We start from the raw sequence: 72,089 nt of genomic DNA on the forward strand, positions 1-72,089 counted from the left end.
CATGCTGTGCGTGGGCGGTGACGTCAGAGCAGCCCTCTCCAGTGACGTCACAGAGTGGGCGGGACCTGATTGCGTCATCACTGAGAGAATGATTGATGTTTCCAGCAGGGAAACAGACCCTTCAGCCCCACATGTCCCTGCTGTCCCTTTCTATAAACCCCTAGGATCATCCCAATTGGCAGTGTTTGGCCCATATCCCTCTCTACCCATCGTACCCGTCTAACTGTCTAAATGCTTTTTAACAGATTAAATTCATAGAAACCCTACAGAGCAGAAAGAGGCCATTCGGCCCATCGAGTCTGTACTGAACACAATCCCACCCAGGCCCTACCCCCATATCCCTACATATTATACCCACTAATCCCTCTAACCTACACATCCCTGGACAGTAAGGGGCAATTTCTTAGCACGGCCAATCAACCTAACCCGCACATCTTTAGAAAGAGTGCAGAAAAGACTGCTTTTCTCGGCTTCTACTGGGACTTGATGGATTGAGTTATAAGGAGAGGCTGGACAGACTGGGACATTTTATCTCTGGAGCGTAGGAGGCTGAGGGGTGATCTTATAGAGGTCTATAAAATAATGAGGGGCACAGATCAGTGAGATAGTCAATATCTTTTCCCAAAGGTAGGGGAGTCTAAAACTAGAGGGCGTAGGTTTAAGGTGAGAGGGGAGAGATGCAAAAGTGCCCAGAGGGGCAATTTTTTCACAGAGAGGGTGGTGAGTGTCTGGAACAAGCTGCCAGAGGTAGTGATGGAGGAGGGTACAATTTTTAGGTGGCACAGTGGTTAGCACTGCTGCTTCACAGCTCCAGGGACCCGGGTTTGATTCCTGGCTGGGGTCACTGTCTGTGTGGAGTTTGCACATTCTCCTCGTGTCTGCATGGGTTTTCTGGTTTCCTCCCACAGTCCAAAGATGTGTGGGTTAGGTTGATTGGCCATGCTTAAATTGCCCCTTAGTGTCCTAAGATGCATAGGTTAGAGGGATTAGTGGGTAAAATATGTAGGGATGTGGGGATTGGGCCTGGGTGGGATGTGGTCAGTGCGGACTCTTTCTTCATGGTAGGGTTCTATCATTTTTCTATGATTTGAGTGCCCCCTGTCCATTAGGAGTGTCCCCCCCCTGTCCATTAGGAGTGTCTCCCCCCTGTCCATTAGGAGTGTCCCCCCCCTGTCCATTAGGAGTGTCCCCCCCTGTCCATTAGGAGTGTCCCCCCTGTCCATTAGGAGTGTCCCCCCCCCTGTCCATTAGGAGTGTCCCCCCCTGTCCATTAGGAGTGTCCCCCCCCTGTCCATTAGGAGTGTCCCCCCCCCTGTCCATTAGGAGTGTCCCCCCCCTGTCCATTAGGAGTGTCTCCCCCCTGTCCATTAGGAGTGTCTCCCCCCGTCCATTAGGAGTGTCACCCCCTGTCCATTAGGAGTGTCCCCCCCTGTCCATTAGGAGTGTCTCCCCTGTCCATTAGGAGTGTCACCCCCTGTCCATTAGGAGTGTCCCCCCCTGTCCATTAGGAGTGTCTCCCCTGTCCATTAGGAGTGTCCCCCCCTGTCCATTAGGAGTGTCCCCCCCCTGTCCATTAGGAGTGTCCCCCCCCCTGTCCATTAGGAGTGTCCCCCCCCTGTCCATTAGGAGAGCCCCCTGTCCATTAGGAGTGTCCCCCCCCTGTCCATTAGGAGTGTCCCCCCCCTGTCCATTAGGAGTGTCCCCCCCTGTCCGTTAGGAGTGTCCCCCCCCTGTCCATTAGGAGTGTCCCCCCTGTCCATTAGGAGAGCCCCCTGTCCATTAGGAGTGTCCCCCCCTGTCCATTAGGAGTGTCCCCCCCTGTCCATTAGGAGTGTCCCCCCCCTGTCCATTAGGAGTGTCCCCCCTGTCCATTAGGAGAGCCCCCTGTCCATTAGGAGTGTCCCCCCCTGTCCATTAGGAGAGCCCCCCCCTGTCCATTAGGAGTGTCCCCCCTGTCCATTAGGAGTGTCCCCCCCCTGTCCATTAGGAGTGTCCCCTGTCCATTAGGAGTGTCCCCCCCCTGTCCATTAGGAGTGTCCCCCCCCTGTCCATTAGGAGTGTCCCCCCCTGTCCATTAGGAGTGTCCCCCCCTGTCCGTTAGGAGTGTCCCCCCCTGTCCATTAGGAGTGTCCCCCCCCTGTCCATTAGGAGTGTCCCCCCTGTCCATTAGGAGTGTCCCCCCTGTCCATTAGGAGTGTCCCCCCCCTGTCCATTAGGAGTGTCCCCTCACTAGGCCATTCACACAGTGGGCCACAGCACCTTACTTCCACCCCCCCCCCAGCCCCCTCTCCCCCACCCCTCGAGTGGTTGGTGCCTGGCGGGCAGTAACATTGTGCCTGGGGGAAGTGCCAGTGTGCCAGGTTGGCAATGCCAGGTTGTCAGGTTGGCAGGGCAGGCCAGGCTCTGTCTGAGCGGCACACCCTGACCTCAATGGCCTCTGTGTCCACTCTCGTGGTGATCACACACGGTCCCTGTTGATGGGACTCTCTCCCAGCCGGGGGACTGGGAGGGGTGGAGGGGGTGTCTGGGATGAGGGGCTACACTAGCAAGCCCGGAGAAGACCGTCCTAGACTCGCTAATGATGTTGGAACAGTGATTCCAACATTATAATCATTCCCACATCAATTCCTGGCACAGGGATGATTGTATGAGGAAGCATTGCCCCCGGAGACTGGCGATCACCCTGGTGCTGGTCCTGAATCCCACTAGCGCCCCCCTCCTCCTCCCGCTGATATCTCCCACTGGTCTCCTCCAGCAGCACCGTGAACCTGGATATTCAACCCCAATATCTTCAGTAAACAAGAACTCTCACCGGGATTCTCCAATCGTTTGTGACAGTGGGATCCTCCAGTCCTACCGTCAACACACTCCCGGCAGCGATCTTTCCCCACAGAGTGAGGAGTTCCCCATAGGAATTCCCAGTGACCGTGGGAGATCGGAGGATGCTGCTGCTGGAAAACCTCCCGCCGGTGACAAACACGAGGCTGGCAGGCTGGAGAACATCATATCTGACTAATTGGACAGCGACCTACAGTGTTCCTCCCATTTCCATTGCTCCTCTTGTAGTAATGGACACACATGGGCTGAGCTGCACACCATTCCAGTATTTTTGTGTTCAGACTGGGTGATTAATGCCTCTCTTGTAACTGGGAACAATATGGTCCTTGAGACGGATCTATGTGTGCTTCAGTCATGGTTTCTCCCACAGCAGCTTGTGTGATTTTTAATCTTATGTGATTACAGACCCTTTCACGGTCACGCCTATACACTGCTGCCTTACCCCCTTTCCCTGGAAGTTGTCCGCGTGGATTACCATTCATTATTGTGGCCACACACTGGAATCACATCGGGCACATTTACCTGACTCCAGGTTCTGACTGATCACAACAAAGGAGAATACTGGGGTTCACAACTGACTTCAACTGTTTAGTAACCCTTCCTCCCACTTTACTTATTCACTGCCCTGGTGGGGATCAAACACAGGATTTCGTATCAATTGACTAAATGAGAAAGGCTTCCAACTAAGTCACAAAGATTGTGTGTCATAGTGAACACCAAATCAATGGCCTCATGCTGCATTTCTTCCGTGTCTCTCACACGTTGGACAAACTCATCTGTCAATGATCTGTGAAAGTGGCCACTGATCTGCTTCGAGTATAGAATTGACTAACACAACAGCAGATCACGTCGCCATGCTCCATTGTGTGCTGAGCTGGCAGTGCACACTGAATGGACTTATCTGAATGACTGAAGGTTAACATATTGATGGGAAGAAGCCTGTGCTTGGGGAAAGCGGATGGTGGTGAATGTACAAAGATACACATCCACTAATTCAACTACCTATCATTGGGAACACTTCCTTAATCCGCTGAGTCTCTGTGGAATTGCTTTGAGAGGATATGTCAACATCGAATACATATGTTCTCTAAACTGGGAAAGAGTGACCACATGAATAAATGTGTTTGTGCAGCAATTTAGGCTGAGCATCGTACCTCCTACAGCTTGTAATGTATATGCAGAATCACTGATGGAAAATAATCCTATTATCTTAACATATACAAATTGTACAACATTGACAGTCCACAGAAGAATGAATGTGCCGGATATTGTGAAGAGTAAAATCATAGATTTCCTTCTGCTCTCCATCTCTGGATCACTGTTATTTCCATCCGGACGCTGAGCCTTCAGTACCTTACGGACTCTGCTTGTTATTATAATATGTCGGACAGTCAGAGCATTAATCGATAGAATTAAACCAAACGGGAGCAATGGAGTTACAACCTTATCAAACCATTGAAATCCAACCCAAACGGGATCAGTAAAAGAGTTTACCTTTGTTTGACAGCCCCATGGTACATTTTTATATATGAATATAGGTTCCTCTTTAAAGTAGAAGGGGATATTTTTTAAAAGGAACAGAATGCATGTTGTTACAAGAACCACATTTGCAGTTTTCCTGGTGCAGTATTTTGTTTTCAACTTCTGGAAACGAATGGCCACAAATCGATGGAAAGAAAACATGATGGTGAACCAAACAGAACATTCTGTGGTTGCAGCCATGAGGACAGTCTTAACACTACACACAGGTGTGATGTACAGGAAGCTTACAGGAAAATAATATTCATTGATGACGGTCAGTATGACCACAATGATAATGACGAGTAGATCTGCTGTTGCCATTGCGAGGAGGTAACGAGTTGTACAAATGGAGAGACCACAATTTCTTCGGGACAAAACCAGAATGCCCATTAAATGAGCTGTAAGACAGAGACAGGGAAATAATACACAGTATTATTGATAATACAATCAGGCAGTAAGGAAAGCTGTATTGGGCCAAACAGTTGATGAATTAGGCCTCAGTCAGCATTTATTTTGTGAAAATCTCAACCACGACCCAATGACCATCCATTCTAAACCAACTAAAGGGTTAATATAGTTGTGGAGATCAAGCTGACAGGAGGAGGCTGACTGTTAATTCAATGCTTTTGGTGAGGTGTGGGGTGTCCTTGTGTGTAAGTCACTAAAAGCCAGCATGTACATTCAGCTGATAATTGTGGAGGGCAACTGAACTTTATTTCCAAAATAATTGTGTATAAAAACTGAATTATTGCTAGATTCCAGTTCGATCACAATGACAAGAATGTGAACAGTTTGGGTCCCAGTTTCTGAGGAAGTGTATCATGGTGTCGGGGATAATCATTTGAATAGATTGATTCCATATATGGGGAGAAATTCACACGAGGAAAAGATGAGATGGTTGAAACTGCATCCGTTGGATTTTAGAAGAATGAGAGGGAACCCTGTGGAGATGAATGCGATTCACAGAGAGCTGGACAAGATAGATGCCGACAAGTGCTCCCACTTATGAGATAGTCTAGGAATTGAGGGATGTAATCTTGGAATAAGATGTGGCCAGGTTAAAACACAGAAATGCAGAATTTATTTTCTCAGAGACTAGTCAAACTCAGGAATTATTTTCCACATTGTTGTAGAGATAGGATTAAGTATGTTCAATGCAGAGACAGAGTTTTTTCATGAAAACATTGGTTATACGGGCAATGTGGAAAAGTGGAGTGATGTTTTTTACACGATGAGTCATGATAGAACATAAGAACATAAGAAATAGGAGCAGGAGTCGGCCATCTAGCCCTTTGAGCCTGCCCCGCCATTCAATAAGATCATGGCTGATCTGAAGTGGCTCAGTTCCACATTCCTGCCCTCTCCCCATAACCCTTAATCCCCTCTCTTATCAAGAACCCATCAACCCGCGTCTTAAAAATATTTAGCGAGGCAGCCTCCACCACTTCAACAGGCAGAGAATTCCAGAGATTCACCACCCTTTGAGTGAAGAAGTTCCTCCTCAACTCCGTTCTAAACCGCCCCCCCTTTATCTTGAGGTTGTGCCCCCTAGTCCTACTGTCTTTTTTGAGCGGGAAGAGTCTCTCCACCTCTATCCTATCCATCCCATTCATCATCTTATACGTCTCAATGAGATCTCCCCTCATTCTTCTAAACTCTAACGAGTACAAGCCTAATTTATTCAGCCTCTCCTCATAGCTCAACCCCTTCAACTCTGGCATCAGCCTAGTAAACCTCCTCTGCACTCCCTCCAGGGCCAAAATATCCTTGCGTAAGTGCGGTGACCAAAACTGCACACAGTACTCCAGCTGCGGCCTCACCAATGCCCTATACAGCCGCAGCAAGACCTCCCTACTTTTATATTCATTGATCGATATCTGGTACTACATGTTACAGCCTGACACTCTTATGAATGCACCCAGGAGACCAGGAAGTTGAGGATAAAAGAATGGGGTACACCTCCTGCCTAAAGGCAGCACAGCTAGCAGCATACTGTATTATCAACCAATGAAGAATTGGAACATGCATCATGTTAATCACAAGGTTCATAAATACATGTCTTCTGCACAACAACAGCACAGTTTGTGCTGGTTCCGGATTTTTCAGTAGGGGAATCTGAATGTGAAAGTTTACACCCGTCCACACTTTACAGCAGAATATCAGAACAGAATGTGATTAAATTGCTAATATTTATATTCCCATATCGGCACCGGTGAGCATGAAACCAATTCCAAAGAGAATCAATAATCAACAAAACAAAAGGAAACATTGTCTTCTTTCAATGTCTGAGTGGGAGATTGTGGGGGTACGCTGCCTTCGAGGCAGTCCCCCTGTTGTCGGTCAGACAAGTCCCACACAACTGGATATGGGGGCACTCTATTCAGGAACTGTTAGATAGACTGACACGGAGAAAATTATTTTTCTTTCTCCTGGGGCATAGCTCTGTTCACAGGACAAACCCATTTGACAGGACACTCCAGACAGGCTGAAGCAGTGGGTGAGGATTCAGAACATATAGAAAGGAAAATCATCCGGATCGATGGCATTATATTGTCAAATAGCAATAGGAGAATTCAGATAGGAGCATGTTTTCACCAAACATTTATTAAATTAAGGAGAAGGTAAACCTTTGGTTTGGATGGAATGTATCCAAATAACTTAATATAAACAATGGGGAGTGACAACACAGACAGTATTATCAATCCAAAATGTTTTATCTTCATCGATTGCTTGGAATGGACGTTACTGTTACTGGAAGAGAGAAAGTAATGAAGGTAACTATAGAACCCATCAACACAAGGTCAGTATTAAGAAGAACAATGCATCCAAACGCAGAGTAAACACAGAGTACTAACAGTGCCCATAAAAACAAGGCTATGCTTTATGAAATTACGTTAGAAGTTATCAGGAATTGGTGTTTCAAAATTGATGGCCACAATGCTGATTTTCTTAATGATTCGGTAAGTTACAACAAAGCATGTCTAAAATCAGATCCTGTGCAGTGAGGCTACTGTCAGCAGAATGGAACACAACCCAGTTCCAAAACAGAAACCAAAGTGCAGGGATTTAAAAGATTTGGAGACTGTAGTCAGTGAATGATGTAAGGATCAGCACTGGGATCACTGATCTTCATCAGTTCGGTAAAAAATGTAATCAGCAAGTAGAAAGACAATTTGAAAGAAAAAAGAAGTTGATAGAATTGAAAGGGATAAGTGTGGCAAGTGTGAGGTGGTCCACTTTGGTAGGAATAATGGTAGGAAGGACTATTACTTACGTGGCGAAAAACTGCAGCAGGCGACGGTGCAGAGGGACCTCGGGGTCCTTGTGCATGAGTCGCAAAAACCCAGCCTGCAGGTGCAGCAGGTGGTCAGGAAGGCAAATGGGATGCTGGCCTTCATAGCGAGGGGGATTGAATATAAAAGTAGGGAGGTCTTGCTGCAGCTGTATAGGGCATTGGTGAGGCCGCAGCTGGAGTACTGTGTGCAGTTTTGGGCGCCGCACCTGCGCAAGGATATTTTGGCCTTGGAGGGAGTGCAGAGGAGGTTTACTAGGCTGATACCGGAGTTGAGGGGGTTGAGCTATGAGGAGAGGCTGAATAAACTAGGCTTGTACTCGTTAGAGTTTAGAAGAATGAGGGGAGATCTCATTGAGACGTATAAGATGATGAATGGGATGGATAGGATAGAGGTGGAAAGACTCTTCCCGCTCAAAAAAGACAGTAGGACTAGGGGGCACAGCCTCAAGATAAAGGGGGGGCAGTTCAGAACGGAGTTGAGGAGGAACTTCTTCACTCAAAGGGTGGTGAATCTCTGGAATTCTCTGCCCGTTGAAGTGGTGGAGGCTGCCTCGCTAAATATTTTTAAGAAGCGGGTTGATGGGTTTTTGATAAGAGAGGGGATTAAGGGTTATGGGGAGAGGGCGGGAAAGTGGAACTGAGCCACGACAGATCAGCCATGATCTTATTGAATGGCGGGGCAGGCTCGAAGGGCCAGATGGCCTACTCCTGCTCCTATTTCTTATGTTCTTATGTTCTTATAATGCAACACAATATCTGCACACAATCATGGGAATAATCATTAATAGACTTGCAGAGTAGACTAATAAATGGTGACCTCATTTCACCAGAACAAGCTTTGGGAGCTTCATTTGGATCGAAACACAGGGTCCCAAACTACTCGGAAACAAACCAGTCAGAATGGGCCCTCCATAGAACGGTGCCATTAATCATTTAAACCAGCATCGATTTTCTCCAGAAATAATAAACATCCAAACCAAGCACCTGAGCTGTCTTTATTTTCAGAAGAATTGATATAAAGAATCAGCACTGCCCGGATTGTATAATGTCAGACTGTTGTCAAAGTATCAGGAGCTGGTGTTTCAATAAGGCTACTTGCCTGATACTTTAGGCAAGAGATGTTCGCCATTCCTTTATCCTCACCTTCCTGTTCTCCTGGATCTATCAGGAACAAGTCCAAGTCTGATTTTGTTGGCTCAGTTTGCTATAAACCATAGAAATGTCCAGATTTTTTTTCTGTACACAAAGAACAAAGAACAAAATCAGCCCAGGAAACAGGCCCTTCGGCCCAACAAGCCCACGCTGCCATCTTAACACCACCAGTTCCCCGCTCCACCCATGACCCCTATCCAATGTTTTATGGCCATCCAGATTGAGAGAAACTGATTTAGGGACAATTTATTCCTGCCAGTCAGTCTAATAGCACATCTTTGGGGTGTGGGAGGAAACCGGAGCACCCGGAGAAAACCCACGCAAGCACGGGGAGAATGCGCAAACTCCCACAGACACCGGCCCAAATCCATGTGTCTGCACAGCAATCAGTGATAGTCACTGAGCTGTCGTCTTGCCCAGTATCTGGTCCAGTTTAGGCACACACTAACGACATGAAGCACGAGGCCAATCTCGAACAACCAAGAGCAGCCCCAGTACGACCCATCGCGTGTATGCCCCTCGTTGGACACGAGGCGGACCGACTTAAAACCTGTAAATGAAAAGAAAAAAACATTATCATACCAGATTCATTTACCTTACCAAGGACGCCCCAATGCTAATGAACCTTATTTGAAACAATCTCCTATATCCTCCCATCTCCAACCCACCCATGTGCCTGTCTAAGTTACTCTTAAACAACTCCAGCGTGCCTGCCTCCACCACCTTACTTGGCAGAGCATTCCATACCCCCACTACCCTCTGTGTGAAAAACCTCCCTCTAATATCTGTGTTGTACCGCTCCCCCCTCACCTTAAGCCCATGGCCCCTTGTCCTACATGTCTCTAACATAGGAAATAGCTTACCTCTGTTTACTCTGTCTATACCCTTCATAATCTTATATACCTCTATTAGATCCCCCCTCAGTCGGCGTCTTTCAAGGGAAAAGAGCCCCAATTTCTTCAATCTTTCCTCATACCTCATTTCCTCATTGTTCCTGTGGAGCAGAGTCGAGAGGCAGCAATTTTTGGGCGTGCGAGGAGGCAAAAATAAGGTATATTTTTCTGTTTATTCCGTTTAACTTTTTATTTTTAGTGTTAAGTCGCGAGTTTCGGCGGTTTTTTTTTAAATTAGTTAGAAACCGGAAGTCGTCACTAGGACGCTTACCGGTAGTTGTAGTTTTTTTCTCTCGTGCCCCTAACACTATAAATTAGTGCAGAGAGGATTCCCGATTCTCTACACTGGTAGAGAATCCCACCCTTCCACCTCCTCTAACCTAATTATAAGTGTGAGGGAAGTTTTTTTTTTATATTTTTACTTTTCTGCTGGTAATTGATTCAGGGATGGCAGTTCAGGCTGTAAGCTGCATCTCCTGTGGGATGTATGTAGTGAGGGACTCCCACAGTGTTTCAGGTGATTTTACTTGTGGGAAGTGTGTTAGATTGCAGTTTCTGGAGGAGCGTGTAAAGGAGCTGGAAGGGGAATTAGAGGAGCTCCGTATAATTCGGGAAGTGGAGGCGGACATAGAAAGGAGTTATAAGGAGATAGTCACTCCTAGAAATAAGTCTTGGGTCACTGCCAGGAAGAGGGGCAAAAAGCAGTTGGGGGGACAATCCCCTGGGGCTGTTCCCCTCCAAAATAGGTTCTCGGTCCTGGAGGCTACAGTTGAGGAGAAATCAACTGGGGATAGCCAAAGGGAGCAGGTCTCTGGGGGTAAGCCTATTGACAAGCCTCAGGTGGTTAGGGGTAAGAGATTGGGCCTCGTGATTGGGGACTCCACAGTTATGGGGACGGATAGGAGAGTTGGAGGTAAGGGTAGGGACTCTGGGCTGGTGTGTTGCCTACCAGGGGCTGGGGTCCAGGATGTATCGGACAGAGTATTCAGGACTCTTAGGGGAGAGGGAGATCAACCCCAAGTTATAGTTCATGTGGGGACACATGACATAGGGAGATTAAGGGAAGGGGATATTAAGCAAAGATTTATGGAGTTGGGGTGGAAACTAAAGGCGAAGTCAGAAAGAGTAGTTATATCTGGACTCTTGCCTGTGCCACGGGATAGTTTAGAGAGGAATAGGGAGAGGGAAAGTTTGAACTCGTGGCTGAGGGGATGGTGCAGGAGGGAGGGGTTCAGGTACTTGAGCAATTGGGGCTCATTCTGGGGAAGGTGGGACCTCTATAAGAGGGATGGTCTACACCTGAACCAGAGGGGAATCAATATCCTGGGGGGTAAATTTGCAAAAGCGATGCAGGAAGGTTTAAACTGATTCGGAGGGGGGGAGGGATAGTGAGGAAAGGGGGTGAAAGTGAGGGGGGCATAGTTGGGGAATGCAAGGCACGGCATAGTGGGGGTGGGGCGGAGCAGGGTTTGAAATGCGTGTACTTTAATGCGAGGAGTATTCGCAATAAAGTGGATGAACTTGCAGCGTGGATCAGTACCTGGGACTTTGATGTTGTGGCCATTTCTGAGACATGGATAGAGCAGGGTCAGGAATGGATGTTGCAGGTTCCGGGGTACAAGTGCTTTAGTCGGAGTAGAGAAGAAGGTAGAAGGGGGGGTGGGGTAGCATTGCTAGTCAAGGACTGTATCACAGTGTCGGAGAGAAAGTTTGATGAGGACTTGTCAGTTGAGGTAGTATGGGCGGAGATTAGAAATAGGAGAGGAGAGGTCACCCTGTTGGGAGTCTTTTATAGACCTCCTAAAAGTTCTAGAGAGGTTGAGGAAAGGATTGCGGAGACAATCCTGGTTAGGAGTGAAAATAATAGGGTAATTGTTATGGGGGACTTTAACTTTACGAATATTGATTGGAGTTGCTATAGTTCTAGCTCGCTAGAGGGGTCAGTGTTTGTACAAAGCGTGCAGGAAGGTTTTTTGTCTCAGTATGTAGACAGGCCAACTAGAGGTGAGGCTATATTGGATTTGGTGCTGGGAAATGAGCCAGACCAGGTGCTAGACTTGGAAGTTGGTGTGCATTTTGGTGATAGTGACCACAATTCGGTTACGTTCACCTTAGTGATGGGAAGAGATAGGCATGAACCTCGGGTCAGCAATTTTAGCTGGGGTAAGGGCGATTATGAGGCTATCAGGAGTGAATTAGGAAGCATGGATTGGATTAGGGGATTACAGGGACTGGGAACGTCTGAAATGTGGAGTTTTTTCAAGGAGCAACTACTGCGAGTCCTTGATAGGTATGTCCCTGTCAGGCATGGTGGATTTGGTAGATCTAGGGAACCGTGGTGCACTAAAAGAGTTGAGTCGATGGTTAAAAAGAAAAAGGAGGTTTATGTTCGGATGAGATTGGAGGGCTCAGATAGTGCACTAGAAAGCTTTAGATTGGCTAGGAGGGAGTTGAAGAGTGAGTTGAGAAGGGCTAAAAGAGAACATGAGAAGACTTTGGCTGATAGGATTAAGGAGAATCCTAAGGCGTTCTATAGGTATGTCAAGAACAGAAGGTTGGTCAGGGCAAGATTAGGGCCAGTTACAGACAGCAGGGGGAAGTTGTGTGTGGAACCGGAGGAGATTGGAGAAGTATTGAACCAATATTTCTCTTCGGTGTTCACGCAGGGGGACATGAATATAGCTGAGGAGGACATTGGGTTGCAGGGGTGTAAAATAGACAGTATTACGGTTGATAAAGAGGATGTGCTGGAAATTCTTGAGGGGCTGAAAATAGATAAGTCCCCTGGTCCGGATGGGATCTACCCTAGGATTCTCTGGGAGGCTAGAGAGGTGATTGCAGAGCCTCTGGCTCAGATCTTCAGGTCGTCATTGGTCTCTGGTGTAGTCCCGGAGGATTGGAGGATAGCGAATGTTGTCCCATTGTTTAAGAAGGGGAACAGAGACTTTGCCGGGAATTATAGACCGGTGAGTCTTACTTCTGTTGTGGGCAAGGTTTTAGAAAAAATTATTAGGGATAGGATTTATAGTTATTTGGAGTGTAATGAATTGATTAGAAATAGTCAGCATGGTTTTGTAGCGGGTAGGTCGTGCCTTACTAACCTTATTGAGTTTTTTGAGAAGGTGACCAAAGAGGTGGATGGGGGTAAGGCAGTTGACGTGGTATACATGGATTTTAGTAAGGCGTTCGATAAGGTTCACCATGGTAGGCTTCTGCAGAAAATGCAGATGTATGGGATTGTGGGTAATCTAGGAAGTTGGATCAGGAATTGGCTATCAGATAGGAGACAGAGGGTGGTGGTGGATGGTAAATATTCATCATGGAGTGCAGTTACGAGTGGTGTGCCTCAGGGATCTGTTTTGGGGCCACTGTTGTTTGTAATTTTTATTAATGATCTGGATGAGGGTATAGTTGGGTGGATTAGTAAATTTGCTGATGACACCAAAGTTGGAGGTGTGGTAGATTGTGAGGAAGGGTGTCATAGGCTGCAGGGAGACTTAGATAGGTTGCAGAGCTGGGCCGAGAGGTGGCGGATGGAATTTAATGCGGAGAAGTGTGAGGTAATTCACTTTGGTAGGAGCAACAGATGTGTCGAGTATAGGGCTAACGGGAGGACTTTGAATAGTGTGGATGAACAGAGGGATCTAGGTGTGTGTGTACATAGATCCCTGAAGGTTGGGAATCAAGTAGATAAGGTTGTCAAGAAGGCGTACGGTGTCTTGGCGTTTATTGGTAGGGGGATTGAATTTAGGAGTCGCAGTGTAATGTTGCAACTGTACACTACTCTAGTGCGGCCGCACTTGGAGTACTGTGTGCAGTTCTGGTCCCCGCATTACAAGAAGGATGTGGAGGCGTTGGAGAGGGTGCAGAGGAGGTTTACTAGGATGTTGCCTGGTATGGTAGGGAGGTCCTATGAGGAGAGACTGAGGGATTTAGGGTTGTTTTCGTTGGAAAGAAGGCGGCTAAGAGGGGATCTTATTGAAACATATAAGATGATTAGAGGTTTAGATAGGGTGGATAGTGATAGCCTTTTTCCTCGGATGGAGAAAGCTAGCACGAGGGGGCATGGCTTTAAATTAAGGGGGGGTAGCTACAGGACGGATGTCAGGGGTAGGTTCTTTACCCAGCGGGTGGTGAGGGATTGGAATGCCCTGCCTGCTGCAGTTGTAAATGCGTCTAGTTTGGGGGCGTTTAAGAGATCTCTGGATAGGTTTATGGACGAAAAGGGATTGGTATAGGCTAGTGGGTCATTGTTTTTGTAACTGGTCGGCGCAACATCGTGGGCCGAAGGGCCTGTTCTGCGCTGTAATGTTCTATGTTCTATGTTCTATGTTCTACCCCAGTCCTTCCACACCAGGCAACATCCTGGTAAACCTCCTCTGCACTCTCTCCAGAGTCTCCACGTCCTTCCGGTAGTAAGGCGACCAGAACTGGATGCAGTACTCCAAATGCAGCCTAACCAACATTCTGTACAACTGCAACATTAGACTCCAGCTCTTATATTCTATACCCCTTCCTATAAAGGCTAACATACCATAGGCTTTCTTCACCACACTCTCCACTTGCACTGCCACCTTCAAAGACTTGTGCACTTGCACCCCCAGGTCTCGCTGCGATTCTATACTCCTTACAGGCTTACCCTTTATCATATAACTCCCCCCGACATCATTCCGGCCAAAATGCATCACCTCACATTTATCCGGATTAAATTAAACTCCATTTGCCATGTATCTACCCAATATACCAGCCTATCAATATCCCGCTGTATTGCCAGACACTGCTCCTCACTGCCCGCCAATCCAGCCATCTTGGTGTCATCAGCAAATTTGCTGATCACACCACCTACTCCGTCTTCCAAATCATTTATATACACTACAAAGAGAAGAGGTCCCAGTACTGAGCCCTGCGGCACACCACTAGTGACAGACCTCCAGCTAGAAAAGGACCCCTCCACAACTACTCTCTGACTCCTCTTTGCAAGCCAGTTCTCTACCCGTCTAGATACCTGACCACATATCCCATGTGCCTTAATCTTTTCTACCAGCCTACCATGAGGGACTTTGTCAAACGCCTTACTGAAATCCATATAGATGACATCAACGGCTCGTCCTTCGTCAACCGTTTTTGCCACCTCCTCAAAAAATTCTACCAGATTCGTAAGGCAAGACTTCCCCTTTACAAAGCCATGCTGCATATCCCTAATCAGATTGCAACGCTGTAAGTGCTCATCCATCCTATCCCTAAGAGTCCTTTCCATCAGATGTGGGAACTTTGATGAATTTAGTTCATATGGATTTCCATGCTGAATTTGTCTGATACACCACTGCCTTCCAAATACCGGTTTATGAAATCCTTGATAATAGATTCTTGAACCTTCTCCAGTATCAATGGTAGGCTACTGGTCTACATTCCCAGCTTTTCCCTACTTAGTGGGCTTACATTCACCACTCTCCAATCTGTAGGAACTATTCCAGACTCCAAAGCATTTAAAAAATAAGGACCAATAGATCCGAGATTTTCCTAATCCCAGGGCCATTTCCTTAAGTACTCTGTGATGCATATTATAAGGACCTAGAGAGTTATCTACCTGTAAACCTATCAACTTCCCCAAAACCATTTATCCACTAATACAGATTTCCTTCAGCTCATCACTACAACATGTTTCTCTCAGAACTTCTGATACGTTATTCATGTCTTCCTTTGTGAAGACTGAAACAAAGTACAAATTTAATTAATAGAACCATAGGAAATTGCATCTCAGAAACAGGTCTTTTAGTCCTTCTTGTCTGAGCCGAGCCATTTTTTGCCTAGTCCCACTGACCTGCCCTTGGACCATATCCCTCCACACCCCCCCTCTCATCCATGAACCTGTCGAAGTTTTTCTTAAATGTTAAAAGTGACCCCACATTTACTGCTTTATCCGGTGACTCATTCCACACTCCCAGCACTCTCTGCGTGAAGAAGACTCCACTAACATTCCCTTTAAACGTTTCTCCTTTCACCCTTAACCCATGCCCTCTGGTTTTTTTCTCCCCTAGCCTCAGTGGAAAAAGCCTGCTTGCATTCACTCTATCTATACCCATCAAAATTTTCTACACCCCAGCCATTTCTTTATTTCCTGTTATGAATTTCCCCTTTCTGACTGTAAACATTTTTTGTCACTTTTCTCACTATTGCATACCTATAGAAATTTTTACAGTGAGCTTTTTATGTTCTCTGCCAATTTCCTTCCATGCACTATTTTCCCTTCTTCATCAATCCATTGGTCCTCTGTTGCTGAATTTGAACTGCTCCCAATCCTCAGGTTTATTGCTTTTCCTTGTCAATTTGTATCCACCTTCTTTAAGTCTGATTTTATCTCTAATTTCCCTTATATTCCATGTTTGGCCCTAATTACCATCTCACTCTTGAATAAACAACTTTTGGAGTTCTCTAATTCATTATTTAAATGTCTGCCATTGCCTGTCTGCCCTCTTTTATTTCAGCGATGTTTCTCAGTCCATTCTGGCCAATTCCTGTCTCCTGCAATCAGAGTTACTGTTATTGACACACAGGACTCTGATCTCAGAACCAATTACATCATTGTTCACCCTGAAAATGAATTCTACCATATTATGATCACTCATCCCCAAGGATTCTCTCACTGGACCAAACTGTCAAGTAATCCTTCCTCACTGCACAACACACAACCCAATCTGGTCTGATCCCTTTTGGGGGCAAATATAAACAACGTCCTTTGGGGTGGGGTTTGCAGATGATGGAAACATTCTGTAAAAGTGGAGAAGAAAGTTTTGCATTGATTAAAGATGTGGGTTGGACATTTGGGCAGATGAGTTGCAGATGGAATGTAAAATTGAAAATTATGGTGTGATCACTTTGGAAGGAACAAAACGACACGTTTTTACCCAATGAATTAGTGTGCGCTTGACATCGAGAACAGAGGGATGTCTGGAGTCCTTGACTACGGATACCTGACTGTGGCAGGACAGATTGGTTTGTTAGCAAGGCATACGGGACGTCTGCATCTGTCAGTTGTATTTAATTTGATTTAGTTTACTATTGTAACATGTATTCTTATACAGTGAAACATATTCTTTCTTGCATACGAAACAGACAAAACACAGCATGTGCAGAGAAGGAAAGGAGATTGTGCAGATCATAACGTTCAAGGCTGCAGAGAAAGATAACCTTAATATAGCGTCAGTCCATTCAAAAGTCTGATGGCAGCAGACAATGAGTTGTTATTGAATTGGTTGGTTTATGGCTTTAGACGTTTGTATCTTTATTTCCGATGGAAGATGTTGGACAAGCGAATGTCCAGGAGCAAGAGACTCTTAATGACTGTGTCTCTTTCCAAGGCAGCAGGGAGTGTAGTCATTTTCAATGGATGGGAGACTGGTTTATGTTATGGACTGGGCTACAGTTTGTAGATTCTTGTAGCCTTGCTCGGAGCAGGAGGCATATCAAGCTGTGATACAACCATAAAACATGCTTTCTGTGATCTATCTGGACATTTTGGTAAGAGTCATAGTGGGCGCAGTACATTTCCTTCATCTTCTGAGAAAGTAGAGGTGTTGGTGTGCTTCCCTAACTGTGGTGGAGGTGTGGAGGGACCAGGACAGGTTGTTGGTGATGTGGACACTGAGAAACCTGGCGTTCTCGATCATTTCTACTTCATCCTGATTGATGTAGACAGGGGCATGTCTTCCACTATACTTCATGAAGTTGGTGACTATCTCTTTCATTGTGTTGATAGTGAGAGAGAGAGAGGCCATTGTCATCGCACCATTTCACCAGATTCTCTATCTCTTTAAGGTATTCAGCCTGATATTGTTTGTGATAAGACTCACAGACATGGTGTTACCAGCAAACTGGAGGGGAAATTGATCAGACCGTTATTAGTTTATAATGAGTTTAGTAAGGAGCTGAGGCACAACCTTGAAGGACACCAATATTGAGGGGAATCATTGCAGATATGTTCTTGCCTGTCCCAACTATTGTGGTCTCTTTGTTAGTACCATTACGATCCAGTCACAGAGGGAGGGGCTGAACCTCAGTCCCCGTAGTTTGGAGATGGATAATGTTGGAATAATGGTGTTGAAGGATGAACTGAAGTTAATCAGTAGGGTCTGCCGTAAGTGTCCTTGATGTCCGGGTGTTCCAGTGTGGAGAGTAGGGCCAGGGTGATGGCATCTACTGTGAACCTTTAGTTGTGAGAGACGACCTGCAGTGGAATGTGTCATAGATTATAGGAGCAGAAAGTTTTATGCTGGAGCTATCCATATATTCGTTAAGCCAGAACTGGAGTACTAGGTGCAGTTCGGATCGTCTCACTACCAGGGAGATTTCACCACACTGGACAGGGTACAGACGATATTAACATTCATGTTTTCGGATGGAAGATTTCGGCTGTGAAGAAAGGTTGATTCCCCTCATTTTGTGTTCTTTAGATTGAGATGATGATGGAAACATTCTGTAAAAGTGGAGGAGAAAGTTTTGCATTGATTAAAGATGTGGGTTGGATATATGGGCAGATGAGTTGCAGATGGAATGTAAAATTGAAAATGATGGTGTGATCACTTTCCTCCTTTACCATTGAGGGGTTCTACCATTGCCCTATCCATTCTCCTGTTTTTAGCGTGTGTTCGGATTCTCCTTAACTCCAATTGCCGAGACAATTTTACTCTCCAATCGATTGATCAGTATTTCGATACGTCTTAGACCTAAATTTAGCGGAGGAATGCGCTCTATGTTCAGGATTAAGAATGAAAGAAAAATAAAATATTGGGTGTAATATTTCCTCACAGATAGATCCAGAAAAAAAGGATGACAAGAAAGAGAGACAGACTGCAACGATGGAAACAAAGTCATATTATTGTTAAATAACAAATCTGTAAGTGTCAGATATCAGGACATGTTCACAATTGTTTTGTCAAATTGATCATCTCAGATTGTTAAAAGGAGGAAAAAGGATTCAGTGAAGTTTGGGTGCAGTGAGTTGAAATTGCGGATGGCCAGCACGGTGAAGCTGATGGCACTTCTGCCAGTGTCAGAGTAAATAATGATGTCGATGCCAGGAATGAGGGGATTGATTTCTGGGTGCCTATGCTGTGATGAGAATCCTATGGTGAGAGGTGGAGGGAATTTGGCCGTCTTTTTGTTTTGGACAGGAGGTAGTTCCTGACTCTTCTCCACCAGCCCCTCTTGTCTGCCCCATGAGCCCTAACGTGATTTTCTCCCACACTGGGCATGAGCAGGCTCATCGTTTGGAAACACTTGGACATGAGTTAAGCAGACATTTTACTGCACTTTTGAACGGAGCTCTGAATTTCTGCTGAGTGATTACATGAAGAAATGTATTTGTACAACCATTTAAATTCAGCAACATCAATCTGACTTTGCCAGAACTATATAATGCATTGCTATAACTTCCAAGATTATTTCCAGTAATTCTATAGGAAAAGTAAAATGGAATTTCTGTCATCCACAGGAGTATGCATGTGCTGGATATGGTGAAGTGTAAAATCATTGATAATCTTCCGATCTCCATTTCTGGGTTTACGTGCTTATCCCCCTTTCTCTCAGTCCTTAGTGCCTTACAAACTCGGCTAAAATGTGTCTGACTGTCAGCGCACTGAGTAACAAAATTGAAGCAAATGGGAGTAATGGAGTTAAAATTCAATCACAACAGTCAAATGCTAACCATGTCAACTCAGAGTCAAAGTTTGGTTTTGGGTAACAGTTCCAGGATAATATATAAAGAAGAAATGAGCATTTTTTTTAAAAGATCAAAACAGAAATTGTAGCTCAGACCATAGCTGTAGTTTTCACAGTGCAATATACACTTTTCAGCTTCTGGCAGCAAATGGCCACAAACCCATCAAAAGAGAGAGTGACAGTGAACCAGATAGAGGAATCTACCACACAAGAGCCAATAAATAGATAGCATTAATATAAGAACATAAGAAATAGGAGCAGGAGTAGGCCATCTGGCCCTTCGAGCCTGCCCCGCCATTCAATAAGATCATGGCTGATCTGTCGTGGCTCAGTTCCACTTTCCCGCTTTCTCCCCATAACCCTTAATCCCTTCTCTTATCAAAAACCCATCAACCCGCTTCTTAAAAATATTTAGCGAGGCAGCCTCCACCACTTCAACGGGCAGAGAATTCCAGAGATTCACCACCCTTTGAGTGAAGAAGTTCCTCCTCAACTCCGTTCTAAACCGCACCCCCTTTATCTTGAGGCTGTGCCCCCTAGTCCTACTGTCCTTTCTGAGCGGGAAGAGTCTCTCCACCTCTATCCTATCCATCCCATTCATCATCTTATACGTCTCAATGAGATCTCCCCTCATTCTAAACTCTAACGAGTACAAGCCTAGTTTATTCAGCCTCTCCTCATAGCTCAACCCCCTCAACTCCGGTATCAGCCTAGTAAACCTCCTCTGCACTCCCTCCAAGGCCAAAATATCCTTGCGTAAGTACGGTGCCCAAAAATGCACACAGTACTCCAGCTGCGGCCTCACCAATGCCCTATACAGCTGCAGCAAGACCTCCCTACTTTTATATTCAATCCCCCTCGCTATGAAGGCCAGCATCCCATTCGCCTTCCTGACCACCTGCTGCACCTGCAAGCTGGGTTTTTGCGACTCATGCACAAGGACCCCGAGGTCCCTCTGCACCGTCGCCTGCTGCAGTTTTTCTCCACGTAAGTAATAGTCCTTCCTACCATTCTTCCTACCAAAGTGGACCACCTCACACTTGCCAACATTAAATTCCATTTGCCAGTTCCTGGCCCATCCGCCCAGCCTATCTAGATCCTTCTGCAGACTCTCCACACCCTCTGCACAATTTGCCTTTCCACCAATCTTGGTGTCATCAGCAAATTTCGACACCATACACTCGGTTCCCTCCTCCAGATCATCTATATAAATGGTAAATAGCTGAGGCCCCAGCACCGACCCCTGGGGCACTCCACTAGTCACCATCCGCCAATCCGAATAGCACCCATTGACCCCCACTCTCTGCCTCCTATTTGACAGCCAATCCTCTATCCACGCTAACACCCTACCCCCAACTCCATGCCCCCTGACCTTCTGTAATAACCTCTTGTGAGGTTAACACGGGGCCATGTGGAGAACAAACAGGGAGAGTGTTTTTTATCTCAGCGTGGCCTCTGTGGTAATAACCAACAGATCCCCCATAGCCGTGGCTACACAGCGGCGAGTGGTGCGGGTCCAGAGGTCACACTTTCCCTGGGACAGGATCAGAATTGCCGTCAAGTTGATTGTAAAAGATGAAACTATAAACTGTCTCTGAATTAGTCATCAAACTGCTAATTGCTTGATAAGGGACAGTGAGTGTTACTCAATTTAACACTAAGAATGGTTGAGTTTGCCTCGTGTTAAGAGGCTGAATCATCTCAAAACACAAATTAACCTGCCCACAAGCCCCTCACTTCCATGTCCAAAAGGGATGGGAAATGTGGTGAGCAGCGGACAATATCTGGGCAATGTCACATTATTCTGTATGTTAACGACACATCCAGCATTCCAACTAATATGAATTTCAGGTTTAAATTGATCTGATCAATGTTTCCTGCTCTTGGAAAACACAGCAGCTGAATGAACAGGGTGGGAAAGGAGAATTCTTGTCCATGTTTGTGAGCTGGGAGAATCATGTATTTTCCCCCTGACACCACACCATTCTGCTCTTCAGTCTCCTACAGACAAACACTTTACTGTGGGGATTCGATTACCGTGAGCTGGGGTATATTCTGTGACGTTAGGAATTGGATCTAACTGCCCATTGACATTGAAAATAAAACAGGCTTCCGAATGGAGAGGAAAACAACAACCAGTAAAACGTGGGGAATTCAAATTCGGAACCTTTTCTCCATCGAATACACAGAAAACTTTGCATCCTCCCCACAACAACTTATTCCCACCCTGAGACTGAACACTAGCTCATTGAAGCTCACGGTCCATGTCCAGGATCATGGGAGTATGGAAAGCTGGGAATGGAATTAAAAAGTAGAACCGACAAGGTGGTTATCTCTGGGCTACTGCCTGAACCGAGTGCAGACGGGCGTAGGGTTGACAGGATTAAGGAAGTGAATGGGTGGCTCAGGGATTGGTGTGGGAGGAATGGGTTCGAATTTATGGGGCATTGGCACCAGTATTGGGGTAGGTGGGACTTGTTCGGGCGGGATGGGGTTGGTCTGAACCGTGCTGGGACCAGAGAGCTGGCGAATCGAGTAAAGAGGACTGTAGACAGGGCTTTAAACTAATTAGTGGGGGGGGGAGGGTGCGAGGGTAGGTGATGCATGGCATCGCAGGGGTGGGGCGGAGCAGGGTTTGAAATGTGTATACTTCAATGCAAGGAGTATTCGCAATAAGGTGGATGAACTTGCAGCGTGGATCAGTACCTGGGACTTCGATGTTGTGGCCATTTCAGAGACATGGATAGAGCAGGGTCAGGAATGGTTGCTGCAGGTCCCGGGGTTTAAATGTTTTAGTCAAAGTAGAGAAGGAGGTAGAAGGGGGGGAGGGGTAGCATTATTGGTCAGGGATTGTATCACAGTGTCAGAGAGGAAGTTTGATGAGGACTTGACTGTTGAGGTAGTATGGGGCGGAGATTAGAAATAGGAGAGGAGAGGTCACCCTGTTGGGAGTCTTTTATAGACCTCCTAAAAGTTCTAGAGAGGTTGAGGAAAGGATTGCAGAGACGATCCTGGTTAGGAGTGAAAGTAATAGGGTAATTGTTATGGGGGATTTTAACTTTACTAATATTGATTGGAATTGTTATAGCTCTAGCTCGTTAGAGGGGTCAGTTTTTGTACAAAGCGTGCAGGAAGGTTTTTTGACTCAGTATGTAGATAGGCCAACTAGAGGTGAGGCTATATTGGATTTGGTGCTGGGAAATGAGCCAGATCAGGTGTTAGATTTGGAAGTTGGTGTGCATTTTGGTGATAGTGACCACAATTCGGTTACGTTCACCTTAGTGATGGAAAGGGATAGGCATGAACCTTGGGCCAGTGGTTTTAGCTGGGGGAAGGGTAATTATGAGGCTATTAGGAGAGAATTAGGAAACAAAGGTTGGACTAGGAGATTACAGGGACTGGGAACGTCCGAAATGTGGAGTTTTTTCAAGGAGCAGCTACTGCGAGTCCGTGATAGGTATGTCCCTGTCAGGCAAGGAGGATTTGGTAGGGCTAGGGAACCGTGGTGCACTAAAAAAGTTTCTTTGTTGGTTAAAAAGAAAAAGGAGGCTTATGTTCGGATGAGACGTGAGCACTCGGATAGTGCACTAGAAAGCTTTAGATTGGCTAGGAGGGAGTTGAAGAGCGAGCTAAGAAGGGCTAAAAGAGGACATGAGAAGACTTTGGCTGATAGGGTTAAGGAGAATCCTAAGGCGTTCTATAGGTATGTCAAGAACAGAAGGTTGGTTAGGGCAAGATTAGGGCCAGTTATAGACTGGCCCTATAGGGAAGTTATGTGTGGAACCGGAGGAGATTGGTGAAGCATTGAACCAATATTTCTCTTCGGTGTTCACGCAGGGGGACATGGATATAGCTGAGGAGGACACTGGGTTGCAGGGGAGTAGAATTGACAGTGTTACAGTTGATAAGGAGGATGTGCTGGATATTCTGGAGGGTCTGAAAATAGATAAGTCCCCTGGTCCGGATGGGATTTACCCCAGGATTCTCTGGGAGGCAAGAGAAGTGATTGCAGAGCCTCTGGCTCTGATCTTCAGGTCGTCGTTGGTCTCTGGTATAGTGCCAGAAGATTGGAGGATAGCGAATATTGTCCCATTGTTTAAGAAGGGGAACAGAGACTTCCCCGGGAATTATAGACCAGTGAGTCTCACTTCTGTTGTGGGCAAGGTTTTTGGAAAAAATTATTAGGGATAGGATTTATAGTTATTTGGAGAGTAATAAATTGATTGGGGATAGTCAGCATGGTTTTGTAGCGGGTAGGTCGTGCCTTACTAACCTTATTGAGTTTTTTGAGAAAGTGACCAAAGAGGTGGATGGGGGTAAGGCAGTGGACGTGGTGTATATGGATTTTAGTAAGGCGTTTGATAAGGTTCACCATGGTAGGCTTCTGCAGAAAATGCAGATGTATGGGATTGAGGGTGATCTAGGGAACTGGATCAGGAATTGGCTAGCAGATAGGAGACAGAGGGTGGTGGTTGATGGTAAATATTCATCATGGAGTTCGGTTACGAGTGGTGTGCCTCAGGGATCTGTTTTGGGGCCACTGCTGTTTGTAATTTTTATTAATGATCTGGATGAGGGTATAGTTGGGTGGGTTAGTAAATTCGCTGATGACACCAAAGTCGGAGGTGTGGTAGATAGTGAGGAAGGGTGTCATAGTTTGCAGGAAGACTTAGACAGGTTGCAGAGCTGGGCCGAGAGGTGGCGGATGGAGTTTAATGTGGAGAAGTGTGAGGTAATTCACTTTGGTAGGAATAACAGATGTGTCGAGTATAGGGCTAACGGGAGGACTTTGAATAGTGTGGAGGAGCAGCGGGATCTAGGTGTATGTGTACATAGATCCCTGAAAGTTGGGAATCAAGTAGATAAGGTTGTTAAGAAGGCATACGGTGTCTTGGCGTTTATTGGTAGGGGGATTGAATTTAGGAGTCGTAGCGTTATGTTGCAACTGTACACAACTCTGGTGCGGCCGCACTTGGAGTACTGTGTGCAGTTCTGGTCCCCACATTACAGGAAGGATGTGGAGGCTTTGGAGAGGGTGCAGAGGAGGTTTACCAGGATGTTGCCTGGTATGGAGGGGAGGTCCTATGAGGAGAGGCTGAGGGATTTGGGGTTGTTTTCGCTGGAAAGAAGGCGGCTAAGAGGGGATCTTATTGAAACATAAGATGATTAGAGGTTTAGATAGGGTGGACAGTGATAGCCTTTTTCCTCTGATGGAGAAATCTAGCACGAGGGGGCATGGCTTTAAATTAAGGGGTGGTAGTTATAGGACGGATGTCAGGGGTAGGTTCTTTACCCAGAGGGTGGTGAGGGATTGGGATGCCCTGCCTGCTGCAGTTGTAAATGCGCCTAGTTTGGGGGCGTTTAAGAGATCTCTGGATAGGTTTATGGACGAAAAGGGATTGGTATAGGCTAGTGGGTCATTGTTTTTGTAACTGGTCGGCGCAACATCGTGGGCCGAAGGGCCTGTTCTGCGCTGTAATGTTCTATGTTCTATGTTCTATGTTCTATGTTCTATGTTCTATTGAGACCCAGAGGCCCTGAGACACTGAGACACAGAGACACAAGGACCCAGAGGCTGGAGTCACTGAGACCCTGAGACACAGAGTCCCAGAGGCCCTGAGACCCCGAGACACTGACACCCAGAGACCCAGAGGCCCTGAGACCCTGAGATACAGAGACCCAGAGATTAGAGACCCTGAGACCTTGAGACCCAGAGGCCCTGAGACGCTGAGACACAGAGACACAGAGACCCTGAGACTCAGAGACCCTGAGACCCAGAGGCCCTGACACCCTGAGACCCTGAGACCCAGAGGCCCTGAGACCCTGAGACACTGAGACCCAGAGGCCCTGAGGCCCTGAGACCCTGAACATAGAACATAGAACATAGAACATTACAGCGCGGAACAGGCCCTTCGGCCCACAATGTTGCGCCGACCAGTCTTATTTTTAAAAAAAAAACATTGACCCACTAATCTAAACCAATCCCTTTTCTTCCATAAACCTATCCACCAATCTCTTAAACGCCCCCAAACTAGGCGCATTTACAACTGCAGCAGGCAGGGCATTCCAATCCCTCACCACCCTCTGGGTAAAGAACCTGCCCCTGACATCCGTCCTATAACTACCACCCCTTAATTTAAAGCCATGCCCCCTCGTGCTAGCTTTCTCCATCCGAGGAAACAGGCTATCACCATCCACCCTATCTAAACCTCTAATCATCTTATATGTTTCAATAAGATCCCCTCTTAGCCGCCTTCTTTCCAGTGAAAACAACCCCAAATCCCTCAGTCTCTCCTCATAGGACCTCCCCTCCATACCAGGCAACATCCTGGTAAACCTCCTCTGCACCCTCTCCAAAGCCTCCACATCCTTCCTGTAATGTGGGGACCAGAACTGCACACAGTACTCCAAGTGCGGCCGCACCAGAGTTGTGTACAGTTGCAACATGACGCTGCGACTCCTAAATTCAATCCCCCTACCAATAAACACCAAGACACCGTACGCCTTCTTAACAACCTTATCTACTTGATTCCCAACTTTCAGGGATCTATGTACACATACACCTAGATCCCTCTGCTCCTCCACTCTATTCAAAGTCCTCCCGTTAGCCCTATACTCAACACATCTGTTATTCCTGCCAAAGTGAATTACCTCACACTTCTCCGCATTAAACTCCATCCGCCACCTCTCGGCCCAGCTCTGCAACCTGTCTAAGTCACCCTGCAAACTTCGACACCCTTCCTCACAATCTACCACACCTCCGAATTTGGTGTCATCAGCAAACTTACTAATCCACCCAACTATACCCTCATCCAGATCATTAATAAAGATTACAAACAGCAGTGGCCCCAAAACAGATCCCTGAGGCACACCACTCGTAACCGAACTCCATGACGAATATTCACCATCAACCACCACCCTCTGTCTCCTATCTGCTAGCCAATTCCTGATCCAAGTACCTAAATTACCACCAATCCCATACATCTGCATTTTCTGCAGAAGCCTACCATGGTGAACCTTATCAAACGCCTTACTAAAATCCATATATACCACGTCAACTGCCTTACCCCCATCCACCTCTTTTGAGACCCTGAGACACTGAGACCCTGAGACCCAGAGGCCCTGAGACCCTGAGACACTGAGACCCAGAGACCCTGAGACCCTGAGACACTGAGACTCAGAGACCCAGAGACCCTGAGGCCCTGAGACCCTGAGACACTGAGACACTGAGACCCAGTCGCCATGAGACCCTGAGAACCTGAGACACTGAGACACTGAGACTCAGAGACCCAGAGACCCTGAGACCCTGAGACACTGACACCCAGAGACCCAGAGGCCCTGAGACCCTGAGAACCTGAGACATTGAGACACAGAGACCCAGAGACCCTGAGACCCTGAGACACTGAGACTCAGAGGCCCAGAGACCCTGAGACCCTGATACACTGAGACCCTGAGACACTGAGACCCAGAGACCCTGAGACACAGAGGCCCTGAGACGCTGAGACACAGAGACCCAGAGACCCTGAGACACAGAGATCCGGAGACCCAGAGGCCCTGACACCCTGAGACCCTGAGACACTGAGACACTGAGACACTGAGACATTGAGTCTCAGAGACCCAGAGACCCTGAGACACTGAGACACTGAGACTCAGAGACCCAGAGGCCCTGAGACCCTGAGACACTGAGACCCAGAGGCCCTGAGGCCCTGAGACACTGAGACACTGAGACACTGAGACATTGAGTCCCTGAGACCCAGTGGCCCTGAGACACTGAGACCCAGAGGCCCTGAGGCCCTGAGACACTGAGAAACAGAGCCCCAGAGGCCCTGAGACCCTGAGACACAGAGACCCAGAGGACCTGAGACACTGAGACACTGAGACACTGAGACATTGAGTCCCTGAGACCCAGAGGCCCTTAGACACTGAGACACAGAGACCCAGAGGCCCTGAGACACTGAGACCCTGAGACACTGAGACATTGAGTCCCTGAGACCCAGAGGCCCTTAGACACTGAGACACTGAGACCAAGAGACCCAGAGACACAGAGGTCCTGAGACCCTGAGACACTGAGACACAGAGACCCAGTGGCCCTGAGACACTGAGACACAGAGACCCTGACACCCTGAGACCGTGAGACACTGAGACATTGAGACTCAGACACCCAGAGACCCAGAGGCCCTGAGACCCTGAGACGCAGAGGCCCTGAGACCCTGAGACACTGAGACATTGAGACCCAGAGACGCAGAGGCCCTGAGACCCTGATACACTGAGACTCTGAGACCCAGAGGCCCTGAGACCCTGGGACCCTGAGACACTGAGACACTGAGACATTGAGACTCAGAGACCCAGAGGCCCAGAGACCCTGAGACACTGAGACATTGAGACTCAGAGACCCAGAGACCCAGAGACCCACAGGCCCTGAGACCCTGAGACACTGAGACGTAGAGACCCAGCGGCCCTGAGACCGTGAGACAACTAGACACTGAGACATTCAGACCCAGAGGCCCTGAGACCCTGAGACACTGAGACCCTGAGAAGCAGAGGTCCTGAGACCCTGAGACACAGAGACACTGAGACATTGAGACTCAGAGACCCAGAGACCCTGAGACCCTGAGACACTGAGACACTGAGACTCAGAGACCCAGAGACTCTGAGACCCTGAGACCCAGAGACACTGAGACATTGAGACTCTGAGACCCAGAGGCCCTGAGACCCTGAGACACTGAGACGCAGAGACCCAGCGGCCATGAGACCGTGAGGCAACTAGACACTGAGACATTCAGACTCAGAGATCCAGAGGCCCTGAGACCCTGAGACGCTGAGACATTGAGACCCTGAGACACAGAGACCCAGAGGCCCTGAGACACTGGAGACCCAGAAGCCCTGAGACCCTGAGACATTGAGACCCTGAGACCCAGAGGCCCTGAGACCCTGAGACACTGAGACACAGAGGTCCTGAGACCCTGAGACACTGAGACCCTGACACCCTGAGACCTAGAGGCCCTGAGACACTGAGACACTGAGACATTGAGTCTCAGAGTCCCAGAGACCCAGAGGCCCTGAGACACTGATACCCTGAGACACTGAGACATTTCGACTCAGTGACCCAGAGGACATGAGACCCAGAGGCCCTGAGTCCCTGAGACACTGAGTCCCTGAGACCATGAGACCCAGAGGTGCTGAGACACAGAGACCCAGAGGACCTGAGACACTGAGACACAGAGACACAGAGACCCTGAGACCCAGAGGCCCAGAGATCCTGAGACACTGAGACGCAGAGACCCAGCGGCCCTGAGACCGTGAGACACTGAGACATTGAGACTCAGAGACCCAGAGACTCAGTGGCCCTGAGGCCCTGAGACGCAGAGACCCAGAGGCCCTGACACCCTGACACACTGAGACACTGAGACCCTGAGACCCAGAGGTTCTGAGACCCTGAGACACAGAGACACAGAGGCCCTGAGACCCTGAGACACACAGACACTGAGACCCTGAGACCCTGGGACACTGAGACACTGAGACCCTGAGAACCAGACGTCCTGAGACCCTGAGACACAGAGACCGAGAGGCCCTGAGGCCCTGGGACCCTGAGACACTGAGACATTGAGACTCAAAGACCCAGAGATCCAGAGGCCCTGAGACCCAGAGACACTGAGACACAGAGACCCAGAGGTCCTGAGACACTGAGACACAGATACCCAGAGGCCCTGAGACACTGAGACCCAGAGGCCCTGAGACCCTTAGACACTGAGACACTGAGACCCAGAGGCCCTGAGACCCTGAGACACAGAGGTCCTGAGACTCTGAGACCCTGAGACCCTGAGACACTGAGACACTGAGAATCAGAGACCCAGAGACCCTAAGGCCCTGAGACCCTGAGACACTGAGACTCAGAGACCCAGAGACCCAGAGGCCCTGAGACTCTGAGACACTGAGACACTGAGACCCTGAGACACTGAGACACTGAGACATTGAGACACTGAGACATTGAGACACAGAAACACAAGGACACAGAGGCCCGGAGTCCCTGAGACCCTGAGACACCGAGTCCCAGAGGCCCTGAGACTGTGAGACACTGTCACCCAGAGACCCAGAGGCCCTGAGACCCTGAGACACAGAGACCCAGAGACCCTGAGACCCTGAGACATTGAGACACTGAGACCCAGAGGCCCTGAGACGCTGAGACATAGAGACCCTGAGACCCAGAGGCCCTGAGACCCTGAGACACTGAGACCCTGAGACCCAGAGGCCCTGAGACGCTGAGACATAGAGACCCTGAGACCCTGAGAAACAGAGACCCAGAGACCCTGAGACCGTGAGACAGTGAGAAACTGAGACCCTGAAACACAGATACACTGAGACACTGAGAAACTGAGACACTGAGGAACTGAGACCCTGACATACTGAGACATGAGACACTGAGACCCAGAGACATTGAGACACAAAGACACTGAGACCCTGAGACACTGGGACCCTGAGACACTGAGACCCTGAGACCCTGGGACCTTGAGAAACTGAGACACTGAGATCCTGAGCCCCTGAGACACTGAGACATTGAGACTCTGAAACCCTGAGACAATGAGACGCTGAGACACTGAGACAATGAGACCCAGAGGCCCAAAGAGGCATAGACCCTGTGGCCATGGGACCCAGAGAGGCAGAGACCCTGTGACCATGGGACCCTGAGACACTGAGACACTGAAACCCTGAGACCCAGAGGCCCTGAGACCCTGAGACACTGAGACACTGAGACAGTGAGACACTGAGACCCAGTGACACAGTGACCCTGACAAACGGCGACCCAGAGACACAGAGACCCTGAGACACAGAGACAGTGAGACCCACAGACAAAGAGACACAGAGAACCAGAGATCCAGAGCCTCTGAGACCCTGAGACACTGAGGACAAGACAGGCAGTGACCCAGAGACCCTGAGACACTGAGACACTGAAACCCTGAAACCCTGAGACCCAGAGGCCCTGAGACCCTGAGACACTGAGACAGTGAGACCCTGAGACCCAGAGGCCCACAGACCCAGAGACCCAGAGACACTGAGACCCAGAGACCCCGAGACACTTAGATCCAGAGAGCCAGAGACACAGAGACACAGAGATCCTGAGACACTGTGACACAGAGACACTGAGACCCAGAGACACAGAGACCCTAAGACCCTGACACTCTGAGACCCTGAGTCCCAGAGACCCAGAGACCCTGAGACACTGAGACACTGAGAAACTGAGACCCTCAGACACTGAGACCCAGAGACCCTGAGACACAGAGACCCAGAGACCCTGAGACACTGAGGCACTGACTCACAGAGACCTAGAGACACTGCGAAACTTAGACACTGAGACCCAGAGACCCAGAGACTGAGCGAACCAGAGCCCAGAAACCCAGAGATCCAGAGACCCTGAGATCCTGAGACCCAGAGACACTGAGACCCAATGACCCAGACACCCTGAGACCCAGAGACCCAGAAACACTGAGACACTGAGACCCTGAGACACTTACAGACTGAGGCACTGAGACCCAGTGTCCCAGAGACCCAGAGACTCTGAGACCAAGGGACCCAGAGACCCTGAGACATTGAGACACTGAGACCATGAGTCACTGAGACACTGAGATACTGAGACCCTGAGGCAATAGACACTGAACCCAGAGACCCTGAGACACTGAGACCCAGAGACCCTGAGACACTGAGACCCAGAGACACTGAGACACTGAGACCCAGTGACACAGTGACCCTGAGACCCTGACAAACGGCGACCCAGAGACACAGAGACCCTGAGACACAGAGACAGTGAGACCCACAGACAAAGAGACACAGAGAACCAGAGATCCAGAGCCTCTGTGACCCTGAGACCCTGAGACACTGAGGACAAGACAGGCAGTGACCCAGAGACCCTGAGACACTGAGACACTGAAACACAGAGACCCTGAGAAACTGAGTCCCAGCAATCCAGAGACCCTGAGACCGTGAGACAGTGAGATACTGAGACACTGCGACACTGAGACACTGAGAACCTGAGACACTGAGACCCTGAAGCAGTGAGACACTGAGACTCTAAGACCCTGAGACACTGAGACATTGAGACACTGAGACCCTGAGTCCTTGAGACCTTGAGACACTGAGACCATGAGACACTGAGGCCCGGAGCCCCTGTGACACAGAAACACTGAGACCCTGAGACACTGGGACACTGAGTCCCTGAGACACTGGGACACTGACAGAATGAGACCCAGAGACCCTGTGACCCAGAGATCCAGAGACCCAGAGACCCAGAGAATCTGAGACCCTGAGAACCTGAGACCCAGAGACACTGAGACCATGAGACACTGAGACATTGAGACCCTGAGTCACTGAGACACTGAGATACTGAGACCCTGAGACACTGAGAACCAGAGACCATTAGACACTGGGACACTGAGACACAGAGACCCAGAGACCATGAGGGACTGTGACACTGAGACACTGACTCACAGAGACCCAGGGACCTTGAGAAACTGAGACACTGAGACCCAGAGACCGAGAGACCCAGAGCCCAGAAACCCAGAGTTCCAGAGACCCTGAGATCCTGAGACCCAGAGACACTGAGACCAAATGACCCACATACCCTGACACCCTGAGACACTGAGCGACTGAGACACTCTGCAATTCTGGGATGCTGAGACACAGAGACACTGAGGCACTGAGACACTGAGACACTGAGACACTGAGTCACAGAGACACTGAGACTCTGAGACTCTGAGACACAGAGACACTGAGACACAGAGACACTGAGACTCTGAGACTCTGAGATACTGAGACACTGAGACACAGAGACACTGAGACTCTGAGACTCTGAGATACTGAGACACTGAGACACAGAGACACAGAGACACTGAGGCACTGAGACTCTGAGACACTGAGACACTGAGTCACAGAGACACTGAGACACTGAGACTCTGAGACACTGAGACACAGAGACGCAGAGACACTGAGACACTGAGACTCTGAGACACTGAGACTCTGAGACACTGAGACTCTGAGACACTGAGACACTGAGACACAGAGACACTGAGTCACAGAGACACTGAGACTCTGAGACTCTGAGATACTGAGACACTGAGACACAGAGACACAGATGCACAGAGACACTGAGACTCTGAGATACTGAGACGCAGAGACGCAGAGACACTGAGACACTGAGACTCTGAGACACTGAGACTCTGAGACACTGAGACACTGAGACACTGAGTCACAGAGACACTGAGACTCTGAGACACTGAGACTCTGAGACACTGAGACACTGAGACACTGAGACTCTGAGACACTGAGACTCTGAGACTCTGAGACACAGATACACAGAGACACAGAGACACTGAGACACTGACATTCTGAGACTCTGAGAGACAGAGACGCAGAGACACTGAGTCACAGAAACACCGAGACTCTGAGACGCTGAGACACTGAGATACTGAGACACTCACATTCTGAGCCTCTGAGACACAGAGACGCAGAGACGCTGAGGCACAGAGACACCGAGACTCAGAGACACTGAGACTCTGAGACACTGAGGCTCTGAGACGCTGAGACACTGAGACACTGAGACACTGAGACACTCGAACTCTGAGACTGTGAGACCCTGGGACACTGAGACACAGAGACTCTGAGACTCTGAGACTCTGAGACACAGAGACACTGAGATGCTAAGACACTGAGACGCAGAGACACTGAGACACAGAAACACCGAGACTCTGAGACACTGAGACAGTGACATTCTGAGACTCTGAGATACAGAAACGCAGAGACACTAAGACACAGAAACACTGAGACTCTGAGACACTGAGCCTCTGAGACACTGAGGAGCTGAGGTACAGAGACAAAGAGACACAGAGTTACAGAGACACTGAGACTCTAAGACTCTGAGAAACTGCGACTCTGAGACAGTGAGACACTGATACACTCAGACTCTGAGACACTGAGACTCTGCGATTCTGGGACACTGAGACTCTGAGACACTGAGACACAGAGACACAGAGACATTGAGACACTGAGACTCTGAGACTCTGAGGCCCTGAGACTCTGAGACACAGAAACTCTGAGTCTCTGAGACTCTGAGACACTGAGACACAGAGACATTGAGACTCTGAGACACAGAGGAACTGAGACACTGAGACTCTGAGAATATGAGACACTGAGACACTGAGGCTCTGAGGCACTGGGAGTCTGAGACACTGAGAAACTGAGGCTCTGAGACTCAGAGACACCGAGACACTGAGTCACTGAGACACAGAGACACTGAAACTCTGAGACACTGAGACTCTGATTTTCTGAGACACTGAGACACTGTGACTCTGAGACTCTTAGACACTAAGACACAGAGACACTGAGACACTGAGACTCTGAGACACTGAGAATCTGAGCCTCTGAGATACTGAGGAGCAGGGGTACAGAGACAAAGAGACACAGAGTTACAGAGACACTGAGACTCTGAGACACTGAGACTCTGAGACTCTGAGAAACTGCAACTCTGAGACAGTGAGACACTGATACACTCAGACTCTGAGACACTGAGACTCTGTGATTCTGGGACACTGAGACTCTGAGACACTGAGACACAGAGACACAGAGACATTGAGACACTGAGACTCTGAGACTCTGAGGCATTGAGACTCTGAGACACAGAAACTCTGAGTCTCTGAGACTCTGAGACACTGAGACACAGAGACATTGAGACTCTGAGACTCTGAGACCCTGAGACTCTGAGGCACTGAGACTCTGAGACACAGAGGAACTGAGACACTGAGACACTGAGACACTGAGACTCTGAGAATATGAGACACTGAGGCTCTGAGGCACTGGGAGTCTGAGACACTGAGAAACTGAGGCTCTGAGACTCAGAGACACCGAGACACTGAGTCACTGAGACACAGAGACACTGAAACTCTGAGACTCTGAGACACTGAGACACAGAGACTCTGATTTTCTGAGACACTGAGACACTGTGACTCTGAGACTCTTAGACACTGAGAAACTGAGCCTCTGAGATACTGAGGAGCAGAGGTACAGAGACAAAGGGACACAGAGATACGGAGACTCTGAGACTCTGAGAATCTGAGACACTGTGAAACTGCGACTCTGAGACAGTGAGACACTGAGCCACTCAGACTCTGCGACTCTGAGTCTCTGCGATTCTGGGAAGCTGAGACACAGAGACACTGAGGCACTGAGACATTGAGACTCTGAGACACTGAAACACTGACACTCTGAGACACTGAGATACAGAGACAGTGAGACACTGAGACTCTGAGAGACAGAGTCACAGAGAGACTGAGACACTGAGAAACTGAGACTCTGAGACACAGAGACACTGAGACAGTGAGACTCTGAGCCACTGAGATGCTGAGACACAGAGACACTGAGACATTGAGACACTGAGGCACTGAGACAATGAGACTCTGAGACACTGAGACTCTGAGACACTGAGACTCTGAGACTCTGAGAAGCTGAGACACAGAGACACTGAGCCGCTGTGACACTGAGACTCTGAGACACTGATACACAGAGACACTGAGACTCTGAGACACATACACAGAGACACTGAAACTCTGAGACTCTGAGACACTGAGACTCTGAGACAGTGAGACTCTGAGACTGAGACACTGAGCCTCTGAGACACTGTGACACTGAAACACGGAGACTCTGAGACTCAGAGACTCTGAGACATGGAGACTCTGCGATTCTGAGACTCTGAGACACAGAGGAACTGAGACACTGAGACTCTGAGACTCTGAGACACAGAGACACTGAGACACTGAGACTCTGAGACTCTGAGACACTGAGACTGTGAGTCTCTGAGACGCTGAGACTGTGAGTCTCTGAGACACTGAGACGCAGAGGTACAGACACTGAAACTCTGAGACACAGAGACACTGAGGCACTGAGTTTGTGAGACTGAGACACAGAGACAGAGAGACACTGAGACACTGAGACTCTGAGCAATTGAGACACTGAGGCACTGAGACACTGAGAGTCTGAGACACTGAGTCTCTGAGACTGAGAAGCTGAGACTCTGAGACACTGAGACACTGAGACACAGAGACACTGAGGCACTGAGTTTGTGAGACTGTGACACAGAGACACTGAGACACTGTGACGCTGAGACTCTGATACACAAAGACATAAATACATAGAGACACTGAGACAGTGAGACTCTGAGCCACTGAGATGTTGAGACTCTGAGACACAGAGACACTGAGACACTCAGACATTGAGACACTGAGACTCTGAGAAACTGAAACACAGAGACACTGAAACACTGAGACTCTGAGACACTGAGATACAGATACACTGAGACTCTGAGACACAGAGAGACTGAGACACTGAGAAGCAGAGAATCTGAGATGCTGAGATGCTGAGACTCTGAGACACTGAGACACTGAAACAGTGAGACACTCAGACTCTGAGACACAGAGACACAGAGACAGTGACACACTGAGACACTGAGCCACTGAGACACAGAGATACTGAGACTCTGAGACCATGAGACACAGAGACACAGATACACAGAGACACGGAGACACTGAGACTCTGAGACTCTGAGACACAGAGACACTGAGAAACTGAAACACAGAGTCTCTGAGACTGAGTCTCTGAGACACTGAGACGTAGAGGTACAGACACAGACACTGAGACACAGAGAATCAGAGACACAGAGGTATGGGGACACAGAGACTCTGAGTCTCTGAGACACTGAGAAACTGCGACTCTGAGACACTGAGACTCTGAAAGACTGAGACACTCAGACTCTGAGAAGCTGAGACACTGAGACACTGAGACTCTGAGACACTGAGACACTGAGACACTGTGACGCTGAGACACTGAGGCACTGAGTTTGTGAGACTGTGACACAGAGACAGAGAGACACTGAGACACTGAGACTCTGAGACGCTGAGACACAGAGACACTGAGACACTGTGGCGCTGAGATCTGATACACAAAGACACAAATACATAGAGACACTGAGACAGTGAGACTCTGAGCCACTGAGATGTTGACACTCTGAGTCACAGAGACACTGAGACACTGAGACATTGAGACACTGAGTCTCTGCGATTCTGGGACGCTGAGACACAGAGACACTGAGGCACTGAGACTCTGAGACACTGAGTCAAAGAGACACTGAGACACTGAGACACTGAGACACTGAGACTCTGAGACACTGAGTCAAAGAGACACTGAGACACTGAGACTCTGAGACTCTGAGACACTGAGTCAAAGAGACACTGAGACACTGAGACTCTGAGACTCTGAGACACTGAGTCAAAGAGACACTGAGACACTGAGACTCTGAGACTCTGAGACACTGAGAAACTGCAACTCTGAGACAAAGAGACACTGAGACACTGAGTCTCTGTGATTCTGGGACGCTGAGACACTGAGACTCTGAGACATTGAGTCAAAGAGACACTGAGACTCTGAGACACTGAGACCCTGAGACTCTGAGAAACTGAAACACAGAGACACTGAGACACAGACACTCTGAGACACTGAAACGCTGACACTCTGAGACACTGAGATACAGAGACACTGAGACACTGAGACTCTGAGACACAGAGACACAGAGACACAGAGAGACTGAGACACAGAGAAACAGAGAATCTGAGATGCTGAGATGCTGAGGCTCTGAGACACTGAAACAGTGTGACACTAAGACTCTCAGACACAATCACACAGAGACACAGAGACAATGAGACACTGAGCCACTGAGACACAGAGATACTGAGACTCTGAGACCATGAGACAAGAGACACAGATACACAGAGACATGGAGACACTGAGACTCTGTGACACTGAGACTCTGAGACTCTGAGACACAGAGACACTGAGAAAGTGAAACACAGAGTCACTGAGACTCTGAGTCTCTGAGACACTGAGACGCAGAGGTACAAAGACACAGAGACACTGAGACACAGAGAATCAGAGACACAGAGACACTGAGACTCTGAACATAGAACATAGAACATTACAGCGCAGAACAGGCCCTTCGGCCCACGATGTTGCACCGACCAATTAAAAAACAATGACCCTCTAACCTCAACCAATCCCTTTCCATCCATAAACCTATCTACGGATCTCTTAAACGCCCCCAAACTAGGCGCATTTACAACTGCAGCAGGCAGGGCATTCCAATCCCTCACCACCCTCTGGGTAAAGAACCTACCCCTGACATCCGTCCTATAACTACCACCCCTTAATTTAAAGCCATGCCCCCTCGTGCTAGCTTTCTCCATCAGAGGAAAAAGGCTATCACTGTCCACCCTATCTAAACCTCTAATCATCTTATATGTTTCAATAAGATCCCCTCTTAGCCGCCTTCTTTCCAGCGAAAACAACCCCAAATCCCTCAGTCTCTCCTCATAGGACCTCCCCTCCATACCAGGCAACATCCTGGTAAACCTCCTCTGCACCCTCTCCAAAGCCTCCACATCCTTCCTGTAATGTGGGGACCAGAACTGCACACAGTACTCCAAGTGCGGCCGCACCAGAGTTGTGTACAGTTGCAACATAACGCTGCGACTCCTAAATTCAATCCCCCTACCAATAAACACCAAGACACCGTACGCCTTCTTAACAACCTTATCTACTTGATTCCCAACTTTCAGGGATCTATGTACACATACACCTAGATCCCTCTGTTCATCCACACTATTCAAAGTCCTCCCGTTAGCCCTATACTCAACACATCTGTTATTCCTACCGAAATGAATTACCTCACACTTCTCCACATTAAACTCCATCCGCCACCTCTCGGCCCAGCTCTGCAACCTGTCTAAGTCTTCCTGCAAACTATGACACCCTTCCTCACTATCTACCAACCTCCGACTTTGGTGTCATCAGCAAATTTACTAATCCACCCAACTATACCCTCATCCAGATCATTAATAAAAATTACAAACAGCAGTGGCCCCAAAACAGATCCCTGAGGCACACCACTCGTAACCGAACTCCATGATGAATATTTACCATCAACCACCACCCTCTGTCTCCTATCTGCTAGCCAATTCCTGATCCAATTCCTTCGATCGCCCTCAATCCCATACATCTGCATTTTCTGCAGAAGCCTTCCATGGTGAACCTTATCGAACGCCTTACTAAAATCCATATACACCACGTCCACTGCCTTACCCCCATCCACCTCTTTGGTCACTTTCTCAAAAAACTCAATAAGGTTAGTAAGGCACGACCTACCCGCTACAAAACCATGCTGACTATCTCCAATCAATTCATTACTCTCCAAATAACTATAAATCCTATCCCTAATAATTTTTTCCAAAACCTTGCCCACAACAGAAGTGAGACTCACCGGTCTATAATTCCCGGGGAAGTCTCTGTTCCCCTTCTTAAACAATGGGACAACATTCGCTAACCTCCAATCTTCTGGCACTATACCAGAGACCAACGACGACCTGAAGATCAGAGCCAGAGGCTCTGTAATCACTTCTCTAGCCTCCCAGAGAATCCTAGGGTAAATCCCGTCCGGACCAGGGGACTTATCTATTTTCAAACCCTCCAGAATATCCAGCACATCCCCCTTATCAACTGTAACACTGTCAATTCTACTCCCCTGCAACCCAGTGTCCTCCTCAGCTATATCCATGTCCCCTTGCGTGAACACCGAAGAGAAATATTGGTTCAATGCTTCACCAATCTCCTCCGGTTCCACACATAACTTCCCTCTGCCGTCTATAACTGGCCCTAATCTTGCCCTAACCAACCTTCTGTTCTTGACATACCTATAGAACGCCTTAGGATTCTCCTTAACCCTATCAGCCAAAGTCTTCTCATGTCCTCTTTTAGCCCTTCTTAGCTCGCTCTTCAACTCCCTCCTAGCCAATCTAAAGCATTCTAGTGCACTATCCAAGTGCTCACGTCTCATCCGAACATAAGCCTCCTTTTTCTTTTTAACCGACGAAGAAACTTTTTTGGTGCACCACGGTTCCCTAGCCCTACCAAATCCTCCTTGCCTGACAGGGACATACCTATCACAGACTCGCAGTAGCTGCTCCTTGAAAAAATTCCACATCTCGGACGTTCCCAGTCCCTGTAATCTCCTAGTCCAACCTATGCTTCCTAATTCTCTCCTAATAGCCTCATAATTACCCTTCCCCCAGCTAAAACCACTGGCCCGAGGTTCATGCCTATCCCTTTCCATCACTAAGGTGAACATAACCGAATTGTGGTCACTATCACCAAAATGCACACCAACTTCCAAGTCTAGCACCTGGTCTGGCTCATTTCCCCGCACCAAATCCAATATAGCCTCACCTCTAGTTGGCCTATCTACATACTGAGTCAAAAAACCTTCCTGCACGCTTTGTACAAAAACTGACCCCTCTAACGAGCTAGAGCTATAACAATTCCAATCAATATTAGTAAAGTTAAAATCCCCCATAACAATTACCCTATTATTTTCACTCCTAACCAGGATCGTCTCCGCAATCCTTTCCTCAACCTCTCTAGAACTTTTAGGAGGTCTATAAAAGACTCCCAGCAGGGTGACCTCTCCTCTCCTATTTCTAACCTCCGCCCCATACTACCTCAACAGACAAGTCCTCATCAAACTTCCTCTCTGACACTGTGATACAATCCCTGACCAATAATGCTACCCCTCCCCCCCTTCTACCTCCTTCTCTACTCCGACTAAAGCATTTGTACCCCGGGACCTGCAACATCCATTCCTGCCCCTGCTCTATCCATGTCTCTGAAATGGCCACAACATCAAAGTCCCAGGTACTGATCCACGCTGCAAGTTCATCCACTTTATTGTGAATACTCCTCGCATTGAAGTATACACATTTCAAACCCTGCTCCACCCCACCCCTGTGATGCCGTGCATTGCAGTCCCCATCCATGCACCCCTCACTTTCACCCCCTCTACTCAGGATCCCTCCCCCCCCTCCGAATCAGTTTAAACCTTGTGTAGGTTTGGTGTCAGTGGTAACCAACACTCAAATAGGCTGAGCAGGTATGCCCGCTTCCCAAGAATGAGATTCACAGATTTTGAGTGCTGATGAATTGAGAATTAAATTATCCTACCATCCGGGAGAAGTCTATCGAGATGATGAGGGATGAATACCGGAGCTACATTTCCAGTGTCAATAATGAGAGGTTTAAACTCATCAGGATCAGATGTGGTCTAAATATTCTTTGGGTCCAAATGCGATTGTGAGATTGGATGTGAGCTATGCCTGAACTTCTCTGATCTGAGGGAGGGCGCTGTTATTCTGTTGACTTATCAAACTCTGAGGAGATCTTATCTCAAGACATGTCAATTGCCAGGATGTGCAGGAGCCGTCCTGTTCATCAGGATAATCTGATTCGAAATGTTTCCTGATCCCGGAAGGTGGTTTGAGGAGTAATAGAGGTGATGTTGATGTTAATACTGCACCAATTCTAATCAGGTTGGCAAAACAGACTCAGTATGATGTCTCACAACACCATCTTCGCCTGATAAAGGAGCAACACTCTGAAAGCTCGGAATTACAAATAAACCTGTTGGACTTTAATCTGGTGTTTTGAGACTTCTCACTGTGCCCACCCCAGTCCAACGCTGGCATCTCCACCTCAAAACTAATCCAATCATTGTTTCCAATCATGCAGAATGCAGAAACCTGACTGAGTTCCATTCTTGTTCAGTTCTAATCATCAGAATGGTTTAATTCTGGGGAACACCAAAGCTGAAGTTTGCCTTGCCCAACGGCGAGGTGTTTTGCAGGAAGGATCCCGTTCATCCATCCATGGAGAGATCCACACCGGGAAATGTTTATTTGCGAAAGAATGACAATCCCAGTTGGCATTGCTGCTAAACTGGTCAGAGTGGAAAAAGACCTAATAGATCTTAAATATTTGTTTTTATTTGTTTAGAAGCTGAGAGCAGAGTACAAAGCAGAATCTCAGAGCATAATGATGGTGATTGAACAATATAATAAGACATATATTAACCAAGAAGAATTGAAATGTAGAAGAGTTGAAGTTGAAACACTAATCCTTCACCGGAAAGTAACAAATTAAAAGATATATTTCCAGGTTCATACAGATGATGTGACAAAATCTATGTGTTCTAATGTCCACAGCCAGTATAAAACCCATGGGGCATAATCGTGGCAAATGCTGAATTAATTTTAATCGAAGTACCGCACTCCACCCTAAGCAGATCTGATGGGACTCCCATGATCTTCACTCAGACGGGATGCATGCTGAATAATCCTGATCGTGGGACACGATCACAGGTTGGCCTAATCTCCTTGGGGTTGAAATGTGTTTGTGGGTTAGGATGTGAGGGATTCCTGATTTGAAGGGGCTCCGGTCTGAAGGATGGTGTTCTGATCCTGTTGAGTTCTCAAATAATGAGGATGTCTGATCTTAATGTGTCTCCATCCGAGGGTGGGACGTCAGAGCAGGTTTGCCACCAGCAAAGTCTGATTCTCAAGGGTTCCCAATCGTGGAGAGTGTCTGACTTGAAATGTATTCTTCAGGAGAACACGGTGTGTCGATTCTTCACTCTTGAAGATAAACATCATGGACTATTCCACATGGATGTCCTCCACAAAAAATCAACTCAGCAGTTTTGATCTCACCTTCCAATGTTCCTCTCCCCTGCATCAACCACTCACATTCATATTTCACTTTCCACATACTTTCTGATGCAACTTTAGAGATAGAAAATCACTTGCTAAAGGGCCCATAGCAACGGGTTAGAGATGGTAAAATAAAAAGTAAAGTTCATTTTTCATTCACAAGTAAGGCTTATGTTACATTGCACTGAAGTTACTGTGAAATTTCCCTAGTCACCACACTCCGGTGTATGTTCCATTTAATGCATCTAACCAGCCCATCTTTCAGACTGTGGGAGGAAACTGGAGCGCCCGGAAAAACCCACACAATTACTGGGGGAACGTGCAGCTCCACACAGAGAGTTACCAAGCCAGGAATCGAATGTAGTTTCCTGGTGCTGTAACACAGCAGAGCCAACCATTGTGTCACAGTGCCACCCATGGGTTTTATGCCTCTGTTATTTGGCTTCTCACAAATATATTTCCATTCTAGTTCACTACCTACATCTTTCTCTCTTTAATGTTGACCCTTTCCCTCTGCCCCTTACTTTGATTTAATAGTGTAGGACATGTTTCAGATTGTTGATTTAGTATATAGAACTGTGTTGGACCTTTACATGTTCAATCAGTACCTTTTCCCACCAGTTCCCTCTCCAAATAGTCTTGCAAATGCGTCATCTCCCTGGAGGTCTACAACTCACTCAAGATTGACTGTTCTGAAACAACATGCCAAGTTCCTTTGGCATTTCTTTTTCATTAACCTCCCAGTATGTCCAGCTGGAGGAAAAATTAAACTTCAACATTCTCCTCATCGAATGACCATCAGATTACAAAATAAAACCTTTTCCATTATCTGTGTGTTTGCGTTGGGCCGCTTTTTGCTCAGGAACACTCTAACTTTTCATAATTGCTATTAAATTCTCTCCAACTACAAAGTTCTTAACTATTTCCATTTCCTGACCTGGAAAGAGTGTGTTGCTTAGAGTGGCCCAATATGTGTTTGTTCTCTCCTTGGCATATTGACCATTTCCTGGATGGGGGGAGGGGGGGTGGTGGAGGGTGGGGCTGGGCAGTGCTTATCCACAGGGATTCCAATCATGTAGAAGAGAATTCCATCCACATGGAGATTGTCAGTTCAGGGTATCCGTTTGTGCAGAATTGGGATTGATTTGTAATTCGTTAAGTCAGAATTATTCCTACAAAACGTATTACATCCAATATTTTCTGTTTGTATAAAATGCTTCAATAACAAGTATAACTCCTTAGAGTGGATCTGTTCCAAATAATTGCCCCAACTCCACTAAACCTGGAAGTGGGCAAGTTAATTTGTGTTGGTGACAGGTTGAGGTTCCCAAAATGTAAACTCTGCCCCAAATCCCTCCCAAGTAATTGTGGCTTGAAATGCTGTCCCTACTGACTATCTGAGACAGGGAGCAAAGTTGACAAGTAATTTCCAGTATCTATTACCTTATCTCTCTTACAGTTAACATCCTGACGATTGTAATCCTCTCTCAAGGAAATTGCGGACTATCAAACTGCACCACGTGCTACCTCGTGGCAATGGCAACTGCGGATTTACTAGTCATTATCACTGATGTCTTACTGAGCTATGTGAGTGGTTATTACTTCCCAGAAAGTTTCTTGGACATCACTCCTGTGTGTACTGTTAAATCTGATGATTTTAGCCACAGACTGTTCTGTCTGGTTCACAGTCACCTTCACCTTTGATCGATTTGTTGTTGTTCAATGTCAAAAACTGAAAGGAAAATATTGCACCAAGAAAACTGCAGTTGTAGTTCTAACTACAACGGGCATTCTGCTCTGTTTAAAAAACAACCCATGGTCCTTTATTTCTGAACCTGGAGAAATAATCAATAATGTTCCATGGTACTGTGATACCAAACTAGACGCTTTACGTGATCCCAGATGGCTTGGATACTCGTGGTTTGATAAGTTTGTAAACCCATTGCTACCATTTGATTCCATACTGTTGATAAATGCTCTCACAGTCAGACATATATTGGTGACCAGTCGTGTCCATAAGGGACTGAGGGCTCAGAGTAAGTTGGAGAATCAGGATGACACAGAGATGGAGAGCAGAAAGAAATCTATGGTTTTACTATTCACAATATCCGGCAGCTTCATAGTGCTGTGGTTGTTGAATGTTCTTCAAATCTTCTATATTGATGCAAGAGCACTAGTTTACGTTATCTATTCTGAATATGTATTCCAGCAAGTGGGAGTGATGCTGCGTAATTTAAGTTGCCGCACAAACACAATTATTTATGGGGTGACTCAAACCAAATTTAGAGAGCAACTCAAGAATGCAGTGATACATCCGCTAACAATGATGACTAAATTAATGAATAAACCAAACAGCTCGCAAGGTTTTGATGCGGATCACTGAGCTTCCAGTGATAAATCATTTAGTCATGGGGCACAACCCTTGATCTCAAATACTTCCATGCACAGCTAATAAGGAACCCTCACCTGCTGACTGAAAGTGGCCTTAACAAGTTAGATTTCTCCGCCTGTTCAATAAGACATGGCTCAAAATATAAATGAGCTCCGCCTGCTGACTGACACATGTGACAATCAATGATATTCCTCGGGTTACTGACTGTGGTTTCATCACAGTTCATCTTCACTGAACTGAATGTTCCCAGAACAGAGCTCTGAACCAACTGACCAGAACATTTACACTTGTTTTTAAGTGGAAGAACGGCAAGATTAAAAACAAATATTAAACATGGAAAATGGATTGTAATTTTGAGATTAAAATGAAGCAGAAATTTACTCCCCCAAGCATCACAGTTACAGTCAGAGTTTGAGATTGACGTGAATTATAAAGGCACATCTTAATGAGTGTGGCAATGTTCCACCATCTTATGTTTTATATATTGTAATCTGATGATTCTGGTTAAGTATATGTATTACTGTCCAGACCTATGTGCACTTCTCCTCAGAATCAACCCCCCTCCCCATCCTGTCCACAGCCCCCCCCCACCCCCCCCCCCCCCATCCCACCCAGTGATGGTCATCTGAGCTTTTCCAAAATCCACCCCCAAGATCATGGTTATCTTCCCCAGTTTTAATGCTTTCCAATTACCCTTTTGCAGTAAAAAGGCCAAAAGACACTTAAAAAAAAGCAAAGGCTCCACTTTTAACAATCAGTTCAATCCAGGATTTACAACCAAACTGTTATGATTTATTTTTTATTGATTCTTCACAAACTGATCACAATTTTATTAACTCTCCATTTGGAATATATTAAAATAGCATCACACTTTTGAGTTATCTCTGAGGTTTGTCGTTTCAGTTTGAATCTGGTGACTATAAGTATCCCCTTCTTCCATAAAACATTGCTAACTTCTCGTTGAATTATTCTGAACCATACTTTTAGGCTTTTTCGGTTAACTTGAGTCATTTAAAAGCTTCTTTCTGTTGTTGCTCCCCAGTTACTTTGAATGTAATATGTTCTTTAGAAAACGTACACTTTGTTGGCCTCACATGGCCTATCCAGCTTCTCCTGACAGTATTTAGAGATGTTCACTATAGTGTGTCCGATTTCCAACTACAATATATCCTTCTAAAGCTAAAACTCAAAAGCTCTTTTATTCTTTCCAGGACCTTCAGTTGCGAAACTACCCGTCTATCAGTCTTCCTAAAGCTGCAACCCTCTCTAAGCACAACGGGAGCACAGTAGAATTTGGTCTAGCCCAAAACTGAAACAAAAAACATTGTCCAACTTCACTAGAACTGCATATTTTTTTCTTCTCCAGACACAAAAACATTACATTAATAATACTACTCAAAACACAGTATTTCAGTGCAAATATAAATCTGTTAAAAGTGTCTTTACTTTCCTCTGACCTTCGGGTAAGCATTCTCCAAGGCAGCCTTCACCACACACAACAGCGCAGAGTCGCTGAACAGAGACTGATAGCCAAGTTCCGCACACACGAGGACGTCTCAACAGGGATCTTGGGTTCATGTTGCACTATCTGTAACCCCCGTGACTTGCCTGGGTTTGTAAACTCTCACTCACTGTAATGTCTGGAGACGATACCCATCTCTGTAACCTGTGCTTAACCCTCTCTCCACTCTCACTGTTGATTCACTGGAAAGACTCACATTCCAATCATTATTCATCTCAATGGAGTTTGTGTCTTTGTGCCCTGTTTGTGAACAGGATTCCCAGCCACCTGATGAAGGGAAAGGCTGTCCCGAAAGCTTGCGGCTTTTGCTACAAATTTGTTTGGACTTTAAGCGGACGTTGTGGGATTTCTTTCTGTTTCACCCCCGTCCAACGCCAGCATCACCGCCTGGGGGAGACGGCCCTCTGCCATCTTGCCGTTGCCAGGGGAGACGGCCCGCCACCATCTTGCCGTTGCCAGGGGTTACAATGCGGCGGCCCGCGCGCGGCCCTCTGGAAGAATCCCCCTCCCCCACATGCGCACCGGCAGGTAGAGGTTTTTTTTTTAAATGTTGATGGTTTTTATTCCTAATCCGCTCCCGGCAGAATTTCTGTTCCTGCTCGATTCGGGAAGGTCGCTTCTTGTTTTTAATTTTTTTTAATCCTGATCCGCGCGGTGCAGTCTGGGAGAACACAGCGCGCAGGCGCGGTCCCGCCCCGGCCTCTGGATATAAATATGGATTTGATTTAATTTTGATTGGGTTCCTGGCGGGGTTTCCGGCTCGGAATTTCTCTCACTTTCCCCATTGCTCAACACTCACTTCTTCCTTTTTATTTAAAAACAAACGGCGGGGGAGGGGGAGGGGCCTCACCGTGACATCACGGCAACATGGCGGAGGCCCCACCCCCTCCACAGGCCCCGGATGTTCCGCCAAAGACAAGCATCTGGGCCAGAGGCAGCAGGAGGCGACACTGGGAGGAGCAGCGCCAGCCGGGAGGGTTACAGTGGCCCCTGATGGCCGGGAGGGGAAACAGCAGCAGCCCCGTCTCTGCCCAAAGGTTTCCCCAGTTCAGCTGCTGAGACGCACTGGGACCCTCTTCAAATGTGAACTGCATCTCAAATTTTCCCCGCGTCCACCTCACCCTCCCTCTGTCCCCCTCACCCTCCCTCTGTCCCCCTCACCCTCCCTCTGTCCCCCTCACCCTCCCTCTGTCCTCCTCACCGTCCCTCTGTCCACCTCACCCTCCCTCTGTCCCCCTCACCCTCCCTCTGTCCCCCTCACCCTCCCTCTGTCCCCCTCACCGTCCCTCTGTCCCCCTCACCCTCCCTCCTTCTGTCCCCCTCACCCTCCCTCTATCCATCTCACCATCCTTCCCTCTCTCCATCTATCCCTGTCCTCTAACAAGAACCATTCATTCAGCACAACATCTTCCCGTTCATTCCCCCAGTCTGTATTCCAGCCTTTATCAAATCCACTCTGCTCCCAGATACTTTACACCATCAGATATTACAATTCTAACATTATCATCTCTCCAATTTCATATTTGTCCAAGGCAATCACAAACTAAGGAAATTTGACACACCCACTACCACTCTCAGTGACTTTGACAAATGCACCATAGAAAGCACTCTTTCTGGTTGTTTCACATTTTGGTCTGGATCCTGCTCTCCGTCTGAGGTCCATTCCAACTGACTCAAGAACAGCTTCTTCCCAGCTGCCATCAGACTTTTAAACGAACCTAACTTGCATTAGTTCACCATAGTGCATTACTACACCCGAGCTGTGACTGTAACACTGCATTGTGTACTCTCTCCTTTCCTTCTCTATGAATCTCATGCTCTGCTTGTCTAGTGCGTAAGAAACAATACTTTACAATGAATGTTAATATATGTGACAATAATAAATCGAATCAAAAGATAAAACAATTAAAACCCCAGCAGATGAGAAAGTGACTGGAAGCTGCATCTGAATCTCCTGTTGTTAGGTTAACCATGACAGACCAATCTGGGACATTGACATGTAATAAATGACTTTATCAGCTGAGTTTTATTTGTTAACCTCAAGGTCTTTGCCACATTTACAAATTAAAATAATTTGTGCCACCAAAACCAGGGTTGTACTGCTGAAGGTTTATAAGGCTCTGGTCAGACTACCTTTGGAGTATTGTGAACAAATTTGGGTCTGTATCAAACAAAGAATGTACTCTCCCTGGAGAAGATCCAGAAGAGGTTCACAAGAATGATCCCGAGAATGAAAAGTTTGAGGACTCTGGGTCTGTACTCGGAGTTTAGAAAGATGAGGGGGTCCTCATTGAAACTTACAGAATACTGAAAGACCTGGATAGAATGGAATTGAGGAAGATGCTTCCATTTGTAGGAGAGACTATGATCCGAGGGAACAGCCTCAGAATAAAAGGACCACCGTTTTGCACCGAGATGAGGAGGACTTTCTTCAGCCAGAGGGTGGTGAATCTGTGGAATTCATTGCCATAGAAGGCTGTGCATGGCCAGTTCATTGAGTGTATTTAAGACAGAGATAGATAGGTTCCTGATTGGTTAGGGGATCAAATATTATAGAGAAACAATGGGAGAATGGGTTTGGAAACTTATCAGCCATGATTAAACAGTGGAGTGGACTCAATGAGCAGATCTTTTTTATTTTAATAACATACTTTATTCATAAAAATCTCAAACTATTGCAAACCTAAATGTCTAAAAATTGCAAACAGTGCAGAATAAAAACATTTTTACAGTAGTATACAAATTAGTCATTAAATTTCAAAACTATATACTTGCCTAAAAATTTACTGTGTGCAGATGAGCAGAATTCCTTAAATTCTGCTCCTGTATCTTATAATGTTTTAGTTTCACTCTCACTGTTATCTACAATATTTACACTAGTCCCCTGCTCTTCATTAGCTTGTGTACGTATTAGTTTCAGCATTCCAATGGTTCCCAATGAGGGAACAGAGTTCATGTACAGTGTCTGGTGATAAAAGGGTTAATTCACCAGCCGAGGTTCCTGCTGTAAACTCCAATCCCTGTCAATATTGTTCAATATTCACACTGTAGTAACCGGTTCCCAGATACAGACATGGGACTGACTGAACTTGTCTGAGGCTCACACAGAGCAGCGCCTGCAGTAGGTGTGAGCCGCCAGCAGATGGTGGCATTGTGTGACTTTAATCCCCAGATAGTGAAAGAGGTTTTGAGGAGAGGCTGGTGGAGCCTTTAATTCATTCACAGAGACAGAGAGGAAACTCTGACAAGATTGACCAATCTGTCCTCTGCTGGGTACTGTCAGAATCACACACACTGTTCCCTCTCTCTGGAGAATGATCTCTGCTGCTCCATTTTGAAAGGAGGGTGAAGACTCTGTTGCTGAGAACACTGACAACACATTGCTGCTTAAACAATGGTTTGCAGCAATCTTTCCTTCAATGTGGAGACTAAAACTACAACAGTTTTCCAGCTGGGAAACCAGGTAAGCAGGGAAATCACTGCCAGGCTGGAGGGGCTGATGGAATAGGGAGGGAGAGGGGCAGGAATGAAGGGTTTGGAAGGAGCTGTCGAAGATCTTCACAATTCAGGATTTCACTGTAACCGGTGGAGCAGCAATGTTCACAGATTGAAATGTTCACACTGTCACTCTCAGTCCCGATCTGGATTCCCGGAGCGACTCCAGATGTCTCTCTCCATTTGGACTGAACTGATTTCCCCACAGCCTGAAACAGATTAAAGATGAAACAGGAAATAAACAGATTGAACAACAGGGTAAATAACAGGAGACTGGAGTTAATGGGACAAATCTTCTGGTTTCTGGATCACCAGAGACCCAGACACACAACTGAAGATGAGCATCGGGACCCTGTGGATGTCCTGACACACTGATCTACCTGGGAATTGTCCCAGAGATAGTAACTACTATTGGGGAAGTCCCCTGCTGCAGTTAGAGTCAGAGACTTGGGACAGATCCACAAAATTTACCTGGATAGTTACTCAGGTAATGTTAGACAGCTCACCACCTGGGCTAATACCTGAATAGCACAACCGAGTCCCCCAATCACTTCCCACTGATCCCCCATACTACACCTCCCACAATCTGACTAGACCCACTCATCCCTACCTCCCCTCCAGCCTGGCCACCTCCCATGAGCCCTTAAACTAATCGGACTAACCCTCCCAACTTGGCCTCATCCTGAGCCAACCTCTCCTCACCTGACATAGAAACATAGAAGATCGGAGCAGGAGGAGGCCATTTGGCCCTTCGAACCTGTTCCACCGTCCATCACCATCATGTCTGATCGTCCAACTCAATAGCCTCATCCTGCTTTCTCCCCATAACCTTTGATCCCGTTCACCCCAAGTGCTCTATCCAGCTGCCTCTTCAATACATTCTTGACTAAACCTCTGATTTAAACTCATTCCCCCAGAACCAACCCCACCCCACTACCCTCTTCAAAGCTATTAACCAATCCCAACCCCCCACCACACAACCACATCTGTTTAGACCCCAACAACATGACCAACTCCCAGACAGCATCCAAACTCCCGATTAACCCTCCAACCCAACACAATACAACTCATCCACTCCCCCGAAACCCAGAACTAATCCTCCAACCTCTCCCCAGCTCCCTGACTAACCATTCATCCATCTACACACCAACCCATTCACTCCCCCAATCAACTAACACGGAGCTCCCTGGGGTCACTGTGCTGTAAATAGGGTGTGTGCTCTCTCTTCCCCGACTCTGCTCTGATGGAGCTCCCCGGGGTCACTGTGCTGTAAATAGGGTGTGTGCTCTCTCTTCCCCGACTCTGCTCTGACGGAGCTCCCCGGGGTCACTGTGCTGTAAATAGGGTGTGTGCTCTCTCTTCCCCGACTCTGCTCTGACGGAGCTCCCCGGGGTCACTGTGCTGTAAATAGGGTGTGTGCTCTCTCTTCCCCGACTCTGCTCTGATGGAGCTCCCCGGTGTCACTGTGCTGTAAATAGGGTGTGTGCTCTCTCTTCCCCGACTCTGCTCTGACGGAGCTCCCCGGGGTCACTGTGCTGTAAATAGGGTGTGTGCTCTCTCTTCCCCGACTCTGCTCTGACGGAGCTCCCCGGGGTCACTGTGCTGTAAATAGGGTGTGTGCTCTCTCTTCCCCGACTCTGACGGAGTTCCCCGGGGTCACTGTGCTGTAAATAGGGTGTGTGCTCTCTCTTCCCCGACTCTGATGGAGTTCCCCGGGGTCACTGTGCTGTAAATAGGGTGTGTGCTCTCTCTTCCCCGACTCTGCTCTGATGGAGCTCCCCGGGGTCACTGTGCTGTAAATAGGGTGTGTGCTCTCTCTTCCCTGACTCTTCTCTGATGGAGCTCCCCGGGGTCACTGTGCTGTAAATAGGGTGTGTGCTCTCTCTTCCCTGACTCTGCTCTGATGGAGCTCCCCGGGGTCACTGTGCTGTAAATAGGGTGTGTGCTCTCTCTTCCCCGACTCTGCTCTGACGGATCTCCCCGGGGTCACTGTGCTGTAAATAGGGTGTGTGCTCTCTCTTCCCCGACTCTGCTCTGACGGAGCTCCCCGGGGTCACTGTGCTGTAAATAGGGTGTGTGCTCTCTCTTCCCCGACTCTGACGGAGCTCCCCGGGGTCACTGTGCTGTAAATAGGGTGTGTGCTCTCTCTTCCCCGACTCTGCTCTGATGGAGCTCCCCGGGGTCACTGTGCTGTAAATAGGGTGTGTGCTCTCTCTTCCCTGACTCTTCTCTGATGGAGCTCCCCGGGGTCACTGTGCTGTAAATAGGGTGTGTGCTCTCTCTTCCCCGACTCTGCTCTGACGGAGCTCCCCGGGGTCACTGTGCTGTAAATAGGGTGTGTGCTCTCTCTTCCCCGACTCTGCTCTGATGGAGCTCCCCGGGGTCACTGTGCTGTAAATAGGGTGTGTGCTCTCTCTTCCCCGACTCTGCTCTGACGGGGCTCCCCGGGGTCACTGTGCTGTAAATAGGGTGTGTGCTCTCTCTTCCCCGACTCTGCTCTGATGGAGCTCCCCGGGGTCACTGTGCTGTAAATAGGGTGTGTGCTCTCTCTTCCCCGACTCTGCTCTGATGGATCTCCCCGGGGTCACTGTGCTGTAAATAGGGTGTGTGCTCTCTCTTCCCCGACTCTGCTCTGATGGAGCTCCCCGGGGTCACTGTGCTGTAAATAGGGTGTGTGCTCTCTCTTCCCCGACTCTGCTCTGATGGAGCTCCCCGGGGTCACTGTGCTGTAAATAGGGTGTGTGCTCTCTCTTCCCCGACTCTGCTCTGATGGAGCTCCCCGGGGTCACTGTGCTGTAAATAGGGTGTGTGCTCTCTCTTCCCCGACTCTGCTCTGATGGATCTCCCCGGGGTCACTGTGCTGTAAATAGGGTGTGTGCTCTCTCTTCCCCGACTCTGCTCTGACGGAGCTCCCCGGGGTCACTGTGCTGTAAATAGGGTGTGTGCTCTCTCTTCCCCGACTCTGCTCTGATGGATCTCCCCGGGGTCACTGTGCTGTAAATAGGGTGTGTGCTCTCTCTTCCCCGACTCTGCTCTGACGGAGCTCCCCGGGGTCACTGTGCTGTAAATAGGGTGTGTGCTCTCTCTTCCCCGACTCTGCTCTGATGGAGCTCCCCGGGGTCACTGTGCTGTAAATAGGGTGTGTGCTCTCTCTTCCCCGACTCTGACGGAGTTCCCCGGGGTCACTGTGCTGTAAATAGGGTGTGTGCTCTCTCTTCCCCGACTCTGCTCTGACGGAGCTCCCCGGGGTCAGTGTGCTGTAAATAGGGTGTGTGCTCTCTCTTCCCCGACTCTGCTCTGACGGAGCTCCCCGGGGTCACTGTGCTGTAAATAGGGTGTGTGCTCTCTCTTCCCCGACTCTTCTCTGATGGATCTCCCCGGGGTCACTGTGCTGTAAATAGGGTGTGTGCTCTCTCTTCCCCGACTCTGCTCTGATGGAGCTCCCCGGGGTCACTGTGCTGTAAATAGGGTGTGTGCTCTCTCTTCCCCGACTCTGCTCTGACGGATCTCCCCGGGGTCACTGTGCTGTAAATAGGGTGTGTGCTCTCTCTTCCCCGACTCTGACGGAGTTCCCCGGGGTCACTGTGCTGTAAATAGGGTGTGTGCTCTCTCTTCCCCGACTCTTCTCTGATGGAGCTCCCCGGGGTCACTGTGCTGTAAATAGGGTGTGTGCTCTCTCTTCCCCGACTCTGCTCTGACGGAGCTCCCCGGGGTCACTGTGCTGTAAATAGGGTGTGTGCTCTCTCTTCCCCGACTCTGACGGAGTTCCCCGGGGTCACTGTGCTGTAAATAGGGTGTGTGCTCTCTCTTCCCCGACTCTGCTCTGATGGAGCTCCCCGGGGTCACTGTGCTGTAAATAGGGTGTGTGCTCTCTCTTCCCCGACTCTGCTCTGACGGAGCTCCCCGGGGTCACTGTGCTGTAAATAGGGTGTGTGCTCTCTCTTCCCCGACTCTGCTCTGACGGAGCTCCCCGGGGTCACTGTGCTGTAAATAGGGTGTGTGCTCTCTCTTCCCCGACTCTGCTCTGACGGAGCTCCCCGGGGTCACTGTGCTGTAAATAGGGTGTGTGCTCTCTCTTCCCCGACTCTGCTCTGATGGAGCTCCCCGGGGTCACTGTGCTGTAAATAGGGTGTGTGCTCTCTCTTCCCCGACTCTGCTCTGATGGAGCTCCCCGGGGTCACTGTGCTGTAAATAGGGTGTGTGCTCTCACTTCCCCGACTCTGACGGATCTCCCCGGGGTCACTGTGCTGTAAATAGGGTGTGTGCTCTCTCTTCCCCGACTCTGCTCTGACGGAGCTCCCCGGGGTCACTGTGCTGTAAATAGGGTGTGTGCTCTCTCTTCCCCGACTCTGCTCTGATGGAGCTCCCCGGGGTCACTGTGCTGTAAATAGGGTGTGTGCTCTCTCTTCCCCGACTCTGCTCTGATGGAGCTCCCCGGGGTCACTGTGCTGTAAATAGGGTGTGTGCTCTCTCTTCCCCGACTCTGCTCTGACGGAGCTCCCCGGGGTCACTGTGCTGTAAATAGGGTGTGTGCTCTCTCTTCCCCGACTCTGCTCTGACGGAGATCCCCGGGGTCACTGTGCTGTAAATAGGGTGTGTGCTCTCACTTCCCCGACTCTGACGGATCTCCCCGGGGTCACTGTGCTGTAAATAGGGTGTGTGCTCTCTCTTCCCCGACTCTGCTCTGACGGAGCTCCCCGGGGTCACTGTGCTGTAAATAGGGTGTGTGCTCTCTCTTCCCCGACTCTGCTCCGACGGAGATCCCCGGGGTCACTGTGCTGTAAATAGGGTGTGTGCTCTCTCTTCCCCGACTCTGCTCTGATGGAGCTCCCCGGGGTCACTGTGCTGTAAATAGGGTGTGTGCTCTCTCTTCCCCGACTCTGCTCTGATGGATCTCCCCCGGGGTCACTGTGCTGTAAATAGGGTGTGTGCTCTCTCTTCCCCGACTCTGCTCTGATGGATCTCCCCCGGGGTCACTGTGCTGTAAATAGGGTGTGTGCTCGCTCTTCCCCGACTCTGCTCTGACGGGGCTCCCCGGGGTCACTGTGCTGTAAATAGGGTGTGTGCTCTCTCTTCCCCGACTCTGCTCTGACGGAGTTCCCCGGGGTCACTGTGCTGTAAATAGGGTGTGTGCTCTCTCTTCCCCGACTCTGCTCTGACGGAGCTCCCCGGGGTCACTGTGCTGTAAATAGGGTGTGTGCTCTCTCTTCCCCGACTCTGCTCTGATGGAGCTCCCCGGGGTCACTGTGCTGTAAATAGGGTGTGTGCTCTCTCTTCCCCGACTCTGCTCTGATGGATCTCCCCGGGGTCACTGTGCTGAAGATTCTGGGAGAAATATGCAGCAGTTTCAGGTTGGGGGAATTTTCACACATTCCGGCAATCTGCTCACCATTGCTGCTGCTTGGAAGATTCAGGCCCATTTATATTTTAAATCCATTTATATTTTAATTGTTACACTAAACATTAACACAAACACTCACTCTATCCATTCCAGACTCCTGCAGGTCAGTATGAGGTGGCGGAGAGCAGGGACAGATTGATCTGTGAAGGAGTTTAATCCCAGGTTCAGAACCCTCAGTGACTGTTTTGTACAGAGAGCGGAGACAAGATCCTCAGCACAAGAATCCGTGAGAGCGTTTCTATACAGACTGGAGACCAGAGAGAGAAATAACAGGAATCAGGCTCAATCCCCAGTGTTTTATATAATACTGTTAGTAACAATAATAATGTATTGTAGGAGACATTCCAAAAACACAACTTGCATTTCTGTAGAATGAGGAAATACTCAATGCTGAAAATGAAATATAAATAAACTGGAAATGTTCAGCAGGTTAGGGAAATATTTGTGAAGAGAGAAACAGGGGTAAAGTTTGAGCTTCCATTGGAACTGGGAACTGGCAGTGAATTGACAGGTTTGAGGGGACAGCGGTGGGTGGTTGGGGATGAAACAAAGAAAGGACAAACTGGAATTACAGGAGTGATTAAATGGTAAAAGTGATGATGGGACAGGACCATAATCACAGGATCCCCATGTCCTTACTCGGAGTGGCTCGGGAGGGACATGGGATGGTCAGTGGTTTGGGAATGCAGTTTGTGGTGAGGGTGAAGATAATGGCTGTGATTTTCCCAGAAGCTGTGAATTCCCAACATGGGGATTGGAAATGGGTGGTGTGTCTGTGTGGGCAGGATAGGCAGAGTTATGAAGGTGATATTGTCAGAGGGGGACAATTAACGGCTGGCAGGCAGGGGGAGCTGCCCACTGAGGCAGCCTGGGCAGGGGGCAGTCCCGGTTCAGGCAATGCTGGCACCATCTCCAAAGGCAGCCAGCAGGACTTTCAAACACAGCAGCTCTGGAGGGAGCAGTGAGGGAGCTCTGCTTACTGAATGAGGGGCTGAAATGTCAGAAAGCAGAGCAAGGGTTACCCCCCAATCACTAATTCCTCCCTGGAGGGGCTCCTCCCGGCTGCTCAGGCTCGGAGGGAGGTCCTGTTCCCTCAGGATGGGAGGAGGTTATCCCATCATTACAAGCCAGTCTGGATGGAGATTGCTGGGAGGTGAGCAGGTTTCAGACACGTGGTTACAGTGTGGAAAAGGATCAATGTCCTGATGTGTTCTGACACGGTGAGTGCAGCACAGCCTGATATGTGAATAAGGATGAGAGGGAAATTGTAGAAAGAACATCTCCACCCAGACACCGGCAATGCAAAGGCAGCAGCATTGACTGTCAGAGACATGTCCGTTAGACTGGCACCAGCATAGGCTAGAGCAGGGTTCACCAACATATTCACTGGGCAAACACATGGCAATGTTTTTCTCACTCAAGGGGCCGATGAGTAAATTTCAGAATGATCAAGTTTGGCACAGCAGAAATTTCAATTAAAAACTAAACTGAGATATGAAAAGAAACAACTTGCTGAGCACAATAATGAGGAATAAATAAAGATGATGATTAGAGTTTAATCCTCATCAATCACAAACTGTTTCTCTCCCACATTTGCTGCAGATTGGCTCAAAAACCCATCAGCAGCAAACATGGGAAAGAAACGGCCTGTGATTGGAGGAGCTCCATACAGATTCTTCCATTCAAACTGAACTGTGTGACTGAGATTCTGGAAACTCGCTCCGGGGGCCGCATTGAGGGGCTTCGAGGGTCACATTCACCCCTTGGTCCACACGTTGGACAACCCTGGGCTAGAGCATGTGTTTGATGAGTGAGGAACAATTTGTGTGTTTGGAAAGAGAGCAAACATCATCAGGGAATGAGTGAAGAAGAGTGGAGACATCCAGGTCTTGCCATCCTTACACCAATGGAAGATGAAGTGCTGGATCAGGAAGGCCTGGGGACAGAGTGGGTCATTACTGCTGGTGAGATGGGTTGAGTGGGTGGCCTAATGAATGGGTACAGGAGAGTGTCTGGTGAGGACAAAACATAGAGCTTGTGTATCCATCACTGGTCACAGAGAGCAGTCTGAAGGACGTATTGGGATAAGAACAAAATAACTAGGAGCAGCAGAAGGCCATTCAGCCCCTCGAGCAGACTCCATCACGGCTGATCGAATTGTCGTCACAATTATTTACCCGCTCACTCCTCTGTAACCCTTGATTCACTTCTCAATCCAAGATCATTCCTAACTCAGCCTTGAATATATTCAATGACTCTGCCTCCACTAGTCTCCAGGGAACAGAATTCCACTGACCAGTGACCATCTAAAAAATAAATTCTCCTCATCTCAGTCTTAAGGGACTGACAATTACATTTGAAAATCTGTCCCCTTGTTGTGGTCTCTCTTACAAGAGGAAACAGCCTCTCAGCAACTCCTCTGTCTCATCCCCTCAATACGATCACCTTTTAATCTTCTGAACTTTCACAGATTTTGTTCCAATCTGCTGAAATTTTCCTGATAAAATAAACCTCTCCATCCCAGGAATCAGCCGAGTGAACTTTCTCTGAACTGGTTCAAATACAATTCTATCCTTTAGGTAAATAGCTCAACACTATACACATTACTCCAGTTGTGTTCTAATGAAGGACGTGTAAAACTGCAGCAAAACCTTCTTACTCTTACCTTCCATTCCTATTGCAATAAGAATGTTAAGAAACAGGAGCAGGAATCATCCATTCTGTCCTTCAAATCCACTCCATCATTCAATGTGACCATGGCTGATCCTCTGCTTCAACACCATTTCCAACATTATCCCTGCATTCCTTGATTCACCAGCATTCTAATGGGAAATAAATACCCCTCATCTCAGCCTAAATAACTGTCCCTTATTCTCAGACTGTGTCCCAGGTTTCAGACCCTCCAGCAAGGGGAAACATCCTTTCTACATCTGGCCTATTGAACCCTGTAAAATAGTGTAGGTTTGAATAAGTTCAGCTATCATTCTTCTAAAGGCCTGAGAATAAAGTGTTTTTGTTCCTCAGAGGACAATCCATCTGTCCCTGGACCTATTTTAGTGACCCTTCTTTACATGCCAAGTACATCTTTGCTTCGGTCAGGAGACTGAAACTGTCCACAATTCTCCAGGTTGGTCTCAGCAAGGCTGCATATAATTACAGGAAGACATCTTTTTCCTCAACTCAAATCCTCTTAGAATAATGTCTAACATACCATTTGTTATCTTAACTGCTCTCATCTTCACTTTCAGTTCCTCATGAACAAGGATATCAACTATCTTTATCATGGTGAATCCATCTACCATGTATATCTTTGGAGTTGTCTTAATGTCAGTTTTATTTTCTAACAAAATTAGATAACCTCATATTTTCCCACCTTGTCATCCAGCTGGTAAACATTTGTCCACTCCCTGAGCCTCTCCACATCCCCTTCAAACATCACTGCATCCTCCTCACAATTCAGATTTCCACATGGTTTTCTATTCATCACAAATTTGGAAATATTATATTTGATCCTCACATCGATATCATTGATATGGATTCTGAATAGCTGAGACCCAAACACTGATCCCTGCCGTACTCCACTAGTTAGAGGCTGTCAATCCAAAAATAACCCATTTATTCCAACTCCTTGTTTCTGTCCACTAACCAGTTCCCAATCCATGCTGGGATATTTCACCCAATCCCATGTGCTCCAATTTTCTTTAATAACCTCTTATGTGTGAATCATCCAACTGTAGAATCCCGAGTGTAGGATACACACGGATGGAGTATTTTACAAAGATCCACTCCCCACAACATCACAATTTACTGGGGCTAATCCACCTAACCTACACATCTTGGGACAGTAAGAGCAATTTTATCATGGTGAATCCATCTACCATGCATATCTTTGGAGTGTGGGAGGAAACCGGAGCACCCAGAGGAAACACGCACAGACACGGGGAGAATGGAGAAACTCCACACAGTCACCCGAGGCTGGAACTGAACCCGGGCCTGTGGCTGTGATACAACAACGCTAACCACTGTGTCACCGTACCAGCCTTTCATAAATCCATGTTGGCGCTGTCTAATCCTGCCATTAATTTTGAAGTGTTCTGTTTTCACTTCCTTTATTATAGATTATTATAGGATCTTCCATACTCTCACTGTCAGACTAATAGACCTGCAGTTGCCCGGTTTCCTGTAACCCCACATATTTACGCTGCTAATCCCCCCACCTGCACATCTTGGACACTAACAGGCAATTTATCATGGCCAATCCACCAAACCGACACATTTTTTGGACTGTGGGAGCAGCCGGTGGAACCCACACAGACACGGGGAGAATGTGAAAACTCCACAGACTGGAATGAATCCGGGTCCCTGACGCTGTGAGGCAGCAGTGCCAATCCCAGTGCCACATCTTCACTTAATCTAATACAATCCTTGAATTAGTAACAGTTGGAACACTTCTGCTGCTGTTTTTTCAAATGAAAGGAATCTATTTTTGTTGGAAAGGCCACACATTTACACATCACCATGTCTAAAACAGCTTGTTTTGTGATTGACACTGGAACGTGTTTCTCCAGGAAATTACTTGAATATATTCTGTGAACTAATCTTCTATTCAACTTCTGACAATCTGAGTGATTTATACAATAAATGGAAGAACCCATAGGAACATTGACCTACAGAGGGATCTGTGTGTACAAGTCTACAGATCCCTAAAATGGTAACACAGGTGGATGAGGTGGTGAAGAAGGCAGACAGCATTGACTGGGGCATCGAGTATAAAAGTTAACAAGTTATGTTACAGCTGTATGAAACTTTAGTTGGCCACATGTGAATATTGTTTACAGTTCTGTTTGCCACAATACCAGAAGGATGGGGATGCTTTGGAGAGGATGTAAAGAAGGTTCACCAGAATGTTGCCTGGTCAAGGGGGGGTTAAGTTTTGAGGAGAGGTTGGATAAACACGGATTGTTTTCATTACAAAAAGGGAGGCTGAGGGATGACCTGATGGAGGTTACACAATTATGGAAAACTTTTCACACAGAGGGTGGTGAGTGCCTTGAATGCACTGTCAATGGAGGTGATGGAAGCAGGCATGTTACCAATGTCCAACATACATCTTTATAGATACACGAACAGGAGATAAACAGAGGAATATAAATTGGGCAGTAAGTACTGGGTTTGCATAAGGATTAAGAGTCACCGCAGGCTTGGTGGGCCGAAGGGCCTGTTACTGTGTTGTGTGGTTCTTTGTTTTTCTTTGTATATGATAAAAATCACCCGTGATTATTGCAGTTTGTTTTTACAAGACCCCAGTATTTTTCCTCTGGACTGTGTCAGAGATTCTGAATATTGTTAGGGGCCTATAAATGCTTCCCACAAGCGATCTTTTAACTTTGTTAATTCTTATCTCTACCCAAACTGATTCTGTATCTTGATCATTGGAACTAAGTTCACCTCTTGCTGCTGTACTGTCATCTGTTACTAACAGTGAGACTCCACCACCATGTCCTGTCCTCCATTTACTGTCATCTATTCACTCTCCCCACTTTCACAAATCAATGGATGCTGTGTCCGGGGAGAGCTGTACACATCTGAGGAGGAGGAGAGAACCTCAGAGGGTGAACCATAACATTATTCCCCCACACCCTCAACATAAGGATCTGTGGGACTGACATCCCATTGCTCAGGGATCAGAGAGAGAAGCAACAGGAGTCAGAGGAAAAACAATTTTCCTTATTCATAACTGACACCAATAGTAATGGGCAGTGTTTTTATACAAATACCAGTGGTGAAATTATATTGTTGAATATTCAGTTATTATAAACACAATCTCACACAGTCTGCTACTTACTCCAGTTTCTGTATTTTACAGTCCGGATTCCTCAGAGCCACAGACAGCCGTTTCACTCCTGAATCTCCCAGTTTATTGTAACCCAGATTCAGATCTATCAGTGAGCGGTTTGTACTGAGAGCAGAGACCAGGTCCTCGGCACAAGAATCGGTGAGATCATTACCCCAGAGACTGGAGATCAGAGAGAGAGAAATAACAGGAATCAGGGTAAATCCACAGTGTTTTTAAGAATAAGATCATTAACAATAATAATGTACAACGCGGGACATTCAAGAAACACAACTTCAGTTCATACAGAAGGCAAAATTATATTAATGCTGTAAATCTGAAATATGAATAAATATGTTGGAAACTCTCATCAGGTCAGGCAATATCTGTGAAGAGAGAAACAGATTTAGTTTCAGTTCAATCAGCTTAAATTAGAACTTGGAAGTAGCAGTGAATTAAATTGTTTGAAGTGACAGGGAGCTGGGGATGGGCGGGTGACAAGGAAAGAATAAAATGGAAGTGTCGGAGTGATTAAATGATAAAAAGGATGATGGTGAAAGGGAAGAGCTCAGGATTCCCATGTCCTTACCCTGAGTCACAGGGAGGGACATGGGATGGTCAGTGGCTCAGGAATGGAGTGTGTGGTGGGGTTGAAGATGATGAGAGAGAAACCTTTTTCACACTGCCAGTGGTTCGGGTCTGGAATTACAGCCGGGAAGTGTGGTGGAGGGAGGCTGATTCGAGGCATCACAGAGGGCAGTCGATGAACATTCGAATGAAACAATGTGTAAAGATACGAGGAGAAGGCAGGAGAATGAGACAAATTCCTCATACTAGTTTGGTGAGCCGGGGCAGACACATTTCACCTCGTGGTGCTTGGCAATAATTCTGTGAAGATAATGGTTGGAAATATATCGATATTTTAACTGGAAGCTGGTGATGTTGCAGTGTTAACAGGGTTAGATAATTTAACCAGTGTCCACTAAGGGCCATTGGTATCTCTCTCAGGTAGAATCACAGAATTGTTACAGAGCAGAAGGAGACCATTCGGCCCACACTGTCTGCACTGACTCTCTGAATCAGCAATTTACTGAACCGTTGATGTCGTCTATATGGATTTCAGTGAAGCGTTTGACAAAGTCCCTCATGGTAGGTTGGTTGAAAAGTTTGAGGCTCATGGGATACGTGGCCAGATATCTAGATGGGTTGAGAACTGGCTTGCAAAGAGGAGACAGAGAGTAGTATTGGAAGGGTCCTTTTCTAGCTGGAGGTCTGTCACTAGTGATGTGCCGCAGGGCTCGGTACTGGGACCTCTTCTCTTTGTAGTGTATATAAATGACTTGGAAGAGGGAGTAGGTGGTGTGATCAGCAAGTTTGTTGATGACACCAAGATGTCTGGATTGGTGGGCAGTGAGGACCAGTGTCTGGCAATACAGCGGGATATTGATAGGCTGGTATATTGGGCAGATACGTGGCAAATGGAGTTTAATCCGGATAAATGTGAGGTGATGCATTTTGGCCGGAATAATGTAGTGGGGAGTTATATGATAAAGGGTAAGCCCGTAAGGAGTATAGAATCACAGCGAGACCTGGGGGTGCAACTGCACAAGTCTTTGAAGGTGGCAGTGCAAGTGGAGAGTGTGGTGAAGAAAGCCTATGGTATGTTAGACTTTATAGGAAGGGGTATAGAATATAAGAGCTAGAGTCTAATGTTGCAGTTGTACAGAACGTTGGTTAGGCCACATTGAGAGTACTGCGTCCAGTTCTGGTCGCCTTACTACCGGAAGGACGTGGAGACTCTGGAGAGAGTGCAGAGGAGGTTTACCAGGATGTTGCCTGGTATGGAAGGACTGGGTTATGAGGAAAGATTGAGGAAATTGGGGCTGTTTTCCCTTGAAAGACGCTGACTGAGGGTGGATCTAATAGAGGTATATTAGATTATGAAGGGTATAGATAGAGTAAACAGAGGTAAGCTATTTCCTATGTTAGAGACATGTAGAACAAGGGGCCATGGACTTAAGGTGAGTGGGGAGAGGTATAACACAGATATTAGAGGGAGGTTTTTCGCACAGAGGGTAGTGGGGGTATGGAATGCTCTGCCAAGTAAGGTGGTGGAGGCAGGCACGCTGGAGTTGTTTAAGAGTAACTTAGACAGGCACATGAGTGGGTTGGAGATGGGTGGATACAGGAGATTGTTTCAAATAAGGTTCATTAGCATTGGGGTGTCCCTGGTAATGTAAAAGGATGTGGGATGATAATGTTTTTTCTCTTTTCATTCACAGGTTTGAAGTCGGTCCGCCTCGTGTCCAACGAGGGGCATACACGCGATGGGTCGTACTGGGGCTGCTCTTGGTTGTTCGAGATTGGCCTAGTGCTTCATGTCGTTAGTGTGTGCCTAAACTGGACCAGATACTGGGCAAGACGACAGCTCAGTGACTATCGCTGATTGCTGTGCAGACACATGGATTTGGGCCGGTGTCTGCGGGAGTTTGCGCATTCTCCCCGTGCTTGCGTGGGTTTTCTCCGGGTGCTCCGGTTTCCTCCCACACCCCAAAGATGTGCTATTGGGCTGATTGGCAGGAATAAATTGTCCCTAAATTAGTTTCCCTCAATCTGGATGGCCATAAAACATTAGACAAGGGTTGTGGGTGGAGCAGGGAACTGGTGGTGTTAAGATGGCAGCGTGGGCTTGTTGGGCCGAAGGGCCTGTTTCCCGGGCTGATTTTGTTCTTTGTTCTTTGTGTACAGAAAAAAAATCTGGACATTTCTATGGTTTATAGCAAACTGAGCCAACAAAATCAGACTTGGACTTGTTCCTGATAGATCCAGGAGAACAGGAAGGTGAGGATAAAGGAATGGCGAACATCTCTTGCCTAAAGTATCAGGCAAGTAGCCTTATTGAAACACCAGCTCCTGATACTTTGACAACAGTCTGACATTATACAATCCGGGCAGTGCTGATTCTTTATATCAATTCTTCTGAAAATAAAGACAGCTCAGGTGCTTGGTTTGGATGTTTATTATTTCTGGAGAAAATCGATGCTGGTTTAAATGATTAATGGCACCGTTCTATGGAGGGCCCATTCTGACTGGTTTGTTTCCGAGTAGTTTGGGACCCTGTGTTTCGATCCAAATGAAGCTCCCAAAGCTTTGTTCTGGTGAAATGAGGTCACCATTTATTAGTCTACTCTGCAAGTCTATTAATGATTATTCCCATGATTGTGTGCAGATATTGTGTTGCATTATCCCTTTCAATTCTATCAACCTTTCTTTTTCTTTCAAATTGTCTTTCTACTTGCTGATTACATTTTTAACCTAACTGATGAAGATCAGTGATCCCAGTGCTGATCCTTACATCATTCACTGACTACAGTCTATAAATCTTTTAAATCGCTGCACTTTGGTTTCTGTTTTGGAACTGGGTTGTGTTCCATTCTGCTGACAGTAGCCTCACTGCACAGGATCTGATTTTAGACATGCTTTGTTGTAACTTACCGAATCATTAAGAAAATCAGCATTGTGGCCATCAATTTTGAAACACCAATTCCTGATAACTTCTAACGTAATTTCATAAAGCATAGCCTTGTTTTTATGGGCACTGTTAGTACTCTGTGTTTACTCTGCGTTTGGATGCATTGTTCTTCTTAATACTGACCTTGTGTTGACGGGTTCTATAGTTACCTTCATTACTTTCTCTCTTCCAGTAACAGTAACGTCCATTCCAAGCAATCGATGAAGATAAAACATTTTGGATCGATAATACTGTCTGTGTTGTCACTCCCCATTGTTTATATTAAGTTATTTGGATACATTCCATCCAAACCAAAGGTTTACCTTCTCCTTAATTGAATAAATGTTTGGTGAAAACACGCTCCTATCTGAATTCTCATGTTGCTATTTGACAATATAATGCCATCGATCCGGATGATTTTCCTTTCTATATGTTCTGAATCCTCACCCACTGCTTCAGCCTGTCTGAGTGTCCTGTCAAATGGGTTTGTCCTGTGAACAGAGCTATGCCCCAGGAGAAAGAAAAATAATTTTCTCCGTGTCAGTCTATCTAACAGTTCCTGAATAGAGTGCCCCCATATCCAGTTGTGTGGGACTTGTCTGACCGACAACAGGGGAACTGCCTCGAAGGCAGCGTACCCCCACAATCTCCCACTCAGACATTGAAAGAAGACAATGTTTCGTTTTGTTTTGTTGATTATTGATTCTCTTTGGAATTGGTTCCATGCTCACCGGTGCTGATATGGGAATATAAATATTAGCAATTTAATCACATTCTGTTCTGATATTCTGCTGTAAAGTGTGTACGGGTGTAAACTTTCACATTCAGATTCCCCTACTGAAAAATCCGGAACCAGCACAAACTGTGCTGTCGTTGTGCAGAAGACATGTATTTATGAACCTTGTGATTAACATGATGCATGTTCCAATTCTTCATTGGTTGATAATACATTATGCTGCTAGCTGTGCTGCCTTTAGGCAGGAGGTGTACCCCATTCTTTTATCCTCAGCTTCCTGGTCTCCTGGGTGCATTCATAAGAGTGTCAGGCTGTAACATGTAGTACCAGATATCGATCAATGAATATAAAAGTAGGGAGGTCTTGCTGCTGCTGTATAGGGCATTGGTGAGGCCCCAGCTGGAGTACTGTGTGCAGTTTTGGTCGCCGTACTTACGCAAGGATATTTTGGCCTTGGAGGGAGTGCAGAGGAGGTTTACTGGGCTGATGCCAGAGTTGAGGGGGTTGAGCTATGAGGAGAGGCTGAATAAACTAGGCTTGTACTCGTTAGAGTTTAGAAGAATGAGGGGAGATCTCATTGAGACGTATAAGATGATGAATGGGATGGATAGGATAGAGGTGGAGAGACTCTTCCCGCTCAGAAAGGACAGTAGGACTAGGGGGCACAGCCTCAAGATAAAGGGGGTGCGGTTTAGAACGGAGTTGAGGAGGAACTTCTTCACTCAAAGGGTGGTGAATCTCTGGAATTCGCTGCCTGTTGAAGTGGTGGAGGCTGCCTCGCTAAATATATTTAAGACGCGGGTTGATGGGTTTTTGATAAGAGAGGGGATTAAGGGTTATGGGGAGAGGGCGGGAAAGTGGAACTGATCCACTTCAGATCAGCCATGATCTTATTGAATGGTGGGGCAGGCTCGAAGGGCTAGATGGCCTACTCCTGCTCCCATTTCTTATGTTCTTATGTTCTATCATGACTCATCGTGTAAAAAACATCACTCCACTTTTCCACATCGCCCGTATAACCAATGTTTTCATGAAAAAAGCTCTGTCTCTGCATTGAACATACTTAATCCTATCTCTACAACAATGTGGAAAATAATTCCTGAGTTTGACTAGTCTCTGAGAAAATAAATTCTGCATTTCTGTGTTTTAACCTGGCCACATCTTATTCTAAGATTATATCCCTCAATTCCTAGACTATCTCATAAGTGGGAGCACTGGTCGTTCATCTATCTTGTCCAGCTCTCTGTGAATCGCATTCATCTCCACAGGGTTCCCTCTCATTCTTCTAAAATCCAATGGATGCAGTTTCAACCATCTCATCTTTTCCTCATGTGAATTTCTCCCCATATATGGAATCAATCTATTCAAATGATTATCCCCGACACCACGATACACTTCCTCAGAAACTGGGACCCAAACTGTTCACATTCTTGTCACTGTGATCAAACTGGAATCTAGCAATAATTCAGTTTTTATACACAATTATTTTGGAAATAAAGTTCAGTTGCCCTCCACAATTATCAGCTGAATGTACATGCTGGCTTTTAGTGACTTACACACAAGGACACCCCACACCTCACCAAAAGCATTGAATTAACAGTCAGCCTCCTCCTGTCAGCTTGATCTCCACAACTATATGAACCCTTTAGTTGGTTTAGAATGGATGGTCATTGGGTCGTGGTTGAGATTTTCACAAAATAAATGCTGACGGAGGCCTAATTCATCAAATGTTTGGCCCAATACAGCTTTCCTTACTGCCTGATTGTATTATCAATAATACTGTGTATTATTTCCCTGTCTCTGTCTTACAGCTCATTTAATGGGCATTCTGGTTTTGTCCCGAAGAAATTGTGGTCTCTCCATTTGTACAACTCGTTACCTCCTCACAATGGCAACAGCAGATCTACTCGTCATTATCATTGTGGTCATACTGACCGTCATCAATGAATATTATTTTCCTGTAAGCTTCCTGTACATCACACCTGTGTGTAGTGTTAAGACTGTCCTCATGGCTGCAACCACAGAATGTTCTGTTTGGTTCACCATCATGTTTTCTTTCCATCGATTTGTGGCCATTCGTTTCCAGAAGTTGAAAACAAAATACTGCACCGGGAAAACTGCAAATGTGGTTCTTGTAACAACTGGCATTCTGTTCCTTTTAAAAAATATCCCCTTCTACTTTAAAGAGGAACCTATATTCAGATATAAAAATGTACCATGGGGCTGTCAAACAAAGGTAAACTCTTTTACTGATCCCGTTTGGGTTGGATTTCAATGGTTTGATAAGGTTGTAACTCCATTGCTCCCGTTTGGTTTAATTCTATTGATTAATGCTCTGACTGTCCGACATATTATAATAACAAGCAGAGTCCGTAAGGTACTGAAGGCTCAGCGCCCGGATGGAAATAACAGTGATCCAGAGATGGAGAGCAGAAGGAAATCTATGATTTTACTCTTCACAATATCCGGCACATTCATTCTCCTGTGGACTGTCAATGTCGTACAATTTGTATATGTTAAGATAATAGGATTATTTTCCATCAGCGATTCTGCATATACATTACAAGCTGTAGGAGGTACGATGCTCAGCCTAAATTGCTGCACAAACACATTTATTCATGTGGTCACTCTTTCCCAGTTTAGAGAACATATGTATTCGATGTTGACATATCCTCTCAAAGCAATTCCACAGAGACTCAGCGGATTAAGGAAGTGTTCCCAATGATAGGTAGTTGAATCAGTGGATGTGTATCTTTGTACATTCACCACCATCCGCTTTCCCCAAGCACAGGCTTCTTCCCATCAATATGTTAACCTTCAGTCATTCAGATAAGTCCATTCAGTGTGCACTGCCAGCTCAGCACACAATGGAGCATGGCGACGTGATCTGCTGTTGTGTTAGTCAATTCTATACTCGAAGCAGATCAGTGGCCACTTTCACAGATCATTGACAGATGAATTTGTCCAACGTGTGAGAGACGCGGAAGAAATGCAGCATGAGGCCATTGATTTGGAGTTCACTATGACACACAATCTTTGTGACTTAGTTGGAAGCCTTTCTCATTTAGTCAATTGATACAAAATCCTGTGTTTGATCCCCACCAGGGCAGTGAATAAGTAAAGTGGGAGGAAGGGTTACCAAACAGTTGAAGTCAGTTGTGAACCCCAGTATTCTCCTTTGTTGTGATCAGTCAGAACCTGGAGTCAGGTAAATGTGCCCGATGTGATTCCAGTGTGTGGCCACAATAATGAATGGTAATCCACGCGGACAACTTCCAGGGAAAGGGGGTAAGGCAGCAGCGTATAGGGGTGACCGTGAAAGGGTCTGTAATCACATAAGATTAAAAATCACACAAGTTGCTGTGGGAGAAACCATGACTGAAGCACACATAGATCCGTCTCAAGGACCATATTGTTCCCAGTTACAAGAGAGGCATTAATCACCCAGTCTGAACACAAAAATACTGGAATGGTGTGCAGCTCAGCCCATGTGTGTCCATTACTACAAGAGGAGCAATGGAAATGGGAGGAACACTGTAGGTCGCTGTCCAATTAGTCAGATATGATGTTCTCCAGCCTGCCAGCCTCGTGTTTGTCACCGGGAGGAGGTTTTCCAGCAGCAGCATCCTCCGATCTCCCACGGTCACTGGGAATTTCTATGGGTAACTCCTCACTCTGTGGGGAAAGATCGCTGCCGGGAGTGTGTTGACGGTAGGACTGGAGGATCCCACTGTCACAAACGATTGGAGAATCCCGGTGAGAGTTCTTGTTTACTGAAGATATTGGGGTTGAATATCCAGGTTCACGGTGCTGCTGGAGGAGACCAGTGGGAGATATCAGCGGGAGGAGGAGGGGGTCGGTAGTGGGATTCAGGACCAGCACCAGGGTGATCGCCAGTCTCCGGGGGCAATCCTTCCTCATACAATCATCCCTGTGCCAGGAATTGATGTGGGAATGATTATAATGTTGGAATCACTGTTCCAATATCATTAGCGAGTCTAGGACGGTCTTCTCCGGGCTTGCTAGTGTAGCCCCTCATCCCAGACACCCCCTCCACCCCTCCCAGTCCCCGGCTGGGAGAGAGTCCCATCAACAGGGACCGTGTGTGATCACCACGAGAGTGGACACAGAGGCCATTGAGGTCAGGGTGTGCCGCTCAGACAGAGCCTGGCCTGCCCTGCCAACCTGACAACCTGGCATTGCCAACCTGGCACACTGGCACTTCCCCCAGGCACAATGTTACTGCCCGCCAGGCACCAACCACTCGAGGGGTGGGGGAGAGGGGGCTGGGGGGGGGTGGAAGGAAGGTGCTGTGGCCTACTGTGTGAATGGCCTAGTGAGGGGACACTCCTAATGGACAGGGGGGGGACACTCCTAATGGACAGGGGGGGACACTCCTAATGGACAGGGGGGGGGACACTCCTAATGGACAGGGGGGGGACACTCCTAATGGACAGGGGGGGGACACTCCTAATGGACAGGGGGGGGACACTCCTAATGGACAGGGGGGGGACACTCCTAATGGACAGGGGGGGGACACTCCTAATGGACAGGGGGGGGACACTCCTAATGGACAGGGGGGGGACACTCCTAATGGACAGGGGGGACACTCCTAATGGACAGGGGGGGGGACACTCCTAATGGACAGGGGGGGGACACTCCTAATGGACAGGGGGGACACTCCTAATGGACAGGGGGGGGACACTCCTAATGGACAGGGGGGGGACACTCCTAATGGACAGGGGGGGACACTCCTAATGGACAGGGGGGGACACTCCTAATGGACAGGGGGGGACACTCCTAATGGACAGGGGGGGACACTCCTAATGGACAGGGGGGGGACACTCCTAATGGACAGGGGGGGACACTCCTAATGGACAGGGGGGGACACTCCTAATGGACAGGGGGGGGACACTCCTAATGGACAGGGGGGACACTCCTAATGGACAGGGGGGGGACACTCCTAATGGACAGGGGGGGACACTCCTAATGGACAGGGGGGGACACTCCTAATGGACAGGGGGGGACACTCCTAATGGACAGGGGACACGCAAATCATAGAAAAATGATAGAACCCTACCATGAAGAAAGAGTCTGCACTGACCACATCCCACCCAGGCCCAATCCCCACATCCCTACATATTTTACCCACTAATTCCTCTAACCTAAGCATCTTAGGACACTAAGGGGCAATTTTAGCATGGCCAATCAACCTAACCCGCACATCTTTGGACTGTGGGAGGAAACCAGAAAACCCATGCAGACACGAGGAGAATGTGCAAACTCCACACAGACAGTGACCCCAGCCAGGAATCAAACCCGGGTCCCTGGAGCTGTGAAGCAGCAGTGCTAACCACTGTGCCACCTAAAAATTGTACCCTCCTCCATCACTGCCTCTGGCAGCTCGTTCCAGACACTCACCACCCTCTCTATGAAAGAGAGATACTTTTGTATCTCTCCCCTCTCACCTTAAACCTACGCCCTCTAGTTTTAGACTCCCCTACCTTTGGGAAAAGATATTGACTATCTCACTGATCTGTGCCCCTCATTATTTTGTAGACCTCTATAAGATCACCCCTCAGCCTCCTACGCTCCAGAGATAAAATGTCCCAGTCTGTCCAGCCTCTCCTTATAACTCAAACCATCAAGTCCCAGTAGAAGCCTAGAAAAGCAGTCTTTTCTGCACTCTTTCTAAAGATGTGCGGGTTAGGTTGATTGGCCATGCTAAGAAATTGCCCCTTATTGTCCAGGGATGTGTAGGTTAGAGGGATTAGTGGGTATAATATGTAGGGATATGGGGGTAGGGCCTGGGTGGGATTGTGTTCAGTACAGACTCGATGGGCCGAATGGCCTCTTTCTGCTCTGTAGGGTTTCTATGAATTTAATCTGTTAAAAAGCATTTAGACAGTTAGACGGGTACGATGGGTAGAGAGGGATATGGGCCAAACACTGCCAATTGGGATGATCCTAGGGGTTTATAGAAAGGGACAGCAGGGACATGTGGGGCTGAAGGGTCTGTTTCCCTGCTGGAAACCTCAATCATTCTCTCAGTGATGACGCAATCAGGTCCCGCCCACTCTGTGACGTCACTGGAGAGGGCTGCTCTGACGTCACCGCCCACGCACAGCATGTGACCTGAGCTGGCCAATAGGTGAGCAGAAGGCCAGCAGCCGCCGCCTGGAGAATGGAGTCCGGGCGCCGCGCCGCTTCTAACTGCGCAGGCGGGGATTTCCCAGTGGCGGGAAGATCGAATTTGTGAATGAAGATAAGGAATTAAATGCGAGGGAAGAGTCTCAACTTCAACGGCGCCGCCTCTCGCTGGCTGGGATTGTCCCCAGTGGCAGCGAGTCGCTGCTTCATCGCAATCTACCCGAGCGGACCCACCCTGCCTGTCAATCACTGATGGAGAGGGTTCTTATTGGTTGTGTTAAGTTGACGGACAGCAGAATGCCCCAATAGAGAATGAGGGTGCAGTGAGGTCCCGCCCAGTCAGTGAAAGCGCGCGGTCAGTGCTTTGCGCGCTGTGGCAGCGGGGTTTGATGTCATTGGATGGGCACCACGTGATTGGAGCTGACCAATCGGTGAGTAGGAAACCACCAATGAGGCATGTTGACAGGATGAGGTCCCCGCCCATTTATTCAAGGACGAGTCGTCTGACGTCACGTGATCGGGATTTGACCAATGGGCGGGCCGGAAACCAGCGGCAGCCGCCCAGAGTGCGCGTGCGCGGATTTCACTCCGGGAGGGTGCGCGCAGGCGCGGTGTCGTTGGTCGGTGCGGGGATTTGTGAATAACGGTCAGGAATTAACGGCCCAGAAAAAGTTTCAACTTCAACATTCAGCTTGAGGATTAAAATGGTGATTTACTGTGTAAATACAGCGTGTCTCTGTATAATATTAACAGAGCCGGGGGGATGGTCAGTTACACTGTGAGGCGGCACGGTGGGGGCTCAGTGGTTGGTGCTGCGCTCTCACAGCGTCAGGGAGGCCCCGGCTTCAATTGGCGGCTTTGGGCTCAGTGTCTGTGTGGAGTCTGTACATTGTCCCCGTGTCTGCGGGGGGAGCCTTTCCTCACACTCTCCAAACATCAGCAGCATAGGGAGACTGGGCAGGATCAGGGGGATAGGATCTGTCTGGATGGACTGAATGGCCTCTTCCTGCC

At 47.6% G+C, this 72,089-nt stretch overlaps 2 protein-coding genes across 2 annotated transcripts; one reads left to right on the forward strand and one right to left on the reverse strand.

Annotated features, from left to right (window-relative positions):
- Positions 1-3,843: 3,843 nt before the first annotated feature.
- On the reverse strand, positions 3,844-58,150 carry LOC145337702 (uncharacterized). The gene is made up of 2 exons (XM_080182534.1): positions 58,060-58,150; positions 3,844-4,757 (listed from the first exon to the last, which is right to left on the reverse strand). Exons 1-2 carry the CDS (start codon positions 58,148-58,150, stop codon positions 3,844-3,846), a joined length of 1,005 nt encoding a protein of 334 aa, XP_080038660.1.
- Positions 58,151-63,536: 5,386 nt separating this feature from the next.
- On the forward strand, positions 63,537-67,653 carry LOC145337703 (uncharacterized). The gene is made up of 2 exons (XM_080182535.1): positions 63,537-63,570; positions 66,740-67,653. The coding sequence occupies exons 1-2, from the start codon at positions 63,537-63,539 to the stop codon at positions 67,651-67,653; spliced, it is 948 nt and encodes a 315-aa protein (XP_080038661.1).
- Positions 67,654-72,089: the final 4,436 nt, after the last annotated feature.

The sequence above is a fragment of the Carcharhinus amblyrhynchos genome, unplaced genomic scaffold (genome assembly GCF_965287045.1).
Source record: "Carcharhinus amblyrhynchos unplaced genomic scaffold, sCarAmb.v2.hapA scaffold_62, whole genome shotgun sequence".
NCBI lineage: Eukaryota > Metazoa > Chordata > Chondrichthyes > Carcharhiniformes > Carcharhinidae > Carcharhinus > Carcharhinus amblyrhynchos.

What these genes read in the sequence shown, in the direction of transcription:
- LOC145337702 (XM_080182534.1), bottom strand. Translation starts at nt 58,150, where the DNA reads ATGGTAGATGGATTCACCATGATAAAGATAGTTGATATCCTTGTTCAT. An exon ending in AGCAGTTAAGATAACAAATG is followed by an intron (nt 4,758 to 58,059) that starts GTATGTTAGACA and finishes TCTGTCTTACAG; the next exon opens with CTCATTTAATGGGCATTCTG.
- LOC145337703 (XM_080182535.1), top strand. Translation starts at nt 63,537, where the DNA reads ATGGCGAACATCTCTTGCCTAAAGTATCAGGCAA. An exon ending in TTGCCTAAAGTATCAGGCAA is followed by an intron (nt 63,571 to 66,739) that starts GTAGCCTTATTG and finishes TCTGTCTTACAG; the next exon opens with CTCATTTAATGGGCATTCTG.